This window comes from Vipera ursinii (assembly GCF_947247035.1).
Source record: "Vipera ursinii genome assembly, chromosome: 3".
Lineage (NCBI taxonomy): Eukaryota > Metazoa > Chordata > Lepidosauria > Squamata > Viperidae > Vipera > Vipera ursinii.
The window spans coordinates 79,771,262-79,831,758 of record NC_139516.1 but is presented as its reverse complement, the minus strand read 5'-3'; the positions used below and the strand labels follow the sequence as shown (position 1 = coordinate 79,831,758).

The following is a 60,497-nucleotide window of genomic DNA, read 5'->3' as shown; positions in this document are numbered from 1 at the left end:
GGAAAAAACTCTCTCCACGGAACTGGTCCCTGGTGCCCAAAAGGTTGAGGACCTCTTGTCATAGTGCATCTCTTAATCCATAAACAAACCCTCACGGACTTAATATTCAGCTCAGATCAGCAAAAGTACATTAAGAGTTACCAAAGATAACAACATTTATCTATTTTAACCTTGATTAATTAAACCATATTTATATTCCTTCCTTTTATGGTTAACAATCTTGATCTTTAGACCCTTCAAATAACGTCCCACAAAACATTTCATTTTTTCCTCTGTCCCTTTTCATAAAATTTTTCAAAACTTTTAACAGTTCTTTTGTAAATCCAATTTAGGAAAATTATCCAGGTCACATTGTGACTTATTTTTTGTATATTCCTTTAAATTATTAAGGCATCGACCAATTTCTTTTGTGTCCAGCATAGCATCTTTTTCCATATCATTCTTGTAACATGTCATTTTTAAATCACTTTAAGGTCAGTCTCAACTTATTTCTCTTTTGTAGCATTTTTAAAACATTACTTATAGGAATAGACACTCTTAAAATTAACTTCTAAGTCCATTGTTCAAAATAATCTTTCATTATACCCAATGTTAAAGTATTTTAATTTATTCTGTATTAGTATCATCAAATTAAATCAAAATAAAAAAATAGAATAAAAAAAACATTTTCCCATGGGAAGGGTTTTTATAATTAGCTTCAAAATCTTATTTCAAATTTATCTGGAGCCTGAGTCCATTTGTAACTTTCCCCTAATCCCCCTTTTCCTGTTGATTTGGAAAAAAAATGACCACTAGATTTGTATTTAAAACATATTTTGCTAAGGATTGAAGGAAACTCATTCAGTGTTAGTAACATAGGTTACTTAGACTTCAGTAAGGCATTTAGCAAAGTAGACCGCACTAACTTCTTGGTAAGATAGAACAATGTGGGAAAGACACCACCAGGTGGATTTGCAACTGGCTAACCAACCACACTCGGGGTAGTCCTCAATGGAACTACATTTACATGGAGGAAAGCAATCAGTGGGATACCTCAAGTTCTGCCTTTGGTCCAGTACTTTTCAAAATCTTCATGAAAATTCAGATGAGGGGATAGTAGGAGAACTCATCAAATTTGCAGCTGCCACAAGCTGGGGAGAATAGCTCACACTTTACATGACAGACTCAAGATTTAGAAAGACCTGACAGACTTGAACACTGGACCCCATCCAACAAAATGCAATTCAGTGATGAGAAAAGTAAGGTCCCCACACAAAAGTGCAGATATACAATAGGTGGTAGATGGCTCAATAATAGCAACTGTGAGAGAGATCCAGGTCCCCTAGTAGACCATCTCTTATTGTAAGTATGAGCCAGCAATTTGCTGCAGCTGCCAAAAAGGCTAATGCAGTACTAGGTTGCATCAACAGAGGGATAGTTACAAGAATAAATGAAGTGATAGTACTGCTTTATACTGCACTGGTGAGACCACACTTGGAATATACAAAAAAAGGCAACAGAGAAGACCAACAAAGATGATAAGGCGTCCGGAGGCTAAACCATATGATGAATGATTGAAGGAACTAGGTATGCCTACTCTAACCAGGAGAAGAACTAAGGGTGATATGATAATTGTCTTCCAGTACTTGATGAGCTATCACAAAGAGGAGTTGATTTATTTTCCAGGGCAGAACAAGAAGTAATGGGTGAAAGGTCATTAAAAAGAGATCCAGCTAGAACTAAGGAAACATTTCCTGAAAGTGAGAACAATTAATCCATGGAACAGCTTGCCTCTGGAAGTTGCTTCATCACTGGAGATTTTCAAGAAGAGATTAGATTTGTACATTTGTCCAGACTTGTATTAGATCTCCTGCCATGGGCAGGAAGTTGGACTAGAACAGGGATTTTCAACCAGTGGTACGGGTACCACTTGTGGTACATTGGCACCTGGCAGGTGGTATACGACCATCCTAGAAAACTGGTAGCGGGGGAGGGGAATGAGCTAACCTGGTGGCAGCACCACACAAGACTGAGCGAGAGATGGCTGGAGCTGCAGGGCTGTCAGGGGACAGCGGAAGCAACAGGATCAGCGCCAGGCTCCAGCTGGAGCTCAGCGCTGATCCTGGCGCTTCTATGCCCAGAGGAAGCACCGATCAGCTAGAATGTTGCAGCATCTCCAGCGTCTTGTGATTTACATTCAGATGCTTGGCAACTGATTTTTATTTGTGACAGTCACAGTGTCCCAGGTTCATGTGAAATGACCAAAACCTGCTGCAACCACCCAGCAGACGGAGGGAATAAAAACCAAACACCCCCCACCCCACCCCCGCTGCCAATCCTTAACAGAAATTCTCAAAAGAATGAAAACCTCGGACAGGAGGAAGAGTGCCGCCAGGCAGGTGTCTTGCTTGGCTGTGGCTTGGGGGCACTTTTTTCAGTCCCATTGTAACTTCGAACAGTCATTAAGGACCCAGATTGTTGGGGGCAATTAAGCTGACTTTGTAATAATGCCGCTTGGGGGGGGGCGAAAGCCCTAATAAGCAGGCATATACATAGAATGAAGGCTATTGCTAAGCTTGTAAGCCGCCCTGAGTCTTCGGAGAAGGGCGGGATATAAATGGAATTAAAATAAAATAAAATAAATAAAATTAAGCAAACTGTTGTAAGTCGAGGACTACCTGTACTTCACTTTTTTCTCTTTTTTGGTCATCAGGTTTTTGACACTCAGTCTTGTCAGGGTTGAGTTGAATCCTGTTCTTCCCCATCCAGACCCGAACTGCTTCCAGGCAATGGGACATCACATCAAGGGCATCACTGAGGTGGTTTGGGGTCGAAATAAAAACCTGGGTATCATCAGCATACTGGTGATACCCGACTCCAAAACCACGAATGATCTCACCTAGCGGTTTCATGTAGATGTTGAATAGGAAAGGCGAGAGGACCGATCCTTGAGGGACTCCACAAGTGAGAGGCCTCGATCTCGATCTCTGCCCTCCTGTTAATACCAACTGCAAATGTCCCATGAGATAGGAGGAGAACCACTGGAGAACCGTGCCTCCCACTCCCAATCCCCTGAGACGCTGCAGCAAGATACCATGGTCGATGGTATCAAAAGCCGCTGAGAGATCTAGAAGAACTAGGACAGAGGAACAGCCTCTGTCCTGAGCTCTCCAGAGATCATTTATTAGTGCGACCAATGCCGTCTCTGTGCTGTGTCCGGGGCTGAAACCCGATTGGTACGGGTCCAGATAGTCAGTTTCCTCCAGAACCGAAGGGAGGTGTTGTGCCACCACACTCTCAACAACCTTAGCAAGAAAGCGTAGGTTGGAGACCAGACAAAAGTTGTTTAATATAGTTGGGTCCAAGGTTGGTTTCTTGAGGAGGGGTCTCACCATCACTTCTTTCAAGACGGAGGGGAAACAACTCTCACTCAGGGAGGCGGATATCACCGCCTGGAGCCAGATTCGTGTTCCCTCTCGAGCTGAATAAACCAGCCAAGAAGGGCACGGATCTAATAAACAAATGGTGGAGCTCAGCTTCCTCATAATTCTGTCCACTTCCTTTGGGGTCACAGGGTCGAACTCGTCCCATATAACATCGACAAGATCACCCATGTCCTGATCATTAGACTCTGCCCAGTCAGAGTCTAAGCCGGTCCGAATCTGAGTGATTTTGTCCGACAGATGTTGGCAAAACTCCTCGGCACGACCCTGTAAGGGATCCTCCCTCACCTCTTGATTAAGGAGGGAGCGAGTTATCCTAAACAAGGTGGCCAGGCGGTTATCTGCCGATGCAATGAGTGTAGCGAAGTATTTGGATCTCGCCATCCTCATTGCTGCGAGATAAGATCTAGTAAAGGATCTTAGTCATGATCGGTTGGATTCAGATCGGGTGGATCTCCAACGGCTCTCTAGGCCCCGTCTCCAACGCTTCATCTTCCGGAGCTCCATGGAAAACCATGGAGCGAACTGGGATCTGCATCGGGTCAGAGGCCGCAAGGGAACAACTCGGTTAAGTGCATCAGTGGCAGCCTTTTCCCAGGCTTCCACTAAGGCATCAACCGAGTTGTAAGCAAAGGAGGCAGGTGGAGACCCCAGTGCTGCCTGGAACTTCTCAGGGTCCATTAAGCACCTGGGACGGAACCATCTTGATGGTTACACAACTCCACAATGAGGGGTGGCATAGTAGAAGACCAGTCTCAGGAGATGATGATCGGTCCATGACAGGGGTGTAATAATTGGGGAACCCCCACCAAGATCATCTAACCACCGTCTAGAAAGAAAAACCAAATCAAGCGTGTGGCCTCCTACATGCGTCGGGCCCCGAATTACTTGTATCAGGTCCATGGCCGTCATGGAAGCCATGAACTCTCGGGCTAACTCAGATGATCCTCCTAGGGATGGTAGATTGAAATCACCCAAAACTATAAACTTGGGGAATTCAACCACCAGCCCCGAGAGGATGTCAAGAAGCTCAGGCAGGGCCGTTGCTGTGCGACTAGGCGGAATGTATATCAGTAGTAAGCCTAGCTGTGACCTAGGGCCACATTTTAGGAGGAGGGATTCACATCCGGCTATTTGGACGATGGTGGCCTCCTGAGGACAAAGAGTCTTTCTTATAACTACTGCCACACCCCCGCCCCTACCCTGAGCCCGAAATGTAAATAAAGATTTATATAAAAAAAGAAAACCTTAACCTTATTTCTTTTAAAAGGTTGATGAACTTGGACTGCCCAATAAAGCTTGCTTGGCCTCTCTGAACTTCAGACTGAATCTTGACTACTATTCCACATTTCCTGTGGTAAATGACACTTTGCTTTGGCAGAGACTCTAATTTATGTTAATTTGCTTCTTTGCTTAGCTTAGTTTTGCTTACCTTCATATAGAAATTGCATGTGATACAGTGCCCTGATGTTACCTGAAATAGGAGGCACTCCCATTAAGAACCTTGAAATTTGAGCTGTTATATGTAGACTTCTGCATGAGTTCTTGCTTATCTTTTGAGAACTTTACTGAGTATTACTTTATTACTGGGAGTACTGAGCATGTGATATAGTAAAAATAAAGTATGGAAAAATTGAGCAATCCCAGGATTACTATGAAAATTGAACATATGTGTTCTTTTTATGTCTGTAAACTGGCTCTTGACCAGTCTAATAGAAAGACTAATCGTTTTCTGTGTGGTAACAATTTAACAATATGATTTTTCCCCTATATTTAAAAACAGGTTTCTTTTTTGTTGTTTGTGTTTTTTAGTTCTTTGTTGTCTTATTCCCTTTGTACATTAAAACAATAACACAATTAAAAATGAGGAAATAGCAGGACTTTTTAAATCAAATGACAGAGAATGGTTTATGATTGTTCTGGAAATATGCAAAACCATTCTGAGCAAGCTCAGACTGTCCCTTTCCTGGTAACATTTTTCTTTTCTTTTCTTTAGGAGTCACTCCCAAACCAAAAATGGGTCCTGGTATTTTGTCTAGAAATACAGTAAACTTTTTTGAAGGGACACAGTGGCTCAGTGGGTTAGGACGCTGAGCTTGTCGATCAGAAGGTCGGCAGTTTGGCGGATCAAATCCCAAGTGCCACATAACAGAGTGATCTCCTGTTACTCGTCCCAGCTTCTGCCAACCTAGCAGTTCGAAAGCACAAAAAAATGCAAGTAGAGAAATAGGGACCACTATGGTGGGAAGGTAAAAACATTCCATGCGCCTTTGGCGTCTAGTCATGGCGGCCACATGACCACGGAGACATCCTCAGACAAGCGCTGGCTCTTCGGCTTTGAAACGGAGATGAGCACCGGCCCCTAAAGGCGGAAACGACTATCACACATGTGCGGGGGAACCTTTACCTTTACCTTACAGTAAACTTTTAGTTTGAAATATTAAATCTGCAACAATACAAGCAGTTTCAGACCATTAATTTCCAAATAACAAGTGGACTATTCCAGAACCCCTCAACTGGCATGGACAAGCAGATTTGCTCAAACTCTGACCCCTTCTGAAGTACTGTAGAAATATATATACACAGATACATATAGTTTTTCAGAATAACTGCTGTAATGTTTAAAGCTAGAGCAATTATTTGCTTACATAAACAATATTAGGAATGGTTCAGATCCCTTTGGCCAGTACAGTGAATCTCTCATAAATCTTCTTGTTCGGTCATCAGTAACACTTCCTAACTTTTCCTAGTGTAAAATTGGGCTAGCCCCAACAATAATAACTTAGTAACTGCGTGGAGCCATAACTCTATGTGTGCCATAAAAGAGGTTCATGGCAAGAAGGGTTAACGTAGATAACTACAGGTTGCAGGGAACTGAATCTTAGATTTAGGGAAGAGATAGAAAAGCTCTTATTGCTTATGAAATCTGTGGGCCACAGATTATACTTTAACTAGGTCAGTGCTAAAGGTCGTGTGATGGGACAAAGAATGGAGGAAAAAGAAACTAATTTTGGTGACAAGGAAGAAAGCTAACTCTAAAATGAATATAAAATCCCCCTTTTGGGTGTGGTAAGGATAGTGAGAACTGAAGGAAACAAGAAAGGGTGTTTGAAACTAATCGGGCATGATGTTCTGCCCTCTTAGGTCAGAAAGATTATTCATGAGAAAGAAGTGGAAAAGAGAAGGCATGAGGTTTCATCTAAAGAATATCAAAGCAATCCTATTGAATGAGTCAATGTCACTCAAAGAGCTGGAAGTTTCACTTTTGAGAGAAGCTGAGAAGCAGGTTGGAAAGCTAGCTGGAGAGAATTGAAAATGCTAGAATGAGCAGGATTGAAGTGAACTGAAGTCATGGCCCATGAAGACAGAAGGGAACAGTCAGCCACAGGAAACATGGCAAAAACAATTCGAATGAGCGCATTTTGAGAAGGTGTTGTAAGGTTTTACACTTAGCCTCACAACTGCCCCAGCGTTACTCAGGAATTTAAAAGACCCAAAGAAACTTCTAAGCAGACGTTTCAACAAGCAAACAACTTTTATTTTGATCAAAATAGAGTTGGGTGGCCACATCTCTCTTTGTGGTTGGTAGAGAGATGAAGGCAACAACCAGGAAAGATGTCTTCCACCTTTTATACCTTTCCAGAAGAAAGAGATCTGGTCTTGGTACTAGGAACCAAAAGGTACAGAAAAATAATTCCTAGATGATGACTCATACACAGCAACCAAGGCTCCATCAGTAACTCATTTCCCCCTTCCCATTACTACGCTCTTTTCATGTTAAGCAATCCCCTGTACCTAAAGCATGAAACATTTGCTTTTATATAACTAATTTCCCAATATAAAGCACCTACAAAACTGCTTGCAGATAAAAAAAGATATATATAATGATGACAAAGTATCACTATTAATATCAATATTACTAATATCAAGCTTAAGCATAATAAAATCCCTTTAGTATAATAGGAGAATAGGTTTAGTCAATTGCTTAGGTTGTCCCACCTTTATTAGCTGGCATTCATGCCTGCAGCAGGACTACAGATAGTCCTCAACTTACGACCGCAATTGAGCCCAAAATTTAGGTTGATAAGTGAGAAATTTGTTAAGTGTGGTTTGCCCCATTTTGCAACTTTTCTTACCACATATGTTAAATGAATCACTGCAGTTGTTAAATTAGTAACACGGTTAAGTGAATCTTGTTTCCCCATTGACTTTGCTTGTCAAAAAGTTGCAGAAGGTGATCACATGACCCCAGGACACTGCAACCATCATAAGTGTGAGTCAGTTGTCAAGCATCCAAATAACGTGACTGTGGGGATGCTGCAATGGTCATAAGTGTGAAAAAAGAGTCATAAGTCACTTTTTTCAGCGCCGTAGTAACTTTGAACGGTCACTACAACAACTGTTGTAAGTTGAAGACTAACTGTAGAACTCACAGTTCCACAGTTTCTAGACCAGCACCTTAACCACTACACCAGACTGGCTCTCTAGGATATGAGTTCTTATTATACCAAAGTGCTTCTTATTTGTTTGTATGTTTATTTATTTATTTAAATATTTTTATTTATTTAAAATAAATCTATATAGATGTCCATCTACCATAAGAACTCTGGGTGTTGAATTGAATGACTATAAGTTGCTCACAACAATTCTCACTCAAAGACTGAAAATGCTGTAATTTTATAAGAACAATGCAAGGATGGGGAAGGCATGTGGAGGGGCAGCATAGAGTGTGTGAGGTACACAAGAAATGTACATGTTGTAATTTTGCATATCTGTTAAAGGAATAGGCTTATTTATTTATTTATTTATTTATTTATTTATTTATTTATTTATTAAATTTTTATACCGCCCTTCTCCCAAAGGACTCAGGGCAGTGAACAGGGCATATATTCCATAAATACAAGGAGGACTCAAATAGACAATTGGGCATTTTATTTGAAAGTAACCTTCCACCCAGCATCTTTTTTTTTTGGAGTTCAAAATGCTTTTTTTGCATGCAGAAATAAAAAATTGTTTTCTTTGTAGCTGTTCATTGATTTCATAAATGCAGCACAGTATAGTTTTTTTATACATAACATAAAGGTAAAAAACAATATATGCAGTGTTATCTTCATTTTAGATGTCAAAAGGGTTTTGCATCTCCCAGTGTTTTCTTTTCAGTGGGAAATGGGTCCAGGTGACTCTTTGAGTGTTTTAGGTTGCCTACCCCTGGCCTAGATGAAGGAAATGTTTTAGATAATTAACTGTGTCTGAATTTAGGGAAATTATAATGTATAAAAAAGAAAAGAATTGTTTTGAATAAGAGTTTAAGGATTAGATGACTAGGTACATTAAATGGAATATTTAAAGATTAAATATATTTTTAATCATAGTTAAGAAGAATAAGAAATTTTGGGAATGAATATATATTAGCTTAGGAGGAGTCTACATTTTAAGTACTATTTTACTTTTTATGTTTCTTTACTCTTGCTCTCTTTTCCTTTTCTTTACTGTTTTTACCTATTCTTTAAGAAATGTAAAAGTGTTGAGATGGTTTATATGGGAAAAATGGATTTAAATCTTTAAATCCACCTTTAACGATGGGGGGGTGAGGTGTTACCCCCCATTGATAGGGCTCGCAACTTGGGCGTCCTCCTTGACTCCCAGCTCAATTTTGAAGACCAAATAGGAGCCGTGACCAGGGGGGGTTTTGCCCAGGTTCGCCTGGTGCGCCAGTTGCGACCCTACCTGGACCAAGATGCCCTATGCACAGTCACTCATGCACTCGTGACCTCCCGTTTAGACTACTGCAACGCTCTCTACATGGGGCTGCCCTTGAGGACCACTTGGAGGCTTCAGCTGGTGCAGAATGCGGCCGCGTGAGTTGTGATGGGGGTTTCCCGATACTCCCATGTAACACCTCTACTCTGCGAGCTGCATTGGCTCCCGGTTGCCCTCCGGGTGAGATTTAAGGTGCTGGTGATGACCTATAAAGCCCTAAATGGCTTGGGTCCGGGATATCTGAGGGAACACCTGCTGCCAGCATCAAGCTCCCTTCGTCCAGTACGCTCCCACAGGGAGGGTCTGCTCAGGGTGCAGCCAGTAAAAGATTGCCGGCAGATAACACCCAGGGGGAGAGCCTTCTCAGTGGGTGCACCTGCCCTCTGGAACCAGCTGCCCGTGGAGCTCAGGACTGCCCCCGACCTCCGTTCATTCCGCCGGGACCTGAAGACCTGGCTCTTCAAGCTCTCTGGCCCAGGCTGAGAATTTTAATTTTAATTTTAATTTTAATTGGGGTTTTTACTTTTTTTTTCAGGGATTGATGTAATTTTTTAAATTGTTTTTAACTTTTGTATTTCTTGTTTTAAATACCCTGTAAACCGCCCTGAGTCCTTCGGGAAAGGGCGGTATATAAATCTAATTAATTAATTAATTAATTAATTGAATGAATGAATGAATGAATGAATGAATGAATGAATGTAATTGACTGTTGAGAAAATATTAACCAGCAAGAATACTTTGAACTTTATGGGAGAAACAAATCTAAATAAGGACTGTAGCAGGATATAAGATGAGGCAACCAGAATGATTAGATAGAAAAGAAATATTATATTGATGTGATCATTATTTCTAGGAATATTGGGAAAAATCATATATGTAACTGTTATTTATCAAAATAATAACTGTATTATTTCAAGGTTTGCAAATAAGACATTTTGGGAAAAAGGGGAAATCAACTAAATGTACTATGTGAATTATGGATTATAGAAACCAATTGTTAATGATTTTTCTTTACAAATGTAAACCCAGCAAACACACTGTTTACCAACTATTAAGCGTTTTATGTTTTAAAAAATCAATAAAATATATGGGGGGAAAAGAAAGTTTAAGAAATGGGATTCAGAAGATCTGAAGCTAGCATATGTTGTGTAGCAAAATTTAGGTGATTTTTGCATTCGAATGGAGGTATCCTTAATAGTGCATTTGAGGAGACTAGTTGTTGCTAAATATGTGCTAAAGTTGCTTTCCTTTCTCTTAAAGCAAAAACAAAACACAACAAGAAGGTAAACAAATTTGTGATGACAGCCAATGTGGTGTAGTGGTCTGAGGCACCAAGCTAGAAAGCAGAAGAATATGAGTTCAAATATTACCTTAGTCATGAAAGCTGTCTGGATGACTTTAGGCAAGCCATTTTCTCTCAACCATAGGAAAAAGACACCTTTTTGCTTCGTTAGGCAACAACAATCTGCTATACTGTTGCCTAATCAGCTGTGCTGCCTCCAAGACAAATTTCATGTCAGCCTCTGTCAGTGATGCGCAAATTTAACTCTTGCCGCTGTTGTGACATGCAAAGTCAAGTATAAGCTTTGTTTATTAGTCTTTTTTGGCATTATACCTAATAAAAAAAGTTCAGGTTTAAAATCAACATGTTCTCCTAATATCTTTTCTAGCCAAGTATGTATCTTTTCCCAATAATTCTTTATTTTATCACATGTCCACCAAACATGATAATACGTGCCTGACTTGTGTTTACATTTACAACATCTGACATATTTTAAAATATTTTTTGCTAACCTTGCTGGTGGTATGTGCCATCTATAAAACATTTTATATAAGTTTTCTTTATAGGAAGTTGACATTGTCAATTTATAGTTTCTTTCCCATAAACTTTGCCATTTTTCTAATTCTATATATCCAAAGTTTTTCACCCATCTTATTCTTTTGCTTTCCATTTCCAAAGTTAATAAAAAAATTATGCATTTTCTTAATTAACTTCTCATCCGAAGTTAACAATGTCTTATCAAATACAGTTTGTTCCTTATAAAATTCATACATTTTAACATCTTTATCGTATCTAGTTTGCATTTGTAAATGTGTCCATCAAGATAGGCAGCATAACTGGACTTTTCCAAGCCGGGAAGCCCGCTCAGTCTCAGCTGGGGAATCTGTTTGGGCAGGAAAAAGAGCAGGTGACCTGAAGGGTGCAGTTTTATAGATTGCAAAAATGGAGCGGATCGTCTCTGATTTATTAAAGGTAGGCAGTAAGGGGCTTCCTCATCACCTCCTGCCCTTTCCCCAGAGAAGCGGCGTTTGGAAAGTTCCCTGGCAACTGGCCAAGTCCTGCACTTGACGGGTAAGTTATGTGCATCTCACGCGTTGATGTTTCAGTGCCCCTTCCACCAAAAAAAGCTCCTTGCGTGGCTTATGGGTACAAAAGGTGTTGTATATTACCTATTTAACTTATATGCAGAGCACATCATGAGAAAGGCAGGGCTAGATGAATCAAAAGTTGGGATTAAAATTGCCGGAAGAAATATCAACAACCTAAGATATGCAGATGATACCACTCTAAAGGCAGAAAGTGAAGAAGAACTAAAGAGCCTCGTGTTACATGTGAAGAAGGAAAGTGCAAAACTTGGGTTGAAACTTAACATTAAGAAAACCAAGATCATGGCATCTGGCCCTCTCAATTCCTGGCAAATAGATGGGGAAGAAATGGAGGTAGTGACAGATTTTATTTTCCTGGGCTCCAAGATCACTGCAGATGGGAACTGTAGCCAAGAAATTAAAAGACGCTTGCTCCTAGGGAGGAAAGCCATGGCAAATCTAGACAGCACACTAAAAAGCAGAGACATCACCCTGTCAACAAAAGTGCGTATAGTCAAGGCTATGGTCTTCCCAGTTGCAATGTATGGCTGTGAAAGCTGGACCATAAGAAAGGCTGAGCACCAAAGAATTGAGGCCTTTGAACTATGGTGCTGTGAAGACTCCTGCGAGAGAAGACTTCCTGACTGCTCTTTAGAAGGCCAGGTCCTGAAGTTGAAAGTCAAATACTTCGGCCACCTAATGAGAAGGAAGGACTCACTGGAGAAGAGCCTAATGCTTGGAAAGATTGAGGGCAAGAGAAGAAAGGGACGACAGAGAATGAGGTGGCTGGATGGAGTCACTGAAGCAGTAGGCGTGAGCTTAAATGGACTCCAGCAGATGGTAGAGGATAGCAAGGCCTGGAGGAACATTGTCCATAGGGTCGCGATGGGTCGGACACGACTTCGCAGCTAACAACAACAAATATTATCAGGACCACATGGAAGTAACAGACAGGATTCACAGCAACAGTCTTTATTGCAGGTAGGCAGGAACAAAGGGACAATGGAGCCTCTGGAGCCCCCTAAAATACCTAGCCAGGTATATTCCCAAAACCAATCCCCACATCTGGAATTCCCGCCGAATGCTGGCCAGCCAATCCGAGTCTTGACTGGCGCCACCTGTTGGTCCTAGTGGCTTGCTGTGATTGACAGTCCCCAGCATACACAACAAAAGGCTTACACAGGTACAAAAAGCAGCAGATCGCGGCGTTGTATTATGTACAGCTGTTAATTCCCCCCCCCCGCGCTTAATTTGGCACTAAACTCCGGTCCGCACAGGATTTGGTGCGTCCGGATTCGCTTTTTTCACAGCTGCAATCCTGGTATTTATTTAGCTGCATTGAACTTAACCGGGTTTATTTCTGAATAAATGTGCGTACATAAATAAAAGCGTTTATGATGATTTTTTTAAAAAAAAGAAACCCCAGGGTGGTACTGTATATTAGCCGAAGAGCCCGTTCTTAGATCTTTAGTAGAATTAGCTGCGCTTTATAGCTAAACTTCGCACCCTTTCTCTCGTTCTCTTAATGCAATGTTCCTGCACAGCCCTGCGTCGCCAAAGCCTCATTTAAAAGCGTAAAGCTGATTCGCTTTGGGTTTTGCTTCATTCTGGATTTTGCTGGCGGAGCGATAGAGCCGTAGGTGTTTTCCGCTGGGATAGAAAATTGAGCCCCGTTTCGGACTGACCTCGAGTCTCGAACCGGGGAAAATAGCAGCGGTTTCGGAGGGAGCCACTGAGCATGCTCTGTTCAATATTAGGCTTGGCTGCTTGTTTCAACAAGGATAATTCTTGATTTTTTCAAAATCAAAATATTGTTGTTTCCTTCCCACCCACCCCCCACTCCCCGTATACATTTTCCCGAAAGAAAAGTGGTACGTTTTTAAGGATGGGCAGAGAAACACAGAGCCCATCGCTTAAGAGAGCGCCAAGTAAGGGCAAGGCAAGGCGTCAGTTGCCCCTCCTGAGCATGCCCGGAGTTGAGCCGAGCATGCTCGGCGATTCCCGAAAGGCCCTCCTAGGGTTGTTGCCAGGGTGAAAAGGAAGCGGAGCTCGGTTTTCCCGCCCGAGACCGCGGCGGCAATGGGAAGCAATGGGGTAATGTCGCTAACCGGGTACGGGAGAAGGCTGGGTCAGGGCCAAAGGTGGAGATTCGTGGCTCTGCGGTATCTTGGGGTTGATTTTTTTTGGTTTTTAAAACCCCCCGCAATTATATTCTCCGCCTAGCTGCCCCCCCCGCTCCTCCACGAAACAGCTTGCACTTTTCTATACGATGGTTACATGAGTGGTCGGAATTGACGGCGGTGAAGGAACAAGGCTAATTTGCAGTCTGAAAAGCAGAATGCCTCTGAGCATGTCTAGAGCGCCTTTCCTTTGCCTCGGTGCGGCATCCCGCACGCCTCTTTCCACGAACTGACATCTCCTTGTGTCTTATTGCTTGTTGGTATAAGGCAGGGGTCTTCAAACTTGGCTCTTTTATGACTCGTGGACTTCAACTCCCAGAATTCCTCAGCCAGCGATGCTGGCTGAGGAATTCTGGGAGTTGAAGTCCACGAGTCATAAAAGGGCCAAGTTTGAAGACCCCTGGTATAAGGCATGTTAATATGGGATTCAAGGAAAGCACTTTTTAGCTGATTTCAGTTTTTGGGTAGGAATATTTGTTTGCTTATAACCCTGGTAGAAAGAAGCCTGTGAGGACTGTGATATGGAAAGTTGTGGTTTTTTTTTTGTAGTAGTAGTAGCAAGTGCTGTTTGAACTGGGGTCCACCAATATGTAAACTGGGAGTAGAAAGGCTTAGACTTGCAATAGATGAAAAGAATGGCTGAGCGTGTATAGTGTATACTTCCCTCACTACAGGTATTAATTTCAGTCTTCATTGAGAGGTCAGAAACAGAAAATGCAGCTTCCAAATTACTTGGATTTTTAGATATGTTCTTGAGCTTATGGCACGTTGATGAGAAGAATTGCAATGTAAAAATAATAGTTCTGAGCCCTGTGAATAATTACCAGTTAACAAAGGGATATTAATTAGGGGTGGAAGATGTGTGGTGCACTTGTTAAGATCCCTATCATACTTCAGGATCAATTTCCATACTCAATACTGGAAGTGAAAAGAGTATTCTGTGAATTGCCATAGAATTCTAATATAAGGGACATGCTTATAGCATAGGATCCAGAAACATATTTCTCTTCCTGAAAGAAGGGTGTTGGATTAGGACAGGCCCAAGATACTTTGCAGCTAAAGTTAAAGGAGAAGATGATGCCATCTTCAATTCAGTACCCAGGTATTGAATCTTAAGTCAGCAGCATCTTGAATAACAACATAGCATCTTCTACTATATGCGGAGGCAATGGGGTAATTCAAACGGTGCTGACATTTTTCACCTAACATCCCATTACAGGTAATCCTTGATTTACTACCATTCAAAATTAAAATGACAGTTTAAAAAGTGACTTACAGCCAGTCCTCGCACTTAAGACCATTGCAGCATCCCCACAGTCTTATGATCAAAATTCAGGCATTTGGCAACCGGCATGTGTTTATGACAATCGCAGTACCTGGGTTGCGATCACCATTTGTGACCTACCCAAACCTTCCGATCAGCAAAGTCAATGGGAGAAGCCAAGATTGGCTCAGTGATTACTAACTGCACTTAACAGCTGCAGTGATTTGCTTATCATATTGCAAGCCGCCCAAACTTGCCATATCAGTGAGATGGGAGGGGCATAAAAATTTAATAAATAATAAATGATGACAAAAAAGATGGTAAAATAGAACATTAGTTACTTAACAGCTGCTTTGCTTAGCTATGCAATTTCTGGGCCTAACTGGTCATAAGTCAAGGATTACCTGTATCTGAGATGCCAATCCCATGTCGTTTTCACGTACTGCTACTTTACAACCCTTTGGACCCTAAGTTCTTGTTCATCATCTAAATTTTAAGAATATGTAATTGCATCTAGTAGGAAAGAAAGTTCTTTGGTGTGAGACAGTTCTTATAGTTCTGTGGAATCTACACTTTGTACCCTGCGATTAAAGCATGCCATATGAAAAGTGAAAGGAAAAATACTATCTGCTAAGACAGAGATCCCCGACCTTTTGGCCACCAGGAACTGGTTCCGTGGAGTTTTTTTTCCATGGGACTGGAGGGTGTGTGGTTTTGTGTGCTGCCTGCATCTCGCAGATGGGACTTTGCTTGTTTGTGTGGCCCGATTGCTGGCATGCTGCGGCCCGGTAGGGGTTGGGGACCCGTGTGCTAAGAAGTTCCCCTCTCTAGGGTTATGTGTATATGAATACTTTTATTTGTCTTTTTTTTACTTTCCCTTATTTGTAATTTATTCTTTAATTTTATTTGTAAGATATCCTTAGATATAATCATGATGTTTGTTTATGTTTGTAAGCCACTGAGAATTTTTTTTAATTGTGGGATATAAATCTGATTAATAAATAAATATAAATAAATAATTTGTACAGTAATTCTATACCTGATAATTTAAAGTAGGATAACCCTGCCTTTTAATATCACTCTCCATTTATTTTTCTGCTTTTTTGTTTTATATTAATGAATCATCTAGTGCACTTGGTGATGAACCTAAGGCCTACAGTTTCAAATATAATCTGGGGAAAAATGTAAACTAAAGAGTGCTGCTGATTGAGCAGTGGAATGGGATTGTGCAAATCCTGAAATAGCTTTATTAGACAGTACACTAATTGAAATTATAGCACTTGGCTAGAACAGCAACACAATCATTAGCCTTAGAGTAAGAAAACTAAAGGGGGTTGTTTTTCTCTTCTTAAAACTGAATCAGCGTAGAATATTTATTTGTTAAATTTATTTGCCACTTATGTCTGGGGCTACTCTAGGTGGCTTACAGTAATAGAAAGAAATCTGAAAAGGCATGTAAACAGAATAGAACAATAAAGTAAATAATGACAAAGGAATATAATGAGAATAAATTAACTGCAAGTATCAATTTTAGCATTCATGTGTAATTCACGATTAGACAAAGAGTTCTTTTTAATTAAGATTGAAATAGATATCTATACTTATTTGTTAGAAAGATAATGAAGTGTGTCTGTCCAACTTGAATAGCCAGGAGAGCAATCTATTTACAATGTGTAAAGGAAACTCTTCTCCTAGTACTTATGCAGTAAGCTATTGAAAAATACAGTTTTCCATTTCATGTATTCTCTACAAGTGTAATATTTATAAACTCAAAAATAATATAAACTCAATGTATTTTTTTCAAATATGGTACAGTGCAACAGGTTGCTATTTCTCACTTAAGTAATTTTACAAGACTTTTACTTTGAACAGTTGATTTTCATGCTATATCACAGCCATCTTGTGAAATGGCCTTTATTTTAGAAGCATTCTACTATCTGGCTAGATCTCTGGATCTTGTCCACAGTTCCTGAAAATGGGATTGTGCATCTAACTTTGATGCATTTTTCAGAGTGTCTGATTTAATAGGATTTTATTTAAAACTACATTTTGACTGTTATGTGTTATTATATATTGCTAAGCTAGCAAGCATATTTATCTAGAAACATTATCTTATGTGATTTATTTTAGGAAATGAACCATATGTCCTATCTTACTTCTGGGGAAGCAGAAAAAATTTGCTGTGTTATTCAGTCACGTGATTCAAACTTTGTAAAAGATCATCTTGGAACAGAATCACCCAGCCAACTTGGAAACTATTTATTAAATAAATCAATAGACAGATCAGATACACATGTAAGTAATGTTATTGCAGTGTTAACTTGAAAACTGACTATCTGGCTGTTACAAATAGTATTGTTTTATATTTATAGAACTGAATGCATGTGCAGCAACAAATCAAGTGGTTTTACTATATTTAAGAGGTCCTGGAGAAGACTGTTGTGTGACCATATAGATACTCTATCCTGCCTCATTGTCTTCATTTTTCACAGATCTGTCCGTGTACACTTTAAAAAAAGATAAAAAATATTGCCAGGAGTCTGTGAAATAAACAAAAAGGAACCTGTTTAATCAGATCCTGGGACAATTCAGGAAGAAGTCAGCATGACTGTCTAGGACAGGGCTTTTCAACCAGTGGTACGGGTACCACCTGTGGTACATTGGCACTTGGCAGCTGGTACATGACCATCCTAGAAAAGTAGCGGGGGAGGGAAATGAGCTGAACCGGTGGCAGTACCGCACAAGGAGGACTACCTGTATTTCATCACTTTTTTCCTTTTTGGGGTGGTGTCATCATGTTTTTGACACCTTGCTAGGTGACAGGTGGTACTCTGATGTTGCCATATCCTAAAAGTGGTACAATGGGTGAAAACGTTGAAAAGCCCTGGTCTAGGAAGCTTGAAAATTAAGATGCGTTCTTTCTAGAAATGGAAAATGCATCATAAGAAAAGAGGGGGGGGAAGGGAAAAGAAAATGATAATGTGATAATAAAGAACAGCAAAACTGTAAGCTAGTTTTAGGACAATATGGCAAAAAAAATCTAAAAAGATATGAAGATTTTTTTTATTTTTTTAAAATGTGTTTGAAGCAATAAACTAGCCAGTGCCATTAGATTACGTAGAAAGAGGATCAAAGAGGATATGGCAATGGTAGAAAAACTGAATTTACCGTCAAAGATAAGGACAGACATGTGTAATGTAATCTGTGGACGACATCAAGGGACAAGGGAAAAAAAAGCCACCTACAGGATGATCAGACGAGAGGGAGGAGCCCGCAGTCACTTAATGATTAGAGAAAGTAGCATAGAAAGAATCTGATAGCTAAAAATGATGGCAAGGAGGCTTGTACCTTCAGACTTGTAAAATTTTGTTAATATAGCCTTATAATAAAGTAGATTTAGGTCATCTAGTTGTGTTTCCTATCTGGCTTACCCGAAAGGGCTGACATCCATCTTCCAAGTCTGAAGATTTATTTATTTATTTATTTTATTAAAATCCAGGTAAGATATAGAAGATACATGCTTCCTTCCTTTTATCCTGTCAGTACAGATATTATACAAAAATGTAGCAGTTTTCTTCTGTTGCTGTCTTGAATCTTGATATAATTGTTTATAGCTCTAGCAATTTTACAACAAGCCAACTATTACGACTTGAGATAAATTTTCAGTAAATCTACATGGCTTTAGTGATATGCTGGTCTTGGTTAAATACTCTCATTAAATATTGGTCTTGGTTAAACATCATTACTTTAATAATAATGTAAGGAGGAAGAGAGGGAAATATTAGCATCTCAGAATCTCACAATTTTGATGTAAAGTTTGCTTTAGGAAATTGGGTGTGGGGGGTTGGTGGAAAAAATAAAGAGTGAAGCAAAATCAATATTTTGTAAGCCCCCAGAAAGTGAAGAGGTCGAATCGGTGAAGGAGAACTGGGTCTCATACAACGGATTTATGAATAAACATCGGAGCAGGATGACAGAACTATTGCCGTCCCTTAAAGGGAAACTCCAGGATGGCACCTTGGAAGACAGCTTGAGCGCAAGTGAGCCAAAATGGTATGCTTTGAGTTGGGTGGGAAAAAAGAGGGGTTTTAGAGCACATCCTATAACTCAGATATTTTGCTTCAGAATGTATTTGGTTTTTATCTTTATTATTACATCTGTCTTGCCAAGAATGTAGATTGTGGAAAGCTGGATTAAAAGTTCAAGCCAACACTTTAGAAAATCTTGCAGGTAATTTTTTTTCCTCCAGAATTATCTTGAAAGCAATAAAGTGTACATATATTTATAATATATGTGACCTCCCGTTTAGACTACTGCAACACTCTCTACATGGGGCTGCCCTTGAGGACCACTCGGAGGCTTCAGCTGGTGCAGAATGCAGCCGCACGAGTTGTGATGGGGGTTTCCCGATATTCCCATGTAACACCTCTACTCCGCGAGCTGCATTGGCTTCCGGTTGCCCTCTGGGTGAGATTCAAGGTGCTGGTGATGACCTATAAAGCCCTAAATGGCTTGGGTCCAGGATATCTGAGGGAACACCTGCTGCCAGCATCAAGCTCCCTTCGTCCAGTGCGCTCCCACAGGGAGGGTCTTCTCAGGGGGCCGCCGGTAAAAGATTGCCGGTGGGTAACACCCAGGGGGAGGGCCTTCTCAGTGGGTGCGCCTGCCCTCTGGAGCCAGCTGCCCATGGAGCTGAGGACTGCCCCCGACCTCCATTAATTCCGCCGGGACCTGAAGACCTGGCTCTTCGAGCTCTCTGGCCCAGGCTGAGAATTTTAATTTTAATTTTAATTGGGGGCTTTTACCTTTTCAGGGACTGTTGTAATTTTTTAAATCATTTTTAACTTTTGTATTTCTTGTTTTAATTACCCTGTAAACCGCCCTGAGTCCTTCGGGAAAGGGCGGTATACAAATCTAATTAAATAATTAAATAAATAAATAATGACATAAAAAATATCTTTGGATTTTAAAACAAACTAGTTGAACACTCCTAGATCTTAAAACTCATTTTGACACTTTCTCTTAAATATTAAAAGAAATATTGGAAAGATTACCACTTAGCTCATCATATTTGTGAGAGAAGAGCTTGAAGATTCAGTATCTACTGGCAGTATAATATATGGCTGGTTAATTACTGTATAGGTGTACAGATACAGGATTTCCTTTTTTATACCACTGCAATGTATTTTAAAATCATATTGATCCATGGGGAAAAATACATAAATGTGCAAATCTCAGTGTCATTTATTATTAGCAAACAATCTAGTATGAGACTGGCTTGAAATGTACACAGAAAGCTGAAATAAATGACAATTTAGGATATTTTTCTTTTTTCTTTTGTTTTTCCCATTCCTTATTTGAACCGAGTTCTACAGAGCTTGAAAATGTGTTGTTTCCTAAATAGTAGATTACCATCTACAGATTTAGACACACACCCCCCACACCCAACTGAGCTAATACTTGATATATAATCAAGATACAAAGCTTGAGTTTTCCTACCTAGGCTGACCGAATGATTTGAAGATGACTTTCTTAAAAAGAACATTATATCCAGAATAACTTTGGAAACATAATTTATTAAGATTAAATTCATTCAATTTATATAGCCATCCATCTTACATTTATGGCTTCCAATTAAAATACAATATCAAAAAGCCAAAAGATAAAATACCTGTACAAGCTGGACAAAACATTACATGAAAACATTACATCATTGTTCCAACATTAAGTCACTAGAAGAACACAATTGATTCAAGAGCAGTGCAATCATTTTACGGGCTCCACACCACTATCTGATTCCCAGGCCAGATTCCCAGCCATGTCTTCAGGCCCTTTCTGCAGGCTATCGGGGCTGGGCTCATCTTGACTTGGGTGGTGGGAATGGGAATGATGTTCCATAAGGCAGGTACAGCATCACCAAAGGCCCTCTTCCTGTGTCCTGTCAGATGATGTTATATAGTGGACAGAATCTGCAACATGCCCCTTCTGGTGGACCTGTTGGGATATATAGAAGGGACTTGGAAGAGGCGGTCCTTCAAATAACCTCAAAATAACTATTATTGTAAAACATTAAAAGCCAGCTTGGCATGGTAGTTAAGATGCCACGCTAGAAGTTAGGAGCTTGTGAGTTTTAGTTTTAGGCATGAAAGCAATCATTTCTTTTTTCAGTCCAACTCGCCTCACCGGGTGGTGGTGGTTGTAAAAATAGGAAATAGGAGGAAGAAATATTAAGTATGTTTGTCACCTTGAGTTATTTATAAAAAGAATAAAGGCAGGCTATAAATAACCAAATGCTTTTATTTCAGAAAGTAGAGGCAGCCTAAAAGGGCTGCTCTACGTAACATATACCACATCGTCCTATGTGACATCTCGAAAAATAACAAAATGAAAGTTGCATGCATGATATTAAAAGCTCACATCCCTGTGTTAGAGCATTGGTGATGCTATCTAATCTGATAATGAAAAGTCTTCAAGAAGAACATTAATTCAGAGAGAATCAAGAATCCCAAAAATTTCTTCCTACTTTTTAGGTATCCATCTAGGTTGGAAGATTTGTAAAAGAGTGCATAGTGGAATTATTTAATTAAAATATTTGGTTAAAATGCTGGGGATAAACCGGTATCTTTATTTTTAAATGAATTATGTACAGGTCCAAAGGATTAAGTAATCTTGAATGGATTTAAGCATCACAGTATGATTCACTTTTGGCTTTGTGTTCTGTATGAATCCAGTCACGGTGCTTATAAACAGTAGTGCTTATGTATTCATGCAGTCAAGAAGGGGTGTCTGGAGAAGAATAAAGTTATGCTCCCCAACCATTCCCTGGCTTGCTTCTTTTGAAAGTTTGTCGGTCTTTATTCTGTGTGTGCTTTTAGCTCTTCCTCAATGCTTTACTCCTGTTTCACCATTTAATATTTATTTATTTATTTATTTATTATTTATTAATTTAATTTGTATACCGCCCTTCTCCCGAAGGACTCAGGGCGGTGAACAGGGCAATACATAAAAACAAGATACAAAAATTAAAAATTATTAAAAAGTAATTAAACAATGCCCATAATAAATTAATACAGATTAAAAATTGAAATCCATTTATAAAATCCCACCCCGTCCCATCAGGCCAGGCCAGCTTGTTTAAAGAGATGGGTTTTAAGATCGCGCCGGAAGGAGCGGAGATCGGGCGCAGTTTTTTAATATGCTGCAGTTTATTCAATAAACCATGGTTGAGCATGGATGTTTTTAATTAGTATAAATAAAGGGTTGGGTGAACAGGTTTTGTGTATTTTGTAGTACAGAATACATTTCTGTTTGCATTGTTTTTATGTTTAGGTCTTGGGAAGATGCCATGAAAGATAAAGTTGCTTTTCAGAAAATGCTTCATGAAGCAGAGCTGGCAGTTGACTCTGCAGAAAACTTTTTGCCATCATTTAAAGAAAGTCTTGTTAGAATTACAAAAGTAAGTTCAGTTAGTTATCCATAAATTCTGCTAAATCAGGTGAACTACAGATCATAAGAATTATGAGCAGAATTGTAATCGTGGAAATGGGCTTTCTTCCCTTTGTCTGCTATCCTCTGACTAAATTTAGAAAGGCAAGAGCTTTCAATGTTCAGTTCAGCACAAAGAGACTGCAAAAAAAAATGAAGCTTGGGTTGGGTTTAAAAAATATTTGGGTAAGTTTATGATTCATTTCTGATAAGTCAATACAAATATTGAACATTATTAACATTGCTTCGGATCAGCAGTCCATATCTGATTTGAAGATTGATTTTGCTAAAGTTTTTGTTTTTTTAATACTCCAAGGGTCATATTCGTTATAGCAAGCTGTTCCTGTATTTGGACGATATTACCTGTATTTCAAGATGGTTTGTTTTAAAATAATAATGTTAACAGTAAAGCTGACATTAAAAAACTAGAGTTTTTGGAGATCTATTTAACCATATATATTTTTTTAGGCTTGTTGTATTTCTGCTTCAGACGAAATAACAATTTCTATGCAAGAGGACTTACTGGCAAAGGAGCTAGAAGCTATCCAAAAGATAAAGGAATTGTTAAGCTGGCTACTAGGGTCAAGCAAGGAAAAAGAAGTAAGAAGGATGTAAATTATTGTGACCAAGTATAGCATGAATTAAAAGGGAATTAAATATTTGTAACTCATTTGATTTAGGATTTCAAAGGGAGGTTGTGCATTCATATCTGTCTTATTACTTACCGGAGCAACGAGTCACATGCTTTCAGGTTTAGTACTCTGTCCCTAAATTTCTGTTGCTTTGCATATGTGAAGAAGCCACTCGATGACAGAGTAACTTAAAGGTAAAGGTTCCCCTGCACATGCGTGCTAATTGTTTCCAACTCTAGGGGGCGGTGCTCATCTCCGTTTCAAAGCCGAAGAGCCAGCGCTTGTCTGAGGACGTCTCCGTGGTCATGTGGCCAGCATGACTAGACGCCAAAGGCGCACGGAACGCTGTTACCTTCCCACCGTAGCGTTCCCTATTTTTCTACTTGCATTTTTACTTGCTTTCGAACTGCTAGGTTGGCAGAAGCTGGGACGAGTAACAGGCGCTCACTGTTATGCGGCACTCAGGATTCGACCCGCCAGATTGCCGATCTTCTGATCGACAAGGTCAGCGTCCCAACTGACTGAGCCACCGCGTCCCCAGAGTAACTTAGGAATGGCTGATTAGATCCATTTGCAAATAAAAATTCCATCCCGGCAGATCTGTCAAATGGCTCTCCCAGATGATCAAGAACATTAAACTGAAGTATTTGCTTTCTTGAAATAAATCTATTTAGGTTATGCCATTCACCGAAGGAAAAAAAAGTGCCTGGATGTCCCTCTTCTAGCAAAACAGCTGTTTGTAGACAAAATGGGTAGTTTATTGCGTCATGCATTAGATTTTTGCTTTTAAATATTGAGTACTTTTCCAATCCCTTAAGGTAAAAAACAAAAACAAATTCAGAGTTCATAAATACATTACCGTTTATTGCCTGAATAAACAAAAATGAATGCAGAAGTTATTAACAGAAGATAGATTTTTGGTAGTTGTCCCAAAGGTGCTTTTTCAAAAGGCAACTGGACTTTGTTTTTCCTTGACCTGAATAACTGAGAATCGCCATAGACATTTTTGGTAGTTCTGTAGCTGTATTTAGCATTTGGTAATGAGAGTAAGTTTTGCTTTGTTCTTAACTCTAAATTATGTGTAAATATAGCACATATTTGTACTGTATATTTACTAGGAATGGGTGTGATCAGTCACTTTCCAGATGTAGCAAAACTGCAACATCCAGCGTTCTTTTATCATTGGCTAGGCTGGGAATTGTAACATTCAGAGCATCTTCCTTATTCTTTTAGGAGGATGGGGAGATTTGATACTGCAGGAACCATGGTCAAGCTAGTATGCTGTATGTGTTTTCAAATGACAGTGAAGCAATCTGATTCAATTTCTCTTGTTTTTAGATTATCACTAAAGAGACAAAAGATTTGGATCAGACTTTATCAGAAAGTGCAATGGATGTTGAAGTAAGTTCTTTTTTCTTGCTCTCATCAAGAGTAACATCTCCATTTCTTGAAGATATACTCAGCCCCTGCTAAGAGCAGAAGAAAGGATAGCAACTTCATGCTTTGATTGCTACTTCTGATAGTATATTTTCCAACTAACTTAATTTTATTAAAAGACATCAGCTTTTGTCAGCTTTGGCTCAGTTTACCAGATGCAAAGCTCATGTTTTGGCTAGTTGGAAAAGGCACTACCAAACTCTTGGGGTTTTTTTGCCACCACAGACTTAACGCTGTTCTCCTTCTACGATTTCTTCGTTACATATAATTGTACAAAGTTACTTAGAAAAAGTACATGAACAGAACACAAAGAATTTGAAACAAAATGTACAGTCTGAAGCAGGGATGTTTTTAGAAAAACCTTGTGCAGCCAGGTTATCTTAGGGACTGCCTACCTAATTAGACACCAGCAGAATAAGGAAATGGCTGCAGGCAGGTTGGAATATTAGCCTGAAGCGGGATGCGTAGTCCACGCCCCAAGGCTATATGCATTTCTTTAAAAACTTTGTCAGACTTGTTGCTAAATAAGCATTTTCCAAGTAATACAAGGAAAAAAAATAGATGGAATACATGAAGAATCATACTATTTGTTTTCAATAGCTTTAAAGGTCCTATGCAACAACTCCAGATCTTGGGACATGTACCACATGTATGCCCACTCAGCTCTTTTGCCAGATCCCCATGCTGGTTGGGGAATTCTGGGAATTGAAGTCCACAAGTCTTAAAATGGCCACGTTTGAGGACCCTTATGCTAGATCAAGTAGCTGAAGTGACCAGACAATAAAAGCTGCTTCTCATATTTGAAGTTTGGATTGGCTCACAAAGATTGTTGTGTTTGGAAGAATCAAGCCATGAAAGTGTCTTCATTTTTTTAATTAGCTGGAAAAAATATATTTAAGAAAGATCTTATTTTCTATTATATTTCTTTGACCTTGGGAAAGCTTTTTGACTTTCATAGCAACAGCTATGCTGTCTCTTAAGTGAACAATATCTTTAGTTGTACTAACTGTACCAATAACAAAAAATAGCATATGTAAAGATTCATCATTCTGTAAGTAAAGTAGACATCTGGTAGTAGACATCTGGTTGTATATCAGCTTTAAGATGTTTTGGATCACAGAATCCCAAGGCCTTAGTAAGAAATACAGCATAAATAAATATGGAATAAATCATATATCTAATGGGTGTTAATAGCTTAAACCTAAATTGGTTTTGGAAAAATAACTGTCATCGCATGTAGGAAAAATGTTGGATGGGGAACCAGTTAAATTATTAGATTATGTTTTAAACAAAAATATCCATGCGTGCCAGATAACAGAAGAGGCAAGTTGGCAGCTGCAGCTGTATCTTTGAAGTGCCACCCCTTCTTGGGTATATGCATGAAAATAGGTCTTCAGCTGCATTATAGTGGCCACCACCTTTTGTTCTTTTGACTGACGTTGATAGAGTTTCCTTGACATCTGTTATCTTTTCAATAATGTGTGTGTACGTGTGCTCGCAGGCATGCGCACATATTTTTGAGTCACTTTTGAGTCCTGATAACTGCCTGCACAAATGCCTGCAGGTTTTTTAGAAGTGGTTTGCCATTGCCTCCTTCCTAGGGCTGAGAAGGAGTGGTTGGCTCAAGGTCACTTAGCTGACTTCATCCCTAATGGTCTCCTGATTTCTAATCTGGTGCCTAAACCACTACACTAAACTGGCTCATTTTAGTACTTGGGAGGGGAGAGGCGAAATCAAGCTTGCTTGCGTAATATTTATATTGACCGTTTGCTATACGAATGAGCTGTGGACATTATACTTAATGTATTTTCCGGCGTATAAGACGACTTTTTAACCCATGAAAATCTTCTCAAAAGTTTGGGGGTCTTATACGCCCAGTCGTCTTATACGCCAGGAAAAAAAAACATAAATCAATCGAGTGTCCCCATTCTTCCAAAGCAACTTCAAGCCTCCTTAGTCCATTCCCCCCTCCAACGTGACTCTAAGCCTCTAAGCCCCTTCCCCTCCCCCTTGCAAACACCAGACCCCGGGAGCGGCAGGAAGCCCCCTCACCCTCACCCAAGCGGTATCTGAGCATAAGCAGAGCGCGCCCTGCTACCCGCTATCTCTCCCGGCAGTCTGGACAGCGGTACTTGGCAGCCTGGCGCCCCTCTCGCCCACAGACCACGCAGCGGCCCTCGCCAGCTGGCCTCGGCATGGCCGCCCCAAGCCCGGCTCTCCAGCGCATCTTCCGGGCCCGCCTGGCTGACCACCTCCTGGGCGGGGCTTGGCTCCAGACACGCGGCTGCTCCGTCTGCAAATCCGCTCTCAAAGCCGGATTGCGCTCAGCTGTGCAGGTTGCTGAAAGGCGGGGACTCGGAGTTCCCGCGGTGGTTGCGGCTTCTGGTGTGCCGTTTGCAGAGTCTGGCCTGGAAGAGCGCGTCTTGTGAACGCAGCTCTTGCGTTTATTCCAAAGGGTGGGTGGAAGGAAAAGGCCCTTTGGGCTTCAAAAGGGAGGCTTTGCACCATCTGCATCAGACGGGGCTGAATCAGGCTTGTGTCAGACACTTGGCAACTGGCATGTAAGTATTTTCCGGCGTATAAGACGAAAAATCTTGAAAATCTTCCCAAAAGTTGGGGGTCGTCTTATACGCCGAGTCGTCTTATACGCCGGAAAATACGGTATTAGTAAGGATAGAGTTCATCTAAAAAGAACAATCTCATAAACGTTTCCTGATACTGTCTTTCTTCCTTATGTCTGAAGAGCCTCAGAAATGAAGTGATTCAAAAAGAGAAGCATATTTTAGAGCTTTCAGCTCAGCTTCAGCAAGAAAAAGTAAGTGAGCATTTTTCTTCAAGGCATCCTTTTTTTTAAAAAAAAAAAAACTTTTGTATTCATAACAAGATGTGCCTGGCTATAAGGTGGTATGATAATCCCATTGCTTTTGGAATCTTTGGGCTTCAGGATGTATTTGCCTGTTTTAAATTTCAATCCCATATCTGGAAATAAAGTAAACTGAACTGAATATTTGAATAAATATACTGCCATAGTTTTGTTATCTGTCCGTTATTTAAAATTTATTGAGTAAGAATTTATGCTGATTTAATAATTCTTTTAAACAATTGACGTAATTTTTTTTCTTGTATTCTACATGTTTACTCATTTCTTCTGATGTTTTTATTACCGTTTCAAACAGCCTTTTATTTCTTTGCTCTTGCATTTATTTTCATATATGATTACTAGCTGCTTTGAGAATTCATTTGGAAGCAAAAATGGAGTAAATTCATAAAATGTTTTTTTTATTTATTTAGCAACAGTTTCTGGAATTTTCCACATTATGTTATGTCTAGCGCTTCTGTCCATTTCAGAAAGTGCACATTAGTTGTGAAGTGGTTGATTGACTACGTCAAAGAAGTAAAAATTCCTCTTCAGTCGAGCAAAAGTTTACCATGCATTTTCAAGCCATCTTTATCATAAACGCTACAATTGATAACAGATATGACTCCTGTGTTGCAAATAAAAAGCTTGAAACAAGGAAGGTTTCTTTCCTTCTTAATTATTATTTTTCTTTTCCTGAACTCCATACTTTTCCCTGTGCATTTTTTCCCTTCTGAAAGAAAAACCTCCACCAATGATGCACCAATGGAAGATGAAACCTTTCAACCAAAAGTGACTGAAAAAAGTATAAAGCCATTTATTGCTGGGAAAAGTAGGGCATTCAGAGAAAATAAAATAGTAATTTAGAAATGGTTTCACCCTGTTTCTAGATATGGTGGTAACATAGTAAAGTTCAACAAGACTAGAAAATCACCACAGAAACACATTTTGAAACTCATAATCCTGTTTCATCCTGAGATATTGTATTATATTTCATTAACCCACCAATTCATTCATACTGATTTGGCATTGTGTGTGTTGATGGCGACAAGGGATTTCTATGTTTTTTGTTGAAAAAGATCTTCCATGCCCTCTATGGAAGAGCAACTTACTAAATTGTCTGGAATAACTTTATGTTAGGTTTAGGGTGCTTACCGCGAGGAGGTTGAGGTTTTGGTGAACTGGTGTAAGGAAAACAGTCTAGTTTTAAATACTGGAAAAACCAAAGAGATCATTGTCGATTTCAGAAAAGGCAGGCACAGCCACACTCTTCTGTGCATTAATGATTCACCTGTGGAGATGGTTACCAGCATCAAATTCCTGGGTGTGCAGTTAACAAGTAGGCTGGCTTGGTCAGTGAACAGTGAGACACTGGTGAAGCGGGCACAGCAACGCCTGCATTTTCTACGTCGCATGAGAAAAGCACATCTTCCTTCCCCTGTCCTTACCACTACAGAGGGACGATCGAGAGCATCCTGTCATACAGCATCACAGTCTGGTTTGGAAGCATCACTGCTTCAGACAGGAAGGCGGTGCAGAGAGTGGTGAGGATGGCTGAAAATACCATTGGCAGTTCCCTCCCTTCCATCCAGGACATAGCACATAAGCATTGCTTGAGTAGGGTCCGCAAGATTGGGACACTACACATCCTCTTCATGACCTGTTTTCCTTGTTACCTTCTGGGAGGAAGCTCTGTGGCATCTGAAGCAGAACATCCAGATTCAGTCACAGTTTTGTTCCATACAGTATTAACCTTGTGAACTCTAAAGCTTCCTCCTTTCGTTACGTACTCAAGATAGACAGTGATTAATATTTATATGTTACCTATATGTAAGGGTGTAAGTCTATACATATGTTGTGTATGGTATGTTTTAAATAGTGTATAGTATGTTTCAATTCTATTAGGAAAACGTTTATAGACTACAATTTTATACATAAAATTTGGAGTTTGACATATATATTGATTTGTTATATTGTATAATAATCTACATATAATTCATAGGATTCTTTTAAGGCATTGATTATCATCTATAATCTCTCTCCCTTTTTAATAACTCCCTTTCTGTTAATCAAATACTTTAAGGTTTAATAGAGACATGCTTGAATGGATAAGAAGTCTCACAATATAGAATATTAGTGATGTGTTACAATATATTAATCATATATTTTAATTTGTTATATATTTGCCTATATTTGGTTGTAATCTGCATTATCTATTTCTACATTTTTAAAAACTTATAATTTTTTGTCTTTTAAAAAAATACATAGTCTGTAAATTTAAACATTTCTAGTTTCAAATAGTTGAAGCACTTGCTTTGTTGTTCAGAGTTCTGCATACAGTATAAACATTTAAAATGGATTAGTACAAGGATTAGGAGCACATATACAGTGAATTAAAATTTCAGCATATTTCGTAATGATCATGTCAGATGCGGCTATTAGTAATTCAGTACTTTTTTAAAAAAAATTTTTTTTACTTTTATATAGCTTTTTGAAATTTATTTGGGCTTTTCTTTTATATTTTAGGCTAATGTACAAAAAACATACCGGCATTCTGAAGTAATACAAGCAGTACAAACTCATCTACATTCTCAGGTAGATAAAAAAGAGGAAGAAAATAATCGACTAAGAGCAACATTTCAGGTTAGCTTTTTTTTATAATTTTTGGTTCTTCAATAAACAGGTGAACATCTTTGAGTTGAGAAAGTAGTTATAGTTATTAAAAACTGTAGTTAGGTAAACATTTATCCAAAATAAAGATGAATGGGCTGCTCTTTTTTAAAAAAAGCTTGCCTATTTAGACAGGCACATACAAATCTTCCAATATCTGCTAATAGATCTGTTTAATTCAATCGAAGATTTGAAAAGGCATGTTTGTCTTGGAGACAGAAAATTGATAAATGTCATAGTTTCTGAAGGCCAGTAATCAAGTTCAGATTCCAAACCAGGGATTTAAATGAATTTTCTGAAGAAAAAAAGAAGTTAGGATCCATCTGCCGACTCAATGGAAGAAATTCTGAAAATTTTATTTCTTTGTGATCTCTGACATATTTCATTTAAAAATTACATTTAAATTTGTATTTTTTTTTCTTTGTATTTACATTTAGGCATTTTTTTAGAAAAATAGAAAATAACCACATTGTTTATTTTTAATTTACATTGTAAAAGATTGTATTCTTAAATGTAACCATAATTGACAGATGTTGTAAATAATGTGAACATTCTAGCCATAAAGTTGTTTTATGACTAGCTTGGGTTTTTTTGTTGAAATTACAGAGCTGTAGTGGGGACACCTAGTGGTAGCAAGAAGAAGAACAATGATATAGATGGTTTCTTACTGACTTTATTTGTCAGTAAACTGGGCAAATGGAAAACCATTTATGCCCAACTAACTGCTTGTATTTTAACATATGAATCATTCACAATTTCCTTCCATGTATTTCCAGGCAGGTGCAAAACAAGACTTTTTCTTTTTTTGGGGGGGAAGGTTATCATACGTTACAGGTGAACTGCATTTGACTTGGCAGGCTTCAACTTAAACAGATCTGCTCTAACCTGCCTGGGTGGCTACAGAAATGAAAATGTAGGATTGGAAAGTTTATACTGGAATAGTAGCTTAAAATATTTCTCCAAGCAACCTCTTTAGACTGTCTGATCCACTGAAAGTAACATTTTTGCACTCCTCCGCTTGATTTGTTGCTTGATGCTGTTGCATAAAATGATTATACTTGTATGTTGTCTTTTAAAAGACAATGTTGTTGTCCTCTGCACATTTATTTTTATTTATTTTTATTTTATTTTATTACATTTATATACCGCCCTTTCCCGAAGGACTCAGGGCGATTTACAGGGTGATTAAAAAACAGAGATACAAAAGTTAAAAACAGATTAAAAAAATTATATTCATCCCTGCATAAGTAAAAACCCAGTTAAAATTAAGATTAAAACTAAAATTAAAATTCTCAGCCTGGGCCAGAGAGCTCGAAGAGCCAGGTCTTCAGGTCCCGGCGGAATGAACGGAGGTCGGGGGCAGTCCTCAGCTCCACTGGCAGCTGGTTCCAAAGGGCAGGCGCACCCACTGAGAAGGCCCTATCCCTGGGTGTCATCCGCTGGCAATCTCTTACCGGTGGCACCCTGAGAAGACCCTCCCTGTGGGAGCACACTGGACGAAGGGAGCTTGATGCCGGCAGCAGGTGTTCCCTCAAATATCCCGGACCCAAGCCATGTAGGGCTTTATAGGTCATCACCAGCACCTTGAATCTCACCCGGAGGGCAACCGGAAGCAGCTCGCGGAGTAGAGGTGTTACATGGGAGTATCGGGAGACCCCCATCACATAGAAACACGACTTTAATTGAATTATACCATGACTACTGGTCACCTGGTGGATTCTATACTTGATAAAGGTGTAAAAAGCCTTCTAGACTAGGTAGGGTTTTTAAAATCTGAACGAAGCTGTGGTGTTCCAGTTAGGCCAGGGTTCAGCAGAAATGAAATTTGCAGCCTCCTCTCCTCTGCTGTGATCTTACTAATGCCTTCTCTTTCTTCTATCCCCTGCTTTCGTTCCGTTGCCACCACAACTATACCAGTGTGGCATATTACACTGGACCTACTCACATTTTTCAAACTTTCTCCTTCTTCCCTTGCCCAGTTTCATTTCACAATTTGGATCACATATTTATTTATTTATTTATTTATTTATTGATGGGATTTATATCCCGCCCTATCTCCCGAAGGACTCAGGGCGGCTAACAACAAAACATATAATAAGTACAGAAATCAAGATAAAAATAAAATTGAGAACATCTGTGCAATAAATTAAAATTAGAGAATTTAAAAAATAAATTAAAAATACTAAATATAAATTAATTAAAATGCCTGTCAGTCCAGGTCAGCCTGGTGGAACAGGAGTGTTTTGAGGCCGCGGAGAAAGGATTGGAGGTTTTGGGCCATCCGAAGCTCAGGGGGGAGCTGATTCCATAGGGTTGGCGCTCCCACAGAGAAGGCCCTCCCCCTGGGGGTCGCCAGCCGACATTGTCTAGCTGACGGTACCCTGAGGAGGCCTTCTCTGTGTGAGCGTACTGGACGATGGGAGTTTGTTCCCGGCAGCAGATGGTCCTGCAAGTATCCCGGACCTAAGCCATGTAGGGCTTTAAAGGTAAGTACCAGCACCTTAAATCTCACCCGGAGGGCAACTGGTAGCCAATGCAGCTCACGCAGTGCTTCAAACAGTTTTCAGTACTTTTTTGTGCTGTCTTTATGTTCCACAAAGAACGTAAACCAAACTCATTTGAGCTGATCAGCACGACTCCCTCTCTATTACTGGATACAAAAAACCCTATTTTCCTTGTTTATAGGGTTATCGATAAATTAAAGATTAGGATAATAGTTCTATATAGCAGTACTTGGAAGTAATCCCCTTTGAATGCAAAAAAAAAAGACTTTATTTCTGAGTAGACGTGGATGGGTTTTACACTGTTAATAAATTGCATGACTTTTGATTGTGTACAAGACAAATAATATTCTTCCAGAGAGCAGAAGCAGAATATTTCCTCCCTTTCTCAGGCTTGCTGTTTATCCTTGAATATAGAGTTGACAATGTATGCATGAGTCAGGTAGCCTCCATTAGTGTTCAGATTTTCGGCACTTATTATGTCAGCTAGATATTCAAAATACTTTTATCACATATTGTACATTTTCAATAGCCTTGATCCAGTAATGGAACTTACTCACATTTAGTCACTCTCTCAGCCGAACTCATCTCACAGGGTTCTTGCGGGGGGGGGGGGAATAGAAGGAAGGAGTGTTAAATATGCTCATCGTCTTGAGTTATTTATAAAGATAATAAAGGGAGCATATTTAGAAAATTCAATCAATTCCTTCATCTAGCCAAAATTCACATTACTTTCTGCTGTACTCAGAATGTATTTAAAAAATTATGTTGCAGACAGTGGAGAAGAGCATTGCTGAATGGAAGAGACAAGCTGGTGAATATAAGCAGCAAATTTTGGCTGAAAAGAAAAGAAAAGTGGAAAGGAGAAACGCCCTGAAAAGAGCAGCTGTTGTTCAGAAACAAAGAGCTGAAAACATGAAAGTGGCTGTCAAAAACTTGATTTCCGAAATTAAGGAGAAGGTTAGTAATAATAGAAGTTGAGGTAAGCGGATAGAAGGGTGATAGGGCTGCCGATAGCTCCATATTAACTACTTTATGAGAGTGCCCTCAATACTCCTTCAGAATTCCAGATATGCCCACTGGTTAAAAAATATTGCTGATGCCTTCCTGAAAGGAAACTAATAATTGGTAATGATTTCATAGATAGAAAATTCAATTTCATATACAAACATGCATATTTACATTTTATGATGAAATACGTAATAGGGGTATTGGGGTGCCTTACTTATATGGTGCAGAAAAGGGACGCGGTGGCTCAGTGGCTTAGGACACTGAGCTTGTCGATCAGAAGGTCGGCAGTTTGGCGGGTCGAATCCCAAGTGCCGCGTAACAGTGAGTGCCTGTTACTCGTCCCAGCTTCTGCCAACCTAGCAGTTCGAAAGCACGTAAAAATGCAAGTAGAAAAATAGGGACCACTATGGTGGGAAGGTAACAGCGTTCCGTGCGCCTTTGGCATCTAGTCATGCCGGCCACATGACCACGGAGACATCCTCGGACAAACGCTGGCTTTTCGGCTTTGAAACGGAGATGAGCACCGGCCCCTAGAGTTGGAAATGACTAGCACACATGTGTGGGAGAACCTTTACCTTTACTTATATGGTGCACAAACATAATTGGGAATTGTTTGGAAAAAATTAGCAGGTTTTATTCAAAGAAATTCATAAATGCATTCAGGTAATGTTCAGCTAAATGGCTAGAAAAAATAATAAATTCAGTCTAATTTTGAATAAACAGTTGGACTGTGGATACTATATATATGCCATGGTGCTGTTTGGTCCACAGGACTGCCTTCTCCCCTATGTTGTTTTTGGTTTCCCTGAGCTAATAAGACGTGCACATTTTGGAAAAAAATTGGAAGATTTTCAGAAAAAAAATTAATTTTTGTCGGGCTTCTGTGGGAGGCAGAAAGAAGTCTGCTGCTTTAATGAACTGCGTAATTAAAACATATTTAACGCAACACATATATTAATGCAACTTTTTTCAGGCTTGTGTAATGGCACTGAAAGAAGACTTGTTTACTTTAACAAGTAGCAAAGAGATGTTATGCTAGCACAAGTTTCAAAGTGCTTGTGTTTGTTTCTTCCATCTATGGCTTGAAAAAGTTGCTTGTTTTCAGTTTAGCTAACATAGCCAAACATTGTACACCGTTTATAAAGCCATCTAATTGAATATTGTGGTACTGATAAAGGAGAATATTTGTAGCTTCAGGGTTGAAATAAGAGGCCCTTGGTGCTCTTTGAGCTTGGCTGTTTTCTTGTATTATCCAGATTAGGTAACATCATCAGTGCTAGGTAAATATTGTAGCTGTACTATGTGTGTGTTTTAACCACAGGCTTTCCTTAACTATCATTTGGAATAGGTTTGTTCATGTGTGTTTGTTGCTAGCAGTATTCTACTGCAAGTTGTAAATAAGCATACAAAAGTTTCTAGCATGGAAGATAAGGAACCTAGGAGCTTTGTTCTACTAGCAATCCCTGGTTTTCTACCCTTCACCCAGAAAGAACGATTTTTTTTCAGTAATCTGCTCAGTTTGATTCTAGAAAAGGAGGAAGAGTAGAGCCAATTCATTCCTCTACATCAGACATGTCAAACACAAGGCCCGGGGGCCGGATCCGGCCCGTGAAGTGGTTTCATGTGGCCCACGAAGCCATCCTGGAAACAGTGAGGGAACGGCCCCCACTGCCTTGGCCCTGGCCCAGAGATCCTCCTCCTGCCAGAGACCCTCAGATCTGTCCCACTCCTGCCCAGGCCCCCATAGGCACCCGTGATGCCAACGATGTAGAGCTGGCCATGCCCACCCAGTAGGCCATACGCACTCTAGCCATGCCCACCCAGTAGGCCATGCCCACCCAGGCCACACCCACCCGGCCCCCTGAGGGCAACGGCAATGCTGATGCGGCCCTCAATGAAATTGAGTTTGACACCCCTGCTCTACCTGGAACTTCCAGTTACCTATGGCAACTGGTGAAGCACAGTTCTAATGCAAAATGCTTTCCAGGTTCCAATCGGTTTTAAAAAAAGCTTATAATTCCAATAATGATCTCACTGGATTTCTTGTTGATAGCAATCTCATTGGCATTTGCCAGTCAGGCATTTAGGGCAGTTGAAATAGAAGTATTCTGAGCAACCTTGTCTTACTCTTGCCCGTAAACGTTTGGTAGATAATGAAGGAGAAATTATCTGGAGTAACAGTTAAAGGTTGTGGTCATTTTTTTTGTCTTTCCATAATATGTTTCTGAACGAAACAATATTGTTCTCTGAGGAAAAACATTCCTAGTACTTTGGAAAATTCTACTGTTAGGTTATTTTACAGTTACAATGTTTTACAGGGTTGGGTTTTTTTTAACTTTTTAAGTGATGTATTTATGATGAGGTTTCAAAAGTTACTCTTGTTCTACTGCAACATGTTCAAAAACTGTTTTGAAGAAGAAAAAAATTCTCCCGAGCTTATAGACTTTGAAAATGGGGTCCTTGTAATACAAAGTTTAAATTTTGTACTATCTCCAGGAAATCCAATTGTCTGAGGCATTTTCAGCTTCTAATATCTGGAAAAGTCATCACAAGATTATAATAGAGGAAAAAACCAAGTTAGAGGTCCAGGTTGAAAGTCTAAAAAAGTAAGTAAATGCCTGTGGCTAAATAATTCTCATTTTTAAAAGACATAACAGCCTGTTTTCATTTTTCATGTCATTTGTGTCATGTTTATAATTTCCATTCTGCTTAGGATATTTTACTTGGACATTTGATAGGAATCAATAAAATAAAAACTAAATAAATAACAAGCCCCAACTTTACAATGGAGAGGTTTTTGGATTTCAGTCGTTTTCTTGTGGTTTTTATGGTCTTTAGCAATAAAACAGACTTACTCTGGGTCATTGAGTTGCGGTCATTTTTCCTAAGCAGTCAACCAGTTTGGAGAATGTCTGTATTAGTCTTTTTAGTGGGGCAACAAGAAACTGAGAAGATACAAAAGCATTATCATTTAGTTACTTCCTATCCTGTTTCTGTTGTGTAGATTTGTTCCTACTGTGGTTTGTTTGCAAGAAATACATTTGGGATACAAATATTAATTTGGTCACCATTGGTGACGGTAGGCAAATGAACAGACCTTTAGAGCAGGGGTCCCTAACCCCTGGTCCATGGACCAGTACTGGGCTGCGGCATGCCAGCAACCGGGCCGTACAAACAAGCAAAGCCCCATCTGCGGGATGCAGGCAGCACACAAAACCACGCCTCCTCCGGTCCGCAAAAAACCCCTTTCTCCATGTAACCGGTCCCTAGTGCCCAAACGGTTGGAGACCTCTGCTTTAGAGGAAGGATAGGTTGAACGTCTCAGACTTTTGTCAGATTGCTTGGTTTCCACAGTGGCTGAAAGAAGAGGTTTCTCTTTGACCGTGGCCAATATTGAAAGAAGCTGGTGAAGAGAGACAGAATAGTTTTCTTATTTTCAGCTGATTCTTTGCTGCATTTCTTCTACAGCCAATGCAATAGGGTGTTTGTCAAATCCTTCCATCGTTAGAATGCTTCACGGAAAATAATTTCCATGCATTTGCATGCTGGTAGTAGAGAAAAGCATTTCCACTTCCTTGCAATTGCAGAGAGGAAAGCTACTAAGTGCAATGAGTTAATTCATCTGCAAGGGATTAATTATTTTTCCATCAAACTGCAAACGCTGAGGAAGTCAGCTGCAGCTCAAACCTTATTAAACTTCTTAGTAGAAAAGGTACTGCCAGACACCTTTTTTTCCACCACAGTCCAAACATGTCTCTGCTATAATGTCTATAACAAAGAGCACTTGAGTTTCTGGCGGCTATAAACATTTCCAACTGTTGCAGTAAGTGGACAGTGGCATGTATGGAACTTACTGAGTGTGATAAACAGTCAAATATATCATAATTAACCTGATTAGTTACCAGGAATAGCATAGATAAAATCATACACCTCTTTTTGTAGTGCAGTTTTATACTGCAGTGTTTGGGGGCCATACAAACTGGGCAGCACTACAGTTTTTATTAACTTGACTTGCTTTTGTGTGCACATTGGAGAAGGAACTCCATGAAATGCAGCACAACATACCACAAAACAGATGGAAATAAGATGAAATTGCTACTCTTGAATAGACCTTAAATTCTGAACCAATTAATTAATTTAATTATATCTTTCTTTTCAATGTCATAATTAGAATAAGTAGATTTTACTTACTGAAACACAGTTTTCTGTATATAAAGATATATATTTAAACATCTAAAAAGTTGGTAATAGAGATTATACTTAAACCAAAGAAGCTATAATTATTGCAGTGCATTTATAATTAAATAGTATTTTGCACATATTAATTGCTAAAGAAGTTGTATTTCAATCCTTAAAAGGCAGACCACAGACCTTGTAATGGATCTAAACAGAATAGAAGATGATGGAAGAAAGTCAACAAACAAGATTATCCAAAAGATTAATTTTGCTGCTTCTGAAAATAAAAAGATTTCTACAGAAAATTCAAAACTAAAGGCAAGTTATCTAAAGTTTTATTTATAGTTCAGCTTTACTCAGAACAACTTCCTCGATGAAATTCCAGGAGTTTTTTCCCCCCTAAATAATTTGTCTTTAACTTTAGAGGGCTGTTTTGATCTGCTGCAATTACAGTAATGGAAATAGGCAGGATTTTTTCTGCTTAATCCTTCTGTGAAGGTGAAGCCTTTATTCAGAATAATATTCCTTTTGGATGGAGAGCTTTCAAAGTTCATTCTAGTTCTCAAAATGTATATTAAGAAGGATTCTCAGTCTAATAGGGGACTTTCAGAAATAAATCTAAGGTTCAAGCTTATAATATTGAATGTTATGTATCCTACATTTAAACATTACAAATGTTTTTGTCAGCCATTACATTTTTCTGGACCAGTGCCTATACAAATTATACTCTTAATTGTAGGCATCCCTAGCTGATCTGGAAGAAAATTTTAATTCTGCAGAAGCTGAACTTGAAAATTTACATGAACGAGTGCATCAGCAAAAAGAACTGGTTGAAGAGTATAAAACTGAGGTAAGTTTGCCATGAGCCTAATTTGGACAATACTTTCTCCTTATACACAATATGAATTGAAGGTATGCTTTCCTTATTATTCTAGCAATCCTGCTTCAGTTTTAAAGCAGGATTCTTCAGCACATAAACTTCTTCATAAAGTTTCAGATTTTTTCAACAAACTCGAAACATGCATTTTATTTAATAAATATGACTTTCACAAATAGCGCTACGAAAAATAATAATAACAGTAACCTTTGGGAATCAGTACTGACCACTTTAGAGGCTTCTGGCTTGGACCCTTACATCCATTGGAGATATGCATAACATAGAAAACACACTTTATTTCAGTTAAATTCTTACATAGATTTTTGCCATTTATTTTTAAACTCTTTAAGCTGTTAGTTAACTTTTCTTCTGTTCCGGGATGAAGATTTACTCACCAGGTAGTTTTTTAAAATTTGTTGTGTGGAAGAGCTCTTTTAAGTTTAAAATAATTGTAAATCCAAAGGGTTTTAAAAGTGAGATTAGACGAACCTGGTGTCCTTAAAGAGCTTTTGATGGCTGCCCTCGTCTCTTGGTGCTTAAGAACAGCCATCTCCTGTCAAGTGGACAATCTCAGTGTCCAGAAAGGTTCAGTTGAACCGTGCTTATTGTTCTTTGCTGCATTGTCATCTACAGTACTTTGGAGAAGTTTAGTTCACTGTTCCTCCCCTGGCAGTCAACAGACATCACTTTTTGGAAGTAGCTTGTCAATTCCTTCTTCCTGTAGTTGAGAAAAGTGACAAGCCAATATCACTCAGCTGGTTTGGTGGCTAAGGTGAGGCTCATGTATTCTAGTCTGATTCTTTATCCACTACACCAGAGGTCCCCAACTTTTCGGGCACCAGGGACCGGTTCTGTGGAGAAAGGTTTTTCCACAGACGGGAGGGTGCGTGGTTTTGTGTGCTGCCTGCATCTTGCAGATGGGGCTTTGCTTGTTTGTGAGGACTGGTTGCTGGCCCCATACTGGTCCACAGACCGGGGGCTGGGGAACCCTGCTAAAGAATGATCCGCTCTGGGTGTCGAGTATGCTAGTTGACTGGCAGACACTGTCCTAAATCCAGTCCAAATAATATTGCTGTGTGTGTCTGTGTCTGTCTGTTTGTCTGTCTATATCTATATCTATCTATCTATCTATCTATCTATCTATCTATCTATCTATCTATCTATCTATCTATCGTATCTATAACATACAATAAATAAAATATTGTCCTAGGTGGCAAAACTAGAAATGGAAGCTGAGCAACTGAGAAGAAGACACGAAATGGTCATGCATGATAGCAGAACTACCACTGAAGGCAAAGATTTAGAACGAGATGTGGTACGGTATATATATTCTTTGTGTTCCGTTCTGTGGTTTGTGGTTGGACTGCAGGAAGGTGAACAAAGTGACTGAACTCTTGTGTGTTTTTTTCCTCCACCCCCGATACCATGACACAGATGAAGAGCCAAATGGAGGCTCGCCAGAAGGAGGTAGAATATGCCCGTGGCTTACAGAAAGCAGCTGAAGAGAAACTGCAGAAGGATCAGGAAATTCTCCTCTCCTGCCAAAAGAGCTGCGTAGAAAAGTCCAAAGCCATTAGGGAGCTGCAGGCTCAGGTGCTTCGAGAATAAAACTTTCCTGCTTGATATTTAAACCAGCGCCAGAAAAAAATATTTTAAAAAAATTGGCAACTTGGCTATCATCATGAATGTTAGCTATCATCAACTTTAAAAAAAATGAGGGGTTTTTTCCCCCTTTAAGCTAACTCCAGTTTTTCAAGGAATTAATGCTACAGATTGTTCTTTTCTGTTGTTTTTAAACTATTATCAGATTCATTTCAAAGTGGGCACTTGGGCATACAGGAATTATTCAGGAGTTAGTTTCTCCCAGGTAGGAAAGGTATTCGGGACCCCAATGAGTGTCTTTTCAGTAGTAACAATTAAAACAAAAACCTTGCATCCCGCTAGGCATTTCAAAAGTAGTATATACTGTACAGGTAGTCCTCCATTTATAATGGCAGTTGGAATTGGAATTTCTCTTCCTAAATGATGAGGCTTTAATGTGCAATTGGGGAGGGCTGGGAACATGGATTGGGAAGGGCTGTGTCTTGGAGGGTTTATGGGGATGTGGCATGGGTCAGGAAGGGGTCACAGGGAAGCGAGGGAGGCATGGAGGTGCACAAAACAATTGCTATCTATTTTGAGAACTCTGTATAGGCACGAGGGATGGGAAATAATAAAGCTCAATATACAGTTGCAAGAAAAAGTATGTGAACCCTTTGGGATTACGTGGAGTTTTGCATGAATTGGCCATAAAATGCGCTCTAAACATCATGTAAGTCACAACAATAGAAAAACACAGTCTGCTTAAAATAATACTACACAAACATTAGCTGTTGTCATGTTTTAATTGAACATAAGATGGAAACATTCACAGTGTAGGGTGGAAAAAGTATGTGAACCTTTGGACTTAATAACTGGTTGACCCTCCTTTGGCAGCAATAACCTCAACCAAACGTTTCCTGTAGTTTCAGATCAGACCTGCACAACGATCTGGAGTAATTTTGGACCACTCCTCTGCACAAAACTGTTTCAGTGTAGCAATATTCTTGGGATGTCTGGTGTGAATCGCTCTCTTAAGGTCATGCCACAGCATTTCAATCGGGTTGAGGTCAGGACTCTGACTGGGCCACTCCAGAAGGCGTATTCTGTTCTGTTGAAGCCATTGTTTTGTTGAATTACTTGTATGCTTTGGGTCATTGTCCTGTTGCATCACCCATCCTATGCGGAGCTTCAGTTGGCAGACAGATGGTCGTACGTTTTCCTGCAAAATGTCCTGATAAACTCTAGAATTCATTTTCCCATCAATGACAACAATCCATCTAGGCCCTGAGGCAGCAAAGCAGCCCCAAACCATGATGCTCCCTCCGCCATGTTTTACAGTGGGGATGAGGTTTTGATGTTGGTGTGCTGTGCCTTTTTTCTCCACACATAGTGTTGTGTGTTTTTCCCAGACAACTCAATTTTGGTTTCATCTGTCCACAGTATATTTTGCCAGTAGTGCTGTGGAACATCCAGGTGCTCTTTTGCAAACTTCAAACGTGCTGCGATATTTTTTTTTTGGACAGCAATGGCTTCCTCCGTGGTGTCCTCCCATGTACTCCATTCTTGTTTAATGTTTTCCTTATTGTAGATGTGTCAACAAAAATGTTAGCATGTGCCAGAGATTTCTGTAGGTCTTTAGCTGACACTCTAGGATTCTTCTCTACCTCATTAAGCATTATGCGCTATGCTTTTGCAGTCATTTTTACAGGACGACCACGCCTAGGGAGAGTAGCAACAGTGCTAAACTTTCTCCATTTGTAGACAGTCTGTCTTACCGTGGACACAAGAACATCAAGGCTTTTGGAGATACTTTTGTAACCCTTTCCAGCTTCATGCAAGTCAACAATTCTTGATCGTAGGTCTTCTGAGAGCTCTTTTCTGTGAGGCATGGTTTGCATCAGACAGTGCTTCTTGAGACCGGTAAACCCAAAACAGGTGTGTGTTTTTAAAGGGCAGGACAGCTGTTAGCAACACATCCAATATCACACTGATTGGAGTCAAGGTTGGCTCACTCCTGGCTCCAATTAGCTCTTGGAGAAGTCATTAGGCTAGGGGTTCACATACTTTTTCCACCCTGCACTGTGAACGTTTACATGTTATGTTCAATTAAAACATGACAACAGCTAATGTTTGTGTAGTATTATTTTAAGCAGACTGTGTTTTTCTATTGTTGTGACTTACATGACGTTTACAGCGCATTTTATGGCCAATTCGTGCAAAACTCCATGTAATCCCAAAGGGTTCACGTACTTTTTCTTGCAACTGTAATAAAGTGGGAGAATAATGCAGTGGTTTATTATTATTTTTATTATCCCACCTTTATAATTTTTTACAACTAACTCAAGGTGGCAGACATATCTAATACTTCTTCCCCCTCCTATTTCTCCCTAACAACCCTGCAAAGTGAGTTATGCTGAGAGTCTTCAGTGCAAGCGATGCCTCCGTCCAGATACCTAATTCAAGCAGCCATTAATTTTTCAACAGCTATTAGTCTGAAAAAAGTCCCAACGTACAGTGATTACAGAATCTCAGTTTTCCTGAAATTATCTTTCTCTCTCTTATTGAAACTGTTTCAGTAAGAAGTCACTACTCAAACAAACATCATATTGCCAAGTAAATAGTTGCACGCTGCATAGCAATACACAAAACTTTTAAAATTAAAGAGGCTTGGGTTTTTTTTGTTTATTTGGTTTATTTATAAGTCCCTTTCCAGCAAATGCTCTCAGTCGCAAAACTATTCAGCATAGTAAATAAAGCATTGGAAGAGTGAGTATCGCACAGCAGAGCAGTGAAATAAAATGGCATCATAAAAGCACAATAATATGTGTTTTAAAACAAGGACAATGTAAAGATGTCTGCTTAACAGTCCCAAGCCCAAGAACGATGGGCTGAGGTGGACACTTGCTGAAATAATAGAAAACAGGTCCATTTCCTGCCATTGTTCAGCTTAATTCAGAAGGTGACAAGAACCAGAGTAGGATCTAATGAATTGATCCTGATGTCCATTCCTTCTTGTCTGAAGGGCAGATGGGAAAGCAATTCTACTGGAAAACATGGGGAACAACTCTTTGCTGCCTCCTCTTGCATGTGGAAGGATGCTTTTCAGATGAAGCATGGAAAAATTGCTTCTCATCCTCTGCGGAACCTCCCTTGGGAGAAGGCGAAGTGCTTCTTGAATTCTCTCTGAGCCAGATCTTCCACAATTTTGGATTGCTGTATATTATTCTTGCAAAATACAATTGGAGCACTTAGTATTTAACAGTGGATTTATCTGCCAATATTGCAGTGAAGGATAGAACAGAGCTAGTTTCACAGCACTTCATTTCTATATAGCTGTTGGATATGCTAACTATTTGCATCCCCTTTTTTTAAACAGATAAATCATAGTGATGACTTTTTGAAACAGCTTTCTTTGGAAGAGGAAAATTACAACATTCAGCTAAAATATGAGGGAGTTAAAAGGTAAGCGTGATACTTGCTTTTCTTCAAAGCTACTTATTCCTACTTATTTCTCTGTGTAGTATTCTTACTCCTGTCTACATATTTGACTTAAAAGAAAGCTAGAAGAAATTGAACTGCAAAACAAAGAACTGGAAAAACAGTTGGTGAATCAAGAAGATAGCCTTCAGAAAACTGAACTGCACTTCAAACAGAAACTTGTTGAATATGATGCTTTAGCGAGACAGTTGGAAGCTGCTTTGGAAGATGGAAGGAAACAGGTAAAATTAATATTGATGGCTGAATGTTTTAATGAAATTAAGAATAATATGTCTCTATGCATAACTGCAAAGATCACATATATAATTCTTTCCAATTCAAACCCTTTTGAGGTGAATTATATGTACACACACACACACACACACACATGCAGATGATACCACTCTTAATGGCAGAAAGTGAAGAAGAACTAAAGAGCCTCTTGTGGGTGAAGAAGAAGAGTGCAAAAGTTGGGTTGAAACTTAACATTAAGAAAACCAAGATCATGGCATCCGGCCCTCTCAGTTTCTGGCAAATGGAGGTAGTGACAGATTTTATTTTCCTGGGCTCCAAGATCACTGCAGATGGGGATTGTAGCCAAGAAATTAAAAGACGCTTGCTCCTGGGGAGGAAAGCCATGGCAAATCTAGACAGCACACTAAAACGCAGAGACATCACCCTGTCAACAAAAGTGCATATAGTCAAGGCTATGGTCTTCCCAGTTGCAATGTATGGCACTGAAAGGTGGACCATAAGAAAGGCTGAGCGCCAAAGAATTGAAGCCTTTGAACTCTGGTGCTGGAGAAGACTCCTGCGAGTCCCTTGGACTGCAAGGCGATCAAACCGGTCAGTCCTAGAGGAGATCAACTCTGACTGCTCTTTAGAAGGCCAGGTCCTGAAGTTGAAAGTCAAATACTTCGGCCACCTAATGAGAAGGAAGGACTCACTGGAGAAGAGCCTAATGCTTGGAAAGATTGAGGGCAAGAGAAGAAGGGAACAACAGAGAATGAGGTGGCTGGATGGAGTCACTGAAGCAGTAGGCGTGAGCCTAAATGGACTCCAGAAGATGGTAGAGGACAGGAAGGCCTGGAGAAACGTCCATGGGGTTGCGATGGGTTGGACACGACTTCGCAGCTAACAACAACAACATATATCAATTTTAAACCCTCTTTTTGAAAAAAAATCACCCTGATAAACAAATAGAATATACAAAAATGCAGTCAGAGAGACATAAGATGAAATTAATTGGGTAAAAAAGTCAAATTGTATAAAAGGGATTTTGCTGGAATATCCACAACAGGACCTTTTGTTTCTCAGATAATATACTTAAAAGCAAGGATTGAACCAAAATCTTTGGTTCAAAAACTTCTGGATCACAACCTTCCTCACTAGGAAAAAAAACTTCAATTAGTTTCTCTAAGTGGAAGAAAGGGGTTCAGCCAATACTTGGTTTCAAAGATAGATAATAACGTTAACAAAATTGAAACTTAATATTTTAGACTGAGCCAAGAACTCAGCAGTCAAAATTAGAAAAATACTATCATTTCTGGTTGAGTGATCATTTTAAAATAATGGTAGTTTTTTCAAAAATATTCATAATATTTTTATTTATTTATTTTAATCCCAATTATATCCTGCCCTTCTCCGAAGACTCAGGGCGGCTTACAAGCTTAGCAGTAGCCTTCATTCTATGTATATGCCTGCTTGTTAGGGCTTCCACACACACCCCAAGCGGCATTATTACAAAGTCAGCTTATTGCCCCCAACAATCTGGGTCCTCATTTTACCTACCTCGGAAGGATGGAAGGCTGAGTCAACCTTGAGCCTGGTGGGATGCGAACCTGCACTAATTGCAGGCAGCTGGTGTTACTTGAATATACTTGAAGGTTAACATAAAAAATCATAATGTATAATTTCAACCTGTTTTTTCTATACACCTTTTGTATTAAAAATATGGGTTTCTGTAACAGACATGTTGATGACTATTCATGGAAACAACAGTTTACTGTTGAAGTTGAGAAGCTATGCAATTCAAGTGAACCTTAAGATATTTAATTCTTACAGTTTACAGAGGAAATAGAAAAAGTTAATTCTAAGGAGCGATCTTTTCAGTTGAAAATATTGGATCTAGAAAATGAATTAAGAGAGAAAAGAAAAGAAAAGAAAGAGCTATCCAAAAGACTGGACAGCGTAAGTAGACTTTTTTTTCCATATCAAAATTCTAGATGTATGTACTGTAATAGCACATCTAACTTAAGACTGATTTCAGTATACCGTATATACTTGAGTATAAGCCGAATTTTTCAGCCCACTTTTTGGGCTGAAAAATTCCACTTCGGCTTATACTCCAGTCAACAAAAAAAACTTACCGAGGACTTGTGCGCGGCCGAGGCTTTGGTGCTTCCGGGATCGCCCGCACCTCTCCCAAGCCACCGCCGTCCGAGACCTGCCGAAGTTTGGGGAGGTTTGGGGAGGTGCGCGCGCACCTCCCCAAACTCCGCGCCTTGCCTGCCTGCTTCTTTCCGCAGCGGAAAGAAGCAGGCAGGCAGGGCGCGGAGGAACGGAGACTTGCCGACGTTTGGGGAGGTTTGGGCGTCTCCCCAAACCTCGGCAGGTCTCCGTTCCTCCGCGCAGACCTGCCGACGTTTGGGGAGGTTTGGGCGCCTCCCCAAACCTCCCCAAACCTCGGCAGGTCTCCGTTCCTCCTGCCGACCTTTGGGGAGGTTTGGGCGCCTCCCCAAACCTCCCCAAACCTCGGCAGGTCTCCGTTCCTCCTGCCGACCTTTGGGGAGGTTTGGGCGCCTCCCCAAACCTCCCCAAACCTCGGCAGGTCTCCGTTCCTCCTGCCGACCTTTGGGGAGGTTTGGGCGCCTCCCCAAACCTCGGCAGGTCTCCGTTCCTCCGCGCAGACCTGCCGACGTTTGGGAAGGTTTGGGCGCTTCCCCAAACCTCCCCAGGTCTCCGTTCCTGTTTGGGGAGGTTTGGGCGCCTCCCCAAACCTCCCCAAACCTCGGCAGGTCTCCGTTCCTGTTTGGGGAGGTTTGGGCGCCTCCCCAAACCTCCCCAAACCTCGGCAGGTCTCCGTTCCTCCGCGCAGACCTGCCGACCTTTGGGGAGGTTTGGGCGCCTCCCCAAACCTCCCCAAACCTCGGCAGGTCTCCGTTCCTCCGCGCAGACCTGCCGACCTTTGGGGAGGTTTGGGCGCCTCCCCAAACGTCCCCAAACCTCGGCAGGTCTCCGTTCCTGTTTGGGGAGGTTTGGGCGCCTCCCCAAACCTCCCCAAACCTCGGCAGGTCTCCGTTCCTCCGCGCAGACCTGCCGACCTTTGGGGAGGTTTGGGCGCCTCCCCAAACGTCCCCAAACCTCGGCAGGTCTCCGTTCCTGTTTGGGGAGGTTTGGGCGCCTCCCCAAACCTCCCCAAACCTCGGCAGGTCTCCGTTCCTCCGCGCAGACCTGCCGACCTTTGGGGAGGTTTGGGCGCCTCCCCAAACGTCCCCAAACCTCGGCAGGTCTCCGTTCCTGTTTGGGGAGGTTTGGGCGCCTCCCCAAACGTCCCCAAACCTCGGCAGGTCTCCGTTCCTCCGCGCAGACCTGCCGACCTTTGGGGAGGTTTGGGCGCCTCCCCAAACGTCCCCAAACCTCGGCAGGTCTCCGTTCCTGTTTGGGGAGGTTTGGGCGCCTCCCCAAACCTCCCCAAACCTCGGCAGGTCTCCGTTCCTGTTTGGGGAGGTTTGGGCGCCTCCCCAAACGTCCCCAAACCTCGGCAGGTCTCCGTTCCTCCGCGCAGACCTGCCGACCTTTGGGGAGGTTTGGGCGCCTCCCCAAACGTCCCCAAACCTCGGCAGGTCTCCGTTCCTGTTTGGGGAGGTTTGGGCGCCTCCCCAAACCTCCCCAAACCTCGGCAGGTCTCCGTTCCTCCTGCCGACCTTTGGGGAGGTTTGGGCGCCTCCCCAAACCTCCCCAAACCTCGGCAGGTCTCCGTTCCTCCTGCCGACCTTTGGGGAGGTTTGGGCGCCTCCCCAAACCTCCCCAAACCTCGGCAGGTCTCCGTTCCTCCTGCCGACCTTTGGGGAGGTTTGGGCGCCTCCCCAAACCTCGGCAGGTCTCCGTTCCTCCGCGCAGACCTGCCGACGTTTGGGAAGGTTTGGGCGCTTCCCCAAACCTCCCCAGGTCTCCGTTCCTGTTTGGGGAGGTTTGGGCGCCTCCCCAAACCTCCCCAAACCTCGGCAGGTCTCCGTTCCTGTTTGGGGAGGTTTGGGCGCCTCCCCAAACCTCCCCAAACCTCGGCAGGTCTCCGTTCCTCCGCGCAGACCTGCCGACCTTTGGGGAGGTTTGGGCGCCTCCCCAAACCTCCCCAAACCTCGGCAGGTCTCCGTTCCTCCGCGCAGACCTGCCGACCTTTGGGGAGGTTTGGGCGCCTCCCCAAACGTCCCCAAACCTCGGCAGGTCTCCGTTCCTGTTTGGGGAGGTTTGGGCGCCTCCCCAAACCTCCCCAAACCTCGGCAGGTCTCCGTTCCTCCGCGCAGACCTGCCGACCTTTGGGGAGGTTTGGGCGCCTCCCCAAACGTCCCCAAACCTCGGCAGGTCTCCGTTCCTGTTTGGGGAGGTTTGGGCGCCTCCCCAAACCTCCCCAAACCTCGGCAGGTCTCCGTTCCTCCGCGCAGACCTGCCGACCTTTGGGGAGGTTTGGGCGCCTCCCCAAACGTCCCCAAACCTCGGCAGGTCTCCGTTCCTGTTTGGGGAGGTTTGGGCGCCTCCCCAAACGTCCCCAAACCTCGGCAGGTCTCCGTTCCTCCGCGCAGACCTGCCGACCTTTGGGGAGGTTTGGGCGCCTCCCCAAACGTCCCCAAACCTCGGCAGGTCTCCGTTCCTGTTTGGGGAGGTTTGGGCGCCTCCCCAAACGTCCCCAAACCTCGGCAGGTCTCCGTTCCTGTTTGGGGAGGTTTGGGCGCCTCCCCAAACCTCGGCAGATCTCCGTTCCTCCGCGCAGACCTGCCGACCTTTGGGGAGGTTTGGGCGCCTCCCCAAACGTCCCCAAACCTCGGCAGGTCTCCGTTCCTCCGCGCAGACCTGCCGACCTTTGGGGAGGTTTGGGCGCCTCCCCAAACGTCCCCAAACCTCGGCAGGTCTCCGTTCCTGTTTGGGGAGGTTTGGGCGCCTCCCCAAACGTCCCCAAACCTCGGCAGGTCTCCGTTCCTCCGCGCAGACCTGCCGACCTTTGGGGAGGTTTGGGCGCCTCCCCAACCGTCCCCAAACCTCGGCAGGTCTCCGTTCCTGTTTGGGGAGGTTTGGGCGCCTCCCCAAACCTCCCCAAACCTCGGCAGGTCTCCGTTCCTCCGTGCAGACCTGCCGACCTTTGGGGAGGTTTGGGCGCCTCCCCAAACGTCCCCAAACCTCGGCAGGTCTCCGTTCCTGTTTGGGGAGGTTTGGGCGCCTCCCCAAACCTCCCCAAACCTCGGCAGGTCTCCGTTCCTCCGCGCAGACCTGCCGACGTTTGGGGAGGTTTGGGCGCCTCCCCAAACCTCCCCAAACCTCGGCAGGTCTCCGTTCCTGTTTGGGGAGGTTTGGGCGCCTCCCCAAACCTCCCCAAACCTCGGCAGGTCTCCGTTCCTCCGCGCAGACCTGCCGACCTTTGGGGAGGTTTGGGCGCCTCCCCAAACGTCCCCAAACCTCGGCAGGTCTCCGTTCCTCCGCGCAGACCTGCCGACCTTTGGGGAGGTTTGGGCGCCTCCCCAAACGTCCCCAAACCTCGGCAGGTCTCCGTTCCTGTTTGGGGAGGTTTGGGCGCCTCCCCAAACCTCCCCAAACCTCGGCAGGTCTCCGTTCCTCCGTGCAGACCTGCCGACCTTTGGGGAGGTTTGGGCGCCTCCCCAAACGTCCCCAAACCTCGGCAGGTCTCCGTTCCTGTTTGGGGAGGTTTGGGCGCCTCCCCAAACCTCCCCAAACCTCGGCAGGTCTCCGTTCCTCCGCGCAGACCTGCCGACGTTTGGGGAGGTTTGGGCGCCTCCCCAAACCTCCCCAAACCTCGGCAGGTCTCCGTTCCTCCGCGCAGACCTGCCGACCTTTGGGGAGGTTTGGGCGCCTCCCCAAACGTCCCCAAACCTCGGCAGGTCTCCGTTCCTGTTTGGGGAGGTTTGGGCGCCTCCCCAAACGTCCCCAAACCTCGGCAGGTCTCCGTTCCTCCGCGCAGACCTGCCGACCTTTGGGGAGGTTTGGGCGCCTCCCCAAACGTCCCCAAACCTCGGCAGGTCTCCGTTCCTGTTTGGGGAGGTTTGGGCGCCTCCCCAAACCTCCCCAAACCTCGGCAGGTCTCCGTTCCTCCGTGCAGACCTGCCGACCTTTGGGGAGGTTTGGGCGCCTCCCCAAACGTCCCCAAACCTCGGCAGGTCTCCGTTCCTGTTTGGGGAGGTTTGGGCGCCTCCCCAAACCTCCCCAAACCTCGGCAGGTCTCCGTTCCTCCGCGCAGACCTGCCGACGTTTGGGGAGGTTTGGGCGCCTCCCCAAACCTCCCCAAACCTCGGCAGGTCTCCGTTCCTGTTTGGGGAGGTTTGGGCGCCTCCCCAAACCTCCCCAAACCTCGGCAGGTCTCCGTTCCTCCGCGCAGACCTGCCGACCTTTGGGGAGGTTTGGGCGCCTCCCCAAACGTCCCCAAACCTCGGCAGGTCTCCGTTCTTCCTGCCGACCTTTGGGGAGGTTTGGGCGCCTCCCCAAACCTCCCCAAACCTCGGCAGGTCTGCGCGGAGGAACGGAGACCTGCCGAGGTTTGGGGAGGTTTGGGGAGGCGCCCAAACCTCCCCAAACAGGAACGGAGACCTGCCGAGGTTTGGGGACGTTTGGGGAGGCGCCCAAACCTCCCCAAAGGTCGGCAGGTCTGCGCGGAGGAACGGAGACCTGCCGAGGTTTGGGGAGGTTTGGGGAGGCGCCCAAACCTCCCCAAACAGGAACGGAGACCTGCCGAGGTTTGGGGACGTTTGGGGAGGCGCCCAAACCTCCCCAAAGGTCGGCAGGTCTGCGCGGAGGAACGGAGACCTGCCGAGGTTTGGGGACGTTTGGGGAGGCGCCCAAACCTCCCCAAACAGGAACGGAGACCTGCCGAGGTTTGGGGACGTTTGGGGAGGCGCCCAAACCTCCCCAAAGGTCGGCAGGTCTGCGCGGAGGAATGGAGACCTGCCGAGGTTTGGGGAGGCGCCCAAACCTCCCCAAACAGGAACGGAGACCTGCCGAGGTTTGGGGAGGTTTGGGGAGGCGCCCAAACCTCCCCAAAGGTCGGCAGGTCTGCGCGGAGGAACGGAGACCTGCCGAGGTTTGGGGAGGTTTGGGGAGGCGCCCAAAGCTCCCCAAACAGGAACGGAGACCTGCCGAGGTTTGGGGACGTTTGGGGAGGCGCCCAAACCTCCCCAAAGGTCGGCAGGTCTGCGCAGAGGAACGGAGACCTGCCGAGGTTTGGGGACGTTTGGGGAGGCGCCCAAACCTCCCCAAACGTCGGCAGGTCTGCGCGGAGGAACGGAGACCTGCCGAGGTTTGGGGAGGTTTGGGGAGGTTTGGGGAGGCGCCCAAACCTCCCCAAACAGGAACGGAGACCTGCCGAGGTTTGGGGACGTTTGGGGAGGCGCCCAAACCTCCCCAAAGGTCGGCAGGTCTGCGCGGAGGAACGGAGACCTGCCGAGGTTTGGGGAGGTTTGGGGAGGCGCCCAAACCTCCCCAAACAGGAACGGAGACCTGCCGAGGTTTGGGGACGTTTGGGGAGGCGCCCAAACCTCCCCAAAGGTCGGCAGGTCTGCGCGGAGGAACTGAGACCTGCCGAGGTTTGGGGACGTTTGGGGAGGCGCCCAAACCTCCCCAAACAGGAACGGAGACCTGCCGAGGTTTGGGGACGTTTGGGGAGGCGCCCAAACCTCCCCAAAGGTCGGCAGGTCTGCGCGGAGGAACGGAGACCTGCCGAGGTTTGGGGAGGTTTGGGGAGGCGCCCAAACCTCCCCAAACAGGAACGGAGACCTGCCGAGGTTTGGGGAGGTTTGGGGAGGCGCCCAAACCTCCCCAAAGGTCGGCAGGTCTGCGCGGAGGAACGGAGACCTGCCGAGGTTTGGGGAGGTTTGGGGAGGCGCCCAAACCTCCCCAAAGGTCGGCAGGAGGAACGGAGACCTGCCGAGGTTTGGGGAGGTTTGGGGAGGCGCCCAAACCTCCCCAAAGGTCGGCAGGAGGAACGGAGACCTGCCGACGAGCCGCGGCTACACAGGGTATTCCTGTGTATTCAGGCTTGCAAAATGGCGGATCGAGCCTCTGCTGGCGGCAGAGGCTTGCAGAACGGCGGATCGGCTTATACTCGAGTCAATAACTTTTTCCAGTTTTTGGGGGTGAAATTGGGGGTCTCGGCTTATACTCGAGTCGGCTTATACTCAAGTATATACGGTAATTCTATTTATTATTTCAGTGCTACTTTAATTTGCCTTGAACTTCTTAAACTCATTAGATTTCCATAGGAACTTAAAAAGATCAAACATATTGTATCTAACAAATGAAGTATATTTTATTTATAAATAAGCTAATTAGATGTGTTTCTCTAGTTCACATCAATTTTCCAATTTATTCTATGGTTATCGTGGCAGGTGCTGTCGATCATTATCTACAAAAGTATGAACTTATAAAACAATCTTCACTTTCTACTGTTTGCTGTCAATCCTTTTCCTTTCAAAGCTCAGACTTTTCATTCTCAACGATATAGAAAACCTTTTCTGTGCATGTTTTTATGTACCAAATTATATGCCCCTACTTCCAAGAATCCATTGAGAATTCTCTATATTAATTTTTTCTGGCTGTGATCATTATTAAGGGAGGGAAGTTTGAAAAGGATGTGCCTGAAAGGAAAGGATTAAATATCCTTTCCTCACACACGGACTGGTTCGAATACCTGCCATAATTTGGAGGAAATAAGATGAACAAGGACTTAACAAACTATGTATTTACTTCGTCATGTAATTTTACGATATATTTCTCCCTTGCATTGATCTTGTCAGGATATTGAATTAAACCAAGGGCATTTGGGATCAGATCCCTAACAAATAACAAAGCTCATTAAGACAGATGAAGAGAAATTCGAACAAACCTAACTGCAATCCTAAAATACACTTTTTAGTGAGTACAGACGTATGTTTTTATTTTATTCATTTATTTATCAAATTTAGAAACTACCCATTTCCCTCACAGAGAATCACTGAAGAAATGTGTAGAAATAAAATATGTGCAGGTAAAATATTAAAATGTAAAAACTGTATACAAGAGACAAAGATATTTAAGTTTAATATTAGGAAATTAATTACAAGGCAGAAGGAGGACCTTCAGGTTGCTAACCAGCCCCAAGGCTGGGTGCTTCTTTGTGAGCCGTTAAGTTGCATTTTAAGCATTTTCCATTTTTGTTTTAGACTGACAGTTAAAAATAAACATGAAACTAATATTAATTCATGCACCAGCAGAGTGTCATAGATTTAATATGGAACACATCCTTTGTTCACTTTTTTTACACAAACCGAAGCATATATACACAAGTACATGCATGTGCAATGCATATACACTGAAAATACATTATTGAAAAGAAAGCACATATCAGATTGTTCCACTTCAAGTAAAGTATTTCTGGAAATAATTGTGAATGGTATATACCAGTGGTAGGCAACCTCGGCTCTTTTATGACTCATGGACTTCAACTCCCAGAATTCCTGAGCCAGCCTGGCTGGCTCAGGAATTCTGGGAGTTGAAGTCCATGAGTCATAAAAGAGCCGAGGTTGCCTACCCCTGGTATATACCTATAAACAAAGCTCAGGACTCTTTATGTGTATACGTGTTATAGGTTATCATTATAGAACCATAATTTTTAGAACAACTCATCAGTAGAATGGTTTGCCTCCAAAAGTTGTGAGTGCTCCAACACTGGAAGTTTTTAAGAAGAGGTTGGACGACCATTTGTCTGAAATGGTACAGAGTCTCCTGCTTGAGCAGAGGGTTGGACTAGAAGACCTCTAAGATTCTTTCTAACTCTGTTATTCTTTATTGTATGTTTAAAAAACCCTACCCCAAGAAAGTCATTTGTGTAATCACTTTTAACCCAGCATTCACAAATTGCAGGAACATTTACTTAACCTGATGGGAAAATAGTTCCCTACTTGAATATATATAAAAAAATACGTTAAAAACCCCGAATTACTTGAAAACTTCCTTTTTCAAGTACTTGGTGCTGAAAATACGTAAATGTCTTAGTAATGTTTGTCTTTTTCTTTTTTCAGCGAGAGAAACATCATGAATTGTCTTTAAAGGAACTGGAACACAGTCTTCAAAGATCAGAAAACCGAAACCAAAGTATCCAAAACTATGTGAAGTTTTTGAAAGCCTCATATGCAACAATGTTTGGCTGAATTTGCTTGGTTGTTGTTGTTTTTTTCACAGACTAAAACATATTTTGGAACAGATCTGTGTCTGTTTTTATAGCATTGGAAGGATCTCTTCCACTGTGTTCCCCGAAATTCATACCTTTTTGTCAATTTTTAGCAAAGTACCCAATATCTGTTGAGAAAATCTCTACCAAGCACGGTTGTTCCAGAAAATTCTTCCAGAAAATTCTTGAGGGCTAAGAGGACCAGCTATTCCAACTCTGATATAGAAATCTTAAGTTGAAATAGCAAGAATATTGGAAAGAAGTAATCTCATAATACTGGAGTTCTTGATTTTAAGGAAACTAAAGTTGAATATAACCTAACAAGTATCCTCTTGTTGTTTTTTAAAAAGCTAACGTTAATAAACTCAGAGTCATAATTGCTGAAAAGTCCAATGAGGAAAAAAATGGCAGCACAGAAGCAGCATGTGGCTATAGTAGGAATTTGATTGACATCTGAAAACCAAAGAGGATACATATAAAAGATGGGGAAAGGAATACTTCAGGGAACAAGAATATATACAGATAGCCTGGAACTAAACAGCTGGTGACAGGAAAGCCAAAATTTAGACAAATTTAGTTTTGGCAAGAGATGCTATGAACAAAGATGGATCCTTTAGGTATATTCAGAATTAAAAGAATCAGTTTATCTGCTACACAATGAAGATGTCAAAAGGGAACAAAGGAAAACCAGAATTATAAAAAATTATTTTGGGTCACCCTTTGAGAATATGTGTTTTTTCACACAATTATGAAAGGTAGAATGAAGAGGCAGCATTGAAATTAAGATTATTCAAAATTATCACAAAATATCTATACATATTTCAAAAGAAAAGGAAAGGGGATTCTAAGAAACAATTCTTAGTACACCTTCAGTGTCTGAGAATATTCTAGCGCAGGGCTTTTCAACCAGTGGTACGGATACCACCTGTGGTACATTGGCACCTGGCAGGTGGTATGCGACCATCCTAGAAAAGTGGTAGCGGGTGAGGGGAATGAGCTGAACCGGTGGCAGCACCGCACAAGCCTGAGCGAGAGATGGCTGGAGCTGCAGGGCTGTCAGGGCTCAGCGGAAGCACCAGGATCAGCGCCAGGTTCCACCTGGAGCTCAGCACTGATCCTGGTACATCTGCTGAGCCCAGAAGAAGTGCCGATCAGCTGGAATGTTGCAGCATCCCCAGGGTCTTGTGATTTACATTCAAATGCTTGGCAACTGATTCATATTTATGATGGTCACAGTGTCCCAGGGTCAGGTGAAGTGACCAAAACCTGCAACCACCCAGCAGATGGGAGGAATAAAAACCAAACACCCACCCCACCCCCACTGGCAATCCTCAACAGAGATGCTCAAAACAATGAAAACCTCGGACAGGAGGAAGAGCGCAGGCAGGCAGGTGTCTTGCTCGGCTGTGGCTTGGGGGGCACTTTTTTCAGTGCCATTGTAACTTCAAACAGTCACTAAGCGAACTGTTGTAAGTCGAGGACTACCTGTACTTCATCACTTTTTTCCTTTTTTTTTTTTTTTTTTGGTCATCAAGTTTTTGACACCTTCCTAGACAACTGGTGGTACTCGGATGTTGCCATATCCTAAAAGTGGTACAATGGGTGAAAAGGTTGAAAAGTCCTGCCGTAGAGTAGGGGTGTCAAAACTGCCGGCCTGCAGGCCGGGCGTGTCATCTGGAAGCCGCGCCCACCCCATTGCCGGCAATGGCAAAACCGTCCCAATACAGTTTGACATGTCTGCTGTAGAGTAATACATTTTTATTGCAGCAAACTATTTCAGGAAACATCTTGTGATATATTACCAAACTACTTGTTTACAGGCTGAAGGAATGACTACTGAATAGCTAATATTTGGCTTGAAAATAACATTCAAATAGTGCTTATCAAGTTGGGGTGTGATTCACATGGAATATCACGTCTTGCAATGGAAACTGCACTTTGTAGGTTAGGATCTAAATCAGGCATCTCTTTACAAGCTTCTGGATTAACATTATATATGGAAGCTCCTGCTTCACTGGTAATGCAGAAAGTAACATCCAAAGGGGCAAAGTATTTCTTCATAATTAAGTCAGCAAAGTAAGCTTCAGTTTCCCTACAAGCTGTTCCATTGCCAATCACAATAGTGACACAGTTGTGATCCAACAGAAGTTTCCGTACCTTCTCAGCTTCACAGATTCCTCTACCAGAATGCAAATATCTGTGTGGAGTATCTGACTGATTGGTGAAATAATTGCTAGTTTGCAGCCATGTGTGTACCCAGGGTCAAGTCCCATCAATGTTCACCCTCTCACAGGGCTTGTTAGAAGCAACTGACTATTCCTTCCAAAAAACATTACTGATTCTTTTTCAGCATCTGAAGTTAGTTTTGATCTGAACTCTGCAGAGAAGGGGATAAACAAGACGTTTATATGAATCTTCTATTGAATAGCGTAGTAGTTCCATTAATTCAGCACTAGCATAGGCCTTTGGTCTCCATCTTTCATTTACACACCACCTAGAACAGGGGTCTTCAAACTTGGCCCTTTTATGACTTGTGGACTTCAACTCCCAGAATTCCTCAGCCAGAACGCCTGGCTGAGGAATTCTGGGAGTTGAAGTCCACAAGTCATAAAAGGGCCAAGTTTGAAGACCTCTGACCTAGAAAATTCATTCTTCACTCCATCAGGAATGTTGACCTTTACTTTCAAGATTTTCAGATTCTCTGTTTGGTTAATAGGCAGAATCTGGTGACGTTGAATGCTTTTGATGTAGCAAGAAAATTTTTGGTACAGATGAAATTTGTTGACATTTTTTTTTCATTAATGTCTTTAGAAGTCACTTTTGCTAGAGATGACTGAATGCAAATGTATTTTCTTTGACATAAATTTCTGATAAAATCCAGTGTTTCTTTAGCAACCATGTCAGCCAGGATATGCTCACTCCCGATTTTACTTCCTCGTTGGTGGAAACTCCTTCGACGTTGGACTTGACGTAAAATAATAAGTTGAGTTCCTTTGGATTCTCAAGGAGCAAGTTGGCTGCCTGTTCCAAGCCCAACTGTTTAGCTCTTTGTGCCTTAGTTCCTTTGCTTCCAGTTTTATATGGTGCATATACATGATCCAGTTCCTCCAATGTCTTAACAGTTTAATAATGTAGTTAAAACACTTTCTGACAGTTTTCCTTCTTTTTCAAGTTTTTGGTATTGAGACATGAAGCTTTTTTTGCTGAAGCCTGTAGTTCTTCCATTATTTGTTGCACCTCACGCAGCACATCAGCTTCCAGATTATTGATAAGTTCCTTCCGATACCGAACAATAAAAGGGATTGTATTATCATCACTGAAAAGCTTGACTACATTGGCACACACCCATTCTTCAATATCAGTCCTTTGTGACAAAACCTGTACAATGTCCCGGTTCATTTTATGGTCCCCGTTCAGTTTGCCACCTGCGGCATACTTTACACATTTCTCCTGAGGACATCCTGTTTTAAAAAATTTTAAGGGTGGTTCATCAAATGTAAAATCTTCAGACTCTTCCATCTTTTTTTCCTTTTTTTTTAAATACTGTAGAACTTGTGGATGGTTTATCTGCATTTACCGAGCCAAGTTCACCTTTAATGCTGCCAACCTTCTTCACTGGGATCTTTTTGGTTGAACAGCTCACACTGACATCTTTCTCTCTCATTTTTTATGTTCCTCCAGGTATGACAATAGGCAAAGTTAAGTCCGGCTCCTCTTTTATCACTAGCTTCTTAGTACCTTTCTTAGCTACAAGTGGCTTTCTTCTTGGTCAATGATTTTTTTTCTTCAACCACTTTTGGTTTTGGCACTTTGGCCTTATGTGAGGCTTCCTTTTTGGGGTCCCATTCCTCTTCATATTATTCATCTTCTGATTCTGAAGATGATGGAAGGAAGGAAGGAAGGAAGGAAGGAAGGAAGGAAGGAAGGAAGGAAGGAAGGAAATAAATTCATCTTTTGAAATGCCTGGTTTTGTTGCAGTTCTTGTCCATTTAGAGAATGCTGACATCTAGCAGCCTAGAGGTTTCCATGTTCGGCCACAATCTAAGAAACGGTTTCTTCCCTCCTGCAAGAATTGCTGTTGCGTGAAGTGACAAAGGGCAAACTGCAGCTTCTCCAGGAAGCCTCAGATGTGATGCAGCTGACCTGATGCCCCCGTGGGCATTTCCTTAGCAAAGCATCTTCCAGGTTTAGGTTGAGGCTGCTGGATCAGCTGGGCAGAAAGGAATATTAAAAGCCATCAACTACATAGGAGCAATGCTTGAATAACACGCCAATCTTTTTCTTTTAAGGCTTGCTTGGTTTTCCAATATTTATTGCTGTAAATCATCCTGGCTTGTCTCCTTGTATTACTTCCTGATTTATTCTCCAGTCTGGATTATTCTACAATCCCAGGTCTCCTGAACTGGTCCAGACATGTCTCTTGCCAAATCCCAGGATTGTCATCTTTTCTTGCCAAATAAAATGTTTTCCTACAAATTACTACCATTCTGATTACACATAACTTTATTCTGTGCAGCAGTAAATAAACTGCCATAGGCGTTTAGTCTCCATAAGACATATAAATAACAAGATAGATAAAGTCTCTTGATTTGGGATCAACTCCTAGTGGCCACAGGGACAGTACGTGTCATTTTCTGAGCCGCACTGCAAAATGGTTTGCCTGCTCATTCTGGTTCCCCCATCTAACTTCCCATCAACCCTGCTTAGCTGCTCCTAGATCAACTATGGTTGGTTAGATGCTACCTCCTAGCTTAGTAACTGCGTTTGCATAGAACACTGAATTACAAACCATGGCTTATAAGCCACAATGGCTAAATTTGTACAACTTGATTCTGATCTGCAGCCAACCATAATGGCTGAGCATATCATGATCTGCCTAATGTCTGTCTTAATTTCTTTCCAACACCAATAGAGCTATTAAAACAATCACATGGAAACGCATACGGTACAGTATACTTAAAGAAGAAAAAGCTACACATAGTCCTTCATGGCTCATCTGCACCATCTAATTTGCAGAGTAGTTTTTAGACACCCAGCAACCACCTGCCCAACTTGAAGTCTTTCCCACCAAAGCATTTGTCATGCCAATTCCTCTTTTTAATTATCACTGCAGCCACACAATTATTCCTGGTGAAGGCCCTTCCTTGCAAACATGCCAGGTGCTTATCCACATACCAATTTACCAGCTCCACCTCCCAAGAAAGCCATTGTGAATTACAAACTACAAAAAATAAACCATGTATTTTTAGCAGCCTTAATTTTACAGGCAGGGTTTAAGAGGAAAATATGCTTCGGCAGAAGCAAAATGGTAGGTTGGTAGTTCTGTTATTCTGAGAAGGGAAAATGTTATTTTACAGTGTTTGGGGCATGTAAGAAATATAGAGAATATTTTGGAATCGCAAGTGCTTTCTATGCTGTAGAATAAAACCGTTTATTGTATTGATAAATGCAAGGAAACCATTAAATAACTGATAGACAAAATAAAAAGTATGTTAACTTAGATAAGAGACAATATGTATTAAAGGAAAAAAGAGAGGAAATATTGGCTACAACAAATTGGAGATTTGTTATAAGATGTACCTATATGAAGTGGAACTATTGTAACCCAGACAACACGTTGCTTTTCAAAGATATAAGTGTAATATTGGAAAATCAATAAAAAAATTATATATAAAAAACCCGTTTCAGTAAAGTTTAATGCTGAAAGATCATTTGTGGAGAAGGGCTATTTATTCAGTGGTGGAATATTTATTTTGCATTGTTTCGATGCTCAGCAATTAAACACTTTCTAATGTATGTAGTCCAGCTTTTCCAAATTTTGGCAGCTTCTACGCATAAAAGTTCAGTTCCCTGAACACCCAACTATGGGCTTGCTGGCTTGAAGACCTTGGAAGTAGAATGCCACACATCCAGAAGGAAGCACAAATATAGACAAACTAAGATCTGGCTTATTATTATGAGCCATGGTGGTGCAGTAGTTAGAATGCAGTATTGCAGGCTGATTCTGCCGACTGCCAGGGGTTCGATCTTCACTGGCTCAAGGTTGACTCAGCCTTCCATCCTTCTGAGGCTGGTAAAATGAGTGCCCAGATTGTTGGGGGGGGGCATATGCTGACTCTGTAAACCGCTTACAGAGGGCTGTAAAGCACTGTGAAGCAGTATATAAGTGCTATTGCTATTATGCACTTTGTGAATTTCTAACAGCTGAAGAACAGAAGCCTAGTTTTGTATTTTCTAACTATGACTTTTCATTTAGCATTAGTATATGTTCCAGTTTTTCTTATTTTAAGTGTTTACTACAAATTTTGGAGAGGGAAGATGAACTTTAATATTGAGATGTAAGTCAAACAATAAAGGTATAATAAGTAAATCTG

General features: G+C 41.8%; 1 protein-coding gene and 1 pseudogene across 3 annotated transcripts; one reads left to right on the top strand and one right to left on the bottom strand.

Moving 5' to 3' along the window:
• The first annotated feature begins 13,530 nt into the window (after positions 1 to 13,530).
• Positions 13,531 to 54,157, top strand: ODF2L (outer dense fiber of sperm tails 2 like). Of its 2 annotated transcripts, XM_083357694.1 has the most exons (18): positions 13,531 to 13,643; positions 17,124 to 17,288; positions 18,883 to 19,046; positions 22,323 to 22,449; positions 22,947 to 23,078; positions 24,449 to 24,511; positions 27,291 to 27,362; positions 29,931 to 30,047; positions 33,350 to 33,535; positions 36,083 to 36,192; positions 37,945 to 38,080; positions 38,502 to 38,612; positions 39,850 to 39,954; positions 40,074 to 40,232; positions 43,597 to 43,682; positions 43,777 to 43,939; positions 45,762 to 45,887; positions 53,975 to 54,157. In XM_083357694.1, exons 1-18 carry the CDS (start codon positions 13,629 to 13,631, stop codon positions 54,101 to 54,103), a joined length of 2,166 nt encoding a protein of 721 aa, XP_083213820.1. In that variant the 5' UTR covers positions 13,531 to 13,628; the 3' UTR covers positions 54,104 to 54,157. The 2 variants fall into 2 exon arrangements, with proteins under 2 accessions (XP_083213820.1, XP_083213821.1); XM_083357695.1 differs by lacking the exon at positions 13,531 to 13,643 and having other exon boundaries at positions 18,890 to 19,046.
• Positions 54,158 to 55,511: 1,354 nt separating this feature from the next.
• Positions 55,512 to 58,064, bottom strand: LOC310637335 (S1 RNA-binding domain-containing protein 1-like; annotated as a pseudogene). The gene is made up of 2 exons (XR_014494473.1): positions 56,761 to 58,064; positions 55,512 to 56,617 (listed from the first exon to the last, which is right to left on the bottom strand). The product of XR_014494473.1 is annotated as a S1 RNA-binding domain-containing protein 1-like (transcript).
• Positions 58,065 to 60,497: the final 2,433 nt, after the last annotated feature.

What these genes read in the sequence shown, in the direction of transcription:
- ODF2L (XM_083357694.1), top strand. An exon ending in GACTAAGAGCAACATTTCAG is followed by an intron (nt 30,048 to 33,349) that starts GTTAGCTTTTTT and finishes ATTATGTTGCAG; the next exon opens with ACAGTGGAGAAGAGCATTGC. An exon ending in AAGATTTAGAACGAGATGTG is followed by an intron (nt 39,955 to 40,073) that starts GTACGGTATATA and finishes ACCATGACACAG; the next exon opens with ATGAAGAGCCAAATGGAGGC.